At 36.6% G+C, this 72,089-nt stretch overlaps 5 protein-coding genes, 1 long non-coding RNA gene and 2 pseudogenes across 28 annotated transcripts; 3 read left to right on the forward strand and 5 right to left on the reverse strand.

Moving 5' to 3' along the window:
- Positions 1-10,481: 10,481 nt before the first annotated feature.
- Positions 10,482-11,441, reverse strand: LOC126597742 (leucine-rich repeat extensin-like protein 3). Its single transcript, XM_050264553.1, has one exon. It carries the CDS (start codon positions 11,213-11,215, stop codon positions 10,772-10,774), a length of 444 nt encoding a protein of 147 aa, XP_050120510.1. The 5' UTR covers positions 11,216-11,441; the 3' UTR covers positions 10,482-10,771.
- Positions 11,442-13,874: 2,433 nt separating this feature from the next.
- LOC126596151 (uncharacterized) lies at positions 13,875-15,384 on the reverse strand. The gene is made up of 4 exons (XM_050262640.1): positions 14,962-15,384; positions 14,619-14,706; positions 14,402-14,475; positions 13,875-14,292 (listed from the first exon to the last, which is right to left on the reverse strand). Exons 1-4 carry the CDS (start codon positions 15,067-15,069, stop codon positions 14,002-14,004), a joined length of 561 nt encoding a protein of 186 aa, XP_050118597.1. The 5' UTR covers positions 15,070-15,384; the 3' UTR covers positions 13,875-14,001.
- LOC126596727 (uncharacterized) lies at positions 15,227-18,411 on the forward strand (annotated as a pseudogene).
- A 1,331-nt stretch (positions 18,412-19,742) lies between these two features.
- Positions 19,743-22,040, reverse strand: LOC126596152 (uncharacterized). Its single transcript, XM_050262641.1, has 2 exons — positions 21,784-22,040; positions 19,743-20,256 (listed from the first exon to the last, which is right to left on the reverse strand). Exons 1-2 carry the CDS (start codon positions 21,913-21,915, stop codon positions 19,885-19,887), a joined length of 504 nt encoding a protein of 167 aa, XP_050118598.1. The 5' UTR covers positions 21,916-22,040; the 3' UTR covers positions 19,743-19,884.
- A 4,562-nt stretch (positions 22,041-26,602) lies between these two features.
- On the reverse strand, positions 26,603-34,834 carry LOC126596153 (uncharacterized). 23 transcript variants are annotated; one of them, XR_007613870.1, is made up of 5 exons: positions 34,748-34,834; positions 34,569-34,633; positions 34,115-34,200; positions 31,033-32,716; positions 26,603-30,711 (listed from the first exon to the last, which is right to left on the reverse strand). It is a non-coding gene; the product is annotated as an uncharacterized LOC126596153 (long non-coding RNA). The 23 variants fall into 23 exon arrangements; XR_007613874.1 differs by having other exon boundaries at positions 26,603-30,194; positions 30,648-30,706; positions 34,115-34,633; XR_007613863.1 differs by having other exon boundaries at positions 26,603-30,410; positions 30,648-30,706; positions 34,115-34,633.
- A 10,100-nt stretch (positions 34,835-44,934) lies between these two features.
- On the forward strand, positions 44,935-51,268 carry LOC126596729 (nicotinate-nucleotide pyrophosphorylase [carboxylating], chloroplastic-like; annotated as a pseudogene).
- An 8,480-nt stretch (positions 51,269-59,748) lies between these two features.
- Positions 59,749-67,616, forward strand: LOC126596149 (putative 1-phosphatidylinositol-3-phosphate 5-kinase FAB1C). The gene is made up of 12 exons (XM_050262638.1): positions 59,749-60,349; positions 60,454-61,362; positions 61,549-62,343; positions 62,440-62,593; positions 62,716-63,060; positions 63,190-63,939; positions 64,034-64,365; positions 64,448-64,574; positions 64,699-64,863; positions 64,996-66,429; positions 66,551-66,817; positions 67,019-67,616. The coding sequence occupies exons 2-12, from the start codon at positions 60,803-60,805 to the stop codon at positions 67,271-67,273; spliced, it is 5,184 nt and encodes a 1,727-aa protein (XP_050118595.1). The 5' UTR covers positions 59,749-60,349; positions 60,454-60,802; the 3' UTR covers positions 67,274-67,616.
- Positions 67,617-68,180: 564 nt separating this feature from the next.
- Positions 68,181-70,138, reverse strand: LOC126596150 (uncharacterized protein At1g66480-like). The gene is made up of 2 exons (XM_050262639.1): positions 69,347-70,138; positions 68,181-68,420 (listed from the first exon to the last, which is right to left on the reverse strand). The coding sequence occupies exons 1-2, from the start codon at positions 69,968-69,970 to the stop codon at positions 68,358-68,360; spliced, it is 687 nt and encodes a 228-aa protein (XP_050118596.1). The 5' UTR covers positions 69,971-70,138; the 3' UTR covers positions 68,181-68,357.
- Between the last annotated feature and the right edge of the window lie 1,951 nt (positions 70,139-72,089).

A 72,089-nucleotide genomic window follows, 5' to 3' on the forward strand; every position in this document is an offset into this window, starting at 1 on the left:
GTCGAAGGTGGGACATTTCGTAAGACCTAATTCACTTCCCACACTAGTTTACTAGAGTGAGCCCCAATCCCACATGAGGAGAGCTTAGACGAACCTATTGGAAGAAGGTAGAGGAAAATGTGTGGGCTAGCTAACTATTATTGTAATAATGTGCAATTATTGCCCTTGCGTAGTGAGAGTGCACGTCAAAGATAAATAAATGTCATATGATCGCAGCCTTAGATGACTGAAACTCAATCATTTTAGTTTTGGAATAAATTATATCACTCCCTTAAATAAATTTCTTTGCTACCTGCCCCAAGTAATGTTTCATAACTAGAAGGAAATATGTTTTTGCTGAACCAATAGTTTCAATGCCTTGGATGAAAACAGATCACTTAAACCAACCTGCAGGTTTGGTGAAAACCCTAGTTGGTCATCTCTGCAAATAAATTAGTAATGCTTTAATATTCTTCTCTCTCCCAACTTCGATGGAATTGTATCCTGTTCCCTAGCTAGCTTCTTCAAACTTGAAACTCGTGTTAATCTGCTCTACAATTGGATCTTGCCAAACTATCGAAAGACACCGAGTATCGAAGAGCTCATTTGGTTAGCCTAATGGTAAGAGCGGGTAAGATGATGGGTAAAAACAAAATTAAAAATAGACTGTGTTCACAATTCGAAACCCTCTAATGTTAAAGAAAAAATAAAACATTCTTCAGGCATAAGCCTTCTATTATAAAGTGCGTACTATATTCCTGCATATGAGATTATATTATAATTAAACTAATCCTTCAAATCACAAGTAATGATTAATAATATACGCCGAAATTGATGCATGTATTTCAATTTTAAAAAACAAAAAAATTAAGCAAAAATTTCAAAGTCTCTTTGGTTATGCGTATGTGTGTGACCATATATATGCATGTGGATCTAGCAAATTATTGTCAACAGCCACTAATTTCTACACCTAACGGTGTTCTTTAACCAAGCATAATATTTGAGAATCAAATTAATCATGGAGAGAGACAGGTGTAGAAAGATGCAATTCGAAAACGTATAATTTTTCTTTGCTGCGACGTACGCAAGGAGCAAACTTGAAGGGCATATGCACATGCAACTGGGAGAAAAAAGCGGTCAGAAGTTGAGTAATTTTGACGAACAACACAACCCAACATATATAAACTCGACCGCGTACGATTTAACATGATGACTTCTTTGGTTTTGTAAAAGAATTTTAGGGTTTACCTTGTATTTCTTAAGTTAAAAGTGTTAAGTAATATGCAGTAAAGAATATCAGCAAGATAACAGAGGAAGAAGAAGGAAGCAGAGAAGATTTAGAGAGAGAGATAGAGAGAGAGAGAGAGAAAGATTATATTTCTATATCTGAATATTGTTTTTCTAGTTACAACAGTTTACAACTAACAGTATATATCAGTAATCATAGCTTGCTCTCTAAGCTACAATCTTTAACAAACTAACTCCTATCTTGATCTCTTGACACATGTCTCTTTTGTAGCCATTTGATCTGAATACTTCTAACATCCCCCCACAAGCTCAGGGGCAGTAAAACAGAGCCTGAGATTGGCACAATGGGTTTGAAAAAGAGGTGCAGATAGACCTTTTGTAAGGATGTCAGCGAATTGCTCATTCGAAGAAACAAAATGAACTTGAAGGTCATGTCTAGCAACCCTTTCTCGAACAAAGTGCACGTCAATCTCAATGTGCTTAGTTCTTTGATGCTGAACTGGATTACAGGTAAGAGCAATTGCTGATAAATTGTCACAGAACAAAACAGGTTGCACAGATATTGGAACGTGAAGAAATACTAGCAATTGTTTAATCCAATCAAGTTCAGCTGCAGTTGTAGATAAAGCACGATACTCGGCTTCAGTAGATGACCGGGAGACCGTGTGTTGCTTCTTAGAGGACCAAGAAATTGGATTAGACCCCAGAAAAACAACCAGTCCAGTAGTTGACCGTCTATCATTAGGGTCCCCAGCCCAGTCTGCATCACTATAAGCAGTAATCTCTAATGACCCTTTGATATAATGAATACCACAACCCTGTGTAGCTCTTAAGTATCTGAGAATGCGCTTAACAGCCACAAAATGCGACTCCATTGGACACTGCATAAACTGATAAACCTGATGGACTGCAAAAGAGATATCAGGTCTAGTAAATGTCAAATACTGGAGAGCACCAACCAAGCTTCTGTATAGAGCAGGATTATTAAAAGGCTTGCCATCATCTTTGAGCAGCCGATTGTAGGGAAAACATGGTGTAGCACATGGTTTGGATAGCAACATTTCAGATTTTGTTAATAAATCTGTGACATATTTATCCTGAGATAAGAACAAACCATCCTCTTTATGCACAATTTGGATTCCCAGAAAGTAGTGAAGAGGTCCCAAGTCTTTGATATCAAATTCCTGAGTTAAAGATTGAATCATTGCATGAATAGCATGTGTTGCACTTCTTGTGATGATGATATCATCAACATATAAAAGCAAAATCACAACAGAGGTATCCACAGTTTTGACAAATAAAGAGGAATCGGCATATGTAGAAGTGAACCCCAAAGATGGTAGAAAGCTAGTGAATCTCTCATTCCACGCCCTTGGGGCCTGTTTTAAGCCATACAAAGATTTATGTAACCGGCAGACATAATCTTCATGTTTTGAATCCCCAAATCCAGGTGGTTGAGTCATGTAGACCTCCTCTTGCAAAATGCCATGAAGAAAGGCATTTTTCACGTCCAATTGCCGCAGGGACCACCCAAAATGAGCAGATAAAGCGAGAACCAATCTCACAGTTGTGGGTTTGACAACGGGACTAAATGTCTCTCCATAGTCAATACCTTCTTCTTGATTAAACCCTTTAGCTACAAGTCTCGCCTTATATCTCCCAATAGAACCATCCGCATTCTTTTTTATCTTGAAGACCCATTTGCAGCCTACTAAGTTCTTATGTTTAGGTAAAGGTACCAAAGACCATGTACCTTGTTTATGCAATGCCGAAATCTCATCTTGCATAGCCTCATACCACACTGGGGACTTTAATGCAGATTTATAGGTTGCAGGCTCAACTTGACTCAAATCAACTCCTTCATGTTCATGTACAGCAGCTAAAAGAGCAATGGCCTTGGAAATGCCACTCTTTGATCTTGTTTGCATAGGGTGAAGATTGAGGGATGGTATAGACAAAACCACTTGTAGATTTTCAGATTGGAATTCAGGTACCACAGGGAGTGTGGAGGACAAGGACTGTGTATGTGCTGCACCAATGGATTGATCAGAACTTGAGCCCTCTGAGGTTGAACTTGGAACTGCAACTGGTATTGCATTGAGCTCGGCAGAGGATTGATGGACATTAGGCAGTGACATAGGACATAAGGTAGCATCAGAACGTAGATGTGTGCAGCCAGGAGAAAGACCAGGTATGGATGAACACGGGTTTGTTGGTAAAACAAGAACATTATTATGATCAGGGATTGGAACATGGGGTGATATGAGTGATGGTAATGGTGCAGAATTCATAGGTGGAGACTTTAGAAACAATGATTGATAAGGAAACTCAGTTTCATCAAAAATCACATGTCGGGACACATAAACTTTCTTTCTAGACACAGCATAACAGAGATACCCTTTATATTTAGATGCATACCCCAAAAAGACACATTTGTTGTTCTGGGTTCTAATTTTGTGCTAGTGTATGGTCGTAACCAAGGATAACATGAACACCCAAAAACCTTCAAGTGTTGGATCTCGGGTAAGGAATTATGCAACAATTCAAAAGGTGACTTATTACCTAATGATGGGGATGACATTCTATTAATCAAATAAACCGATGTTTGACAAGCAAATGACCAAAACAAGGATGGTAAGGAAGCAGTTTGTAACAAGGTAATGGATGTTTCAATGATGTGTCTGTGTTTCCTCTCTGCTATGCCATTTTGTTCTGGTGTATGTGGACAAGACATCTGGTGACTGATTCCTTTATCAAGAAGAAACTTTTGAAATGCCTTACTTATATATTCACCACCACCATCACTTTGAAGAACTTTGATAGATGTATGAAACTGATTTAAAATGAAATTGTAGAAAGACACAAAAGTTGCAAGAACATCACTTTTATTGCAGATTGGAAAGAGCCAACAATACTTTGTACACTGATCAATAAAGGTCACATAGTATTTGAATCCCTCTAAAGAAACACAAGGAGCAGGGCCCTACACATCACTATGGACAATATCAAATGGTTGTGTCATTTTGGAAACCGAAGGATAAAAAGGGAGTTTACTAAACTTACCCTCTAAACATGTTTGACACAGGGAAGGAATGTTATCAACAACACAAGATACATTGGAATTCCTTAAAGTTTAAGAAACTATGGGATTAGAAGGGTGACCGAGTCGTTTATGCCAAAGATCAATTGTCACTTGCTTGCCAAGAAGAGCTACAGGTTGTCCTTTATTGTTGACTGGAAGAGACCGGGGCGAGATGATGGGATACAATCCATTGTTACACAGTCCTTTGTAAAGAGTCATCCCTGTGGCTTTGTCCTGAATCCAAAATGAAAACGCATCGAAAATCAACCAGCAATTATTGTCCAAACAAATGCGATGCACATATAATAAATTCTGAGACAGTTTTGGAACATAAAGGATAGATTTGAGCTGTATAGGATGCATTGGAGTGGTTAAAAGAGAGGAACCAATGTGAGATATAGCTAAACCTTCACCATTAGCTGTTTGGATTACTTCATTAGCCGGATATGGTGTTGCCAAGGAAAGATTACTCAACTCAGAGGTCATATGATTATTAGCACCGGAATCAGTGAGCCAAACTTGTGACTGCACTGGTGTAGAGGGCATTGAAAGTGGAGAAAATTGACCATTATGAGTAGCAGCATGCATTGCATTCATTGGGGTGGTAGAATTCTTCTGAAAGCACATTTCTGCACTATGATAAGGGTTCCCACAAATCTGACAGCCTGAAGGAACAATGACATTCCTATATCTGCAAGTATCAGCAAGATGATTATTCTTCCCACAAATCTGACAGCCTGAAGAAGTATTTGAATTCCTGAACCAGCAGGTAGAAGCCACATGATTATTCTTTCCACAAATCTGACAAGATTGAGGCTGAACCCCATAGTTTTGAACCCTTGGTGGAGATGTACCAAGAAAGCCAGGAGCAGGACTCGAATGAAAGACCTTGTTGTTGCCAAACTTGGGAGTAAAGTTGGAATTAAACCGATTTCGACCCTTATTATTGTTGTTGAATGACTTGTAAGCATTAGAATTAGGACTGCTATAATTCGCACCAGAACTGGAAAATGATTGATGTTTGGAAGGAAAGCCAGTATTCTGTGCCATAAGTGCAGACAACACAGGTAATGCAGATACACTTTCAAGTAAAGCTTCTTCAGCAAGTAATTGGGAGCGAAGATCTTTCAAAGATATAACAGTTTCACGACCCCTAATCACGGACCTAATGGTATTGTATTCAGCAGGCAACCCATTAAGTGTAAGAATCACAACATCATCATCCTCAAATATTACACCAGCAGCTGTTAATAAATCTCTGGCTTCTTTAATCTTCTGCAGATATAATGTGATAGAATCATTACCCTTCTTTATAGTTTGAAGCTCAGACTTAAGTTGAAAGATACTTGCTTTTGTGACTGTAGAAAACTGATCTTTAAGCCTGAACCATAAATCTTTGGAGCTAGTACTGCCAATTGCACAGGAAATTGCAGCAGGAGATAAAGTTGCCGTGATCAACTGCATCAATGCCTTGTCATGCATTTTCCAAATCTTGTACTCATCTGTTACCACCCGAGTAGAAGAATCACCACATAAAACTGTAGAATCAGCAGAAGATTCTGAGGCAAATTGTGCAGGACACGGTGTTGACCCATCGACAAACCCAATAATACTATGACCTTCAAGAAGCAGTTGCATTTGAAAATGCCAAGCCAAGTAATTTGTATCATCCAATTTCATATGTACTGAATTTGAAACAGACGAAATCAATGAGATAATCGGGGACTGGAGAATCTGTAACTGAGCAGCTGTAACCATTGTTGCAGAATCAACATGTAATCGTGACTGAGAAATTACCACAAACACTTGGTGTGCACTCTGTGTAGAATGCAGAATCAGAAGAATAGGTACAGCAGAAGAACCCAAACGAAAAACAGAAAGAACCACACTTTCTCAGGGGAAAAAGAAAAAAAAAATGTTGAGGTGGAGCGGAAGCGGATCAAGATCGACGAACGGTCAAGCTGCTATGCTTGTTCCGGCGATGATACCATGTTAAGTAATATGCAGTAAAGAATATCAGCAAGATAACAGAGGAAGAAGAAGGAAGCAGAGAAGATTTAGAGAGAGAGATAGAGAGAGAAAGAGAGAAAGATTATATTTCTATATCTGAATATTGTTTTTCTAGTTACAACAGTTTACAACTAACAGTATATATCAGTAATCATAGCTTGCTCTCTAAGCTACAATCTTTAACAAACTAACTCCTATCTTGATCTCTTGACACATGTCTATTTTGTAGCCATTTGATCTGAATACTTCTAACAAAAAGAAGCAAACCCTTTTGTACATTGTAGTTATAGCTACCATTGATACTACGAAAGTAATACTAAATAGGACCATGGTGACCCATTCAACATTGCGCCTTCACTACACTTGTTCCTTTCTAAGTTGCTCTCATATATGGTTATGAATTTAAGTTGAAGGGGACGTGTACACTATCTTAACTAATTAGGTTGATTCATGTCTGATCGATTTTTTTTCCTACAATTATGAATTTCATAATGGAATTCTTTCTCCCTCATTATCTATATAAAGTCATATGAGAAGACAAAAACGGTGAAACTTTGAATTTCCCTACAATGCCCTAAAAAAATAAAACTTATTTTTTTCAAATAAAAAAAGACCATATTGTCACATAAGTACATGTGTAGCAAGGTTAGCGTCTCATATCACAAAGTAAAAATTATAACTCATCAAGAAAAAAAGAGAAAACTTTTTTATTAATCTGAAAAAATGAAAGGTATGTGCACGATTAATTGACTTATATCAAATTTGTGTTTTCAGCAAGTATGGTGAAATTGTTCTATCTTTAAGTTTGAATTTTTGGGAGGAAAACTAATGAAAAGGGCTTGAAAACTTTGAGTTTTAATGATAAGGACAAAATAAAGGGTAAAGTGAATAGTAGCAGGATTGACTTTTTAGTGTAAAAATGTGGTTTTTCGTTAAAGTGAACAGTACCGGGTGCTTTTCGTTAAAGTTCCCATTTTTGGGATTAGAAAGGACGATGCCTTGGTGTATCATCATCAATAGAAAGAGGTGAGGTGTCATGTTAGAAAAGTCATTGGGAGAACATGTACAGGTAGAACCTTCCCTTAAAAGTAGCATATATCTTGTAACTTTTTTGAAACCTATAAATCCATTTTAAGGTAGCATTAGCATTTGCTTTTATCTTTGGTCCAACCACCAGTACACAGTACAGCCTGTGGTGCTCTATTATTGTCAGCCAAACACTCTGTATGCTCACAACCTTTCAAAAATACCACTTTTTTATGTTTCATTTTCAATACAGCCAAAGAAAAACAGAAAAAACAAATGAGGTTGACTCAGTTGGTAAGCCCCTACTTGTGTGTTACCTTACGAAGATTTGAGTCTTGCTGCCATCAGTCTTTATTGGTGTGCAATTTGTAAATTATTACGTAAATCCATATCGATGACAGTTATCAATTGAGTGTCACGCGTAAGTCCTTCAAGCTCAAGGTTACAAGTATGTACTAATGCTATTGTTGAGAGTAGCCAATCTCTTTTTAAATTTTTTCCAACCAAAACAAAAATAATAATAAAATAAAAAATAAAATAAGTTGATGTTAATTCCTTTTGGGGCCACTAAAAGAAAATTAATCACCACTACAATTATAACTTTGAAATTGAAATCTATAGGAGAATCATGCATCACCTTTTTATCTTAAATGTTTTCATTTCATCCGGTCAACGTCAAAGATAGATATGCATACGCATATTAGGTCAGGTAGTTAAGATAATTGGCACTTCTCTTACAATCAAATCCGAGTAAATGTCTTATAAAAACGTCAGAGGTAGGCATCACCATGGCCCCAACTCACTACATGTGTAGCATTGCTGCTCGTTTCTTCTTTACTCCAAATCAAAAGGGGTTGCCCTTTCATTTCATGAATATTGATGTGATGATGTACCATCAGTCTGTTAGCTAGGTTTGGTTGCATGGTTGATGACTTGGTGTAGCCTTATTCACTTAGAGCTAACCAACTTGGATGATTTCCTCGAGCCAATCCGAGACTTGCACGTGGCACATGTAATTAAGGAATCGCATTATTTACTAAATTAAGCACCGGCTTTTATCTCTTTTTTAGGCCGCAACTTATTTATGCAATTCTTAATGGTAACGCGTCATCCATGAATGGTAATTAGTAGATAATGACAACTAACTAAGTCTTAATTAAACTTAATTACCAAACCTGCCCTGCGAGCAAGGGACCCATAGTTTGGTGAAACCGAAGTTGATCTTTCTTTTAAAAGCACAGAAGCACATGCACTTTTCTATATATTTGAAACGTTAACAGAATGGGAATGAAGTCTGACATCAACGATCACATAGTTGGAATTTTGTGCATGTGACAGACCGACTGCCCCACGTAGTCAAACACAACAGTCCATGTGCACCTTCGTAGTTGGCTGTGATGTGAACGCATCGGAGTGTCAAGATGTTTACCCTTTTTGCTTAACAGTTAACCTCTAAATTTATATCGCCTCGTCGTGTATTTGAAATTGTATGACACTGAAAATAGATTAAAGTTAATACTAATTTAAAGTGCTGATTAATTGCATTCGAGTTTTTATGATGACATGGGTTTGATTCTCGTAAGAGATAGGTACTCATTCTCTGCCGGTTTCAAATAATGTTCAGTGATGGGGTTTGATTCTCGTAAGGGATAGGTACTCATTTTTTGCCAGTTTCAAATAATGTTCAGTGCTAAATAATCGCTAGCAATTTGACTAGAAAAATGGCCTAGTAGTTTTCTTAAAAGATTAGCAAAATAAATAACTCTTATTAGGTCTAGCACGGTGGTTTCTTCGTGGTCGTAACAACCACTTTAAGCAGTGGAAATAACAAAAGATTTGTTCCAAGTCCTCGGGGGGCGTTGAACATAATTCAACAACACTGGAATTGATGGTACAAAGTCCTCCAACTTTTCATACTTTTGGAGAACTTCCAGCTATCAATGAAACCATGAAGTAAAGAGCCCAGAATCCGATCTACAGCCGAATAGAAACTCGTACGTAAATATACACATTTTAATAGCTGCATAGAGTACAATAGATTTCCCCGGTATGGTCATCCGGGAAGTCCCTTGGACATTAATTTCTGTTAGGGTTAATCATTACAAGATCAATTTCATACTAAATTTCACATGGTGTACGCTGAAAACTTGATCAATTTATATATTTTATTTCTGCCATGAACTAATTAAGTTTGATAAAACGGCGATATCGGACTTGTTGAAATACTGTACGTCCACTTTTCTAAACCTTTACAGAAAGAGTTACTTGTGTATTTATCCAGCCATATCATACTATAATGGCACATTGTTCATTATACAAATTAAATTGTCAACGGCTCTGAGACAAACAGATAGAAAAAAACTCTGTATTTTGGTCTTGGAATGCATATTGTACTGTCTACTGTCCGCATGTGATGACCATTTTCTCCTATATGGGTATAGAACAAACGAGTACACCCAAACACCACTCATGTACATACAAATGCATTATTACATTAGTCTTTTTTTGGTTATCATCGTGTGATTTATCAGTGTTAGGAATAAAATTTAGTGCGTGCATACAATCATAGAATTCATCTCCAACAATTGGACTAATAAGTAGCTTTTTTAATATATCTCGTTCCGGGATATTCTACCCTGAATGAGACTATAAGAGGAAGTTTATTAACAGAAGCAACTCAAATAACTTTGTGGGACAAATGCATAAGTTCTACCTTGAATTATGTCCCAGAGCACATTCACAATTGAGTCCACAAAGAACATGCCGCGTGGACACATGGTTACCCCTTACCTAAGCTACAACTTACAAGCACATCACACATTATATAATTACAGCGTCCCGAAATAAAACGAAGTTTTTTAATTAAGACGTCGGTGGAAGTGCAAGCTGGTGGGTTGGGTTGGCAAATCCATACACACAATCTAGATACACAGGATCGATCGCATCGATTATGTGCGCAATGAAATATATTACTTTGCACTCAACTTTGAATATTTTTTTTCTCTCGTAATTTAGATGAACTTAATGTAATGTATTACTTGTATGAATCAAAAAATAAAAATAATTTGAGAGCTAGACACCAAAATTGAATTGAATGAAAGAAAAATAAAGAAATATGAAATTGAGAAAATAAAAGTGGTTACGAACGAACTCTAATGCTATTGATAATAAAATTGAAATTGAAAGATTGTTAAGGAAGATTATTACACAATTGACTAGAGATGAGATTAGAGCAAGAATCAAACGAAAGTGTTGACCATCCCCTTTGTGCCCTTAATATTTCCCTGGATTACAAAAATGATAGTCCTGCTCTGAAACTCTTATCCTTAACTATAACATCCAGAAATTAAATTTTATATCCCTTGTAATCATCTGAATTAATTTTGTAATGCGTACTTACCATATGAATTAACAAGTCATAATTGATCACCAAAAAGGCAGGAGAGCCAGCAGCCCAAGCAAAACCGGTAACGCGTTGACCGAACTCAGACTGGCACCGTTGAAATTCTGTTCGATAGGGTACAACTGTCCAGGCGGACCGGTGATGTATATCAGCGTTGACGGCGGTGGAGGCGCGTATTGACCGCATGAGCCGCACGGTGGCAGCTTGGGAGAAGGCGGGGGTGATAACGGTGGCGGAAGCGCTGGTGGAGGAGGACACGGTGATGGTGGTGGAGGAGGACACGGTGATGGTGGTGGTGGGGATGGAACCGGCGGTGGTGGGCTTGGAGTGCACGAGCCGCACTTTTCCTCGCCGGGAGCACCTGGGGTTTCATCGGCATGGACTGGGCCTAGTACGTAGGCAATCAAAAGGAGCATGATTATTAGAACCACGGGATGTTTCGAGCCATACTGCAGTTTGATCGCCATATTGCAGGCTCGTCTGTCTGAAATCTCGATCGATTCTACGTCTTACGTTGGTTGCAATGAATTTGAGGGAGAGGAAGGAGGGATGGTTTGTTACGTTATTAGGTGCATGGGGGTTGAAACTTGAAAGAAAGTATACAGAGTAAAGAAAGTTTGCTTTGGACGTAGGCTTGTGGGGTTTGGTGGGTTAGGAAGAAAGAGGATTAATTAGATGGGCAAACTGGAGTGAGTGAGACGTGTTCTTATGGGGCCTTTTTCTACTAGGTCATGGGTGGAAGGATGTTGCTTTTTTCCATAAGGGAATCGCACTGCATGTGTATGCTCCAAATTATTGGACCCCACCACCATCTACATTTCATATATATTTAGTGTATGGGCGCATATACAGGCAATAATTTTTTCAATGTAATATTATGTAGATTTTATTTTGAAAGTAGCAAAATCTTAGAAAAATCAGAGGGGGAACTGGGAAGAACTTGGAATTAATCGAGGAACAATCAAGAAAGCGGAAAAGGAGAAGAGCGGACTTAATTATCGCTGTATAATGGTGGAATTAAATTTAAAGATAACTGGTTTAATGTTAAAAACTGTATTAAAAAAAAATTATGCTCGTAGTGCAATTTTAAAAAGTATTGTGCACTTTAAATTTTATCATTTCCGATGTAGTTAACATTTTGCAAGTACTTTTTATGCTAGTGAGATACTTCTTATACTGAAGAGATTTTTCAGTGTGATCAATATATGGAATAGTACATTATGTCATTATACAAATTCTGAGATACGTGTGTTAAAAAGTTAATAATTTAAAAAATAAAATTTATCACTACTTCTATAAAAATACGTTATGTACCACTCGTGTTCCGGTTACAATGGAAAATTTCTCCTCAATCTGCATCATTTGAGTTATCAAAAAGAAATTGCATCATTAATTAATTTGAACATCCTTGTATGTTCAGAGGATGACTCATATTTTGTGGAAATTCTTCATGTTGCGTCACATGATTGGTGCATACTGCATATACGAAATTGATGGATTGCCTGCGTAATTGTTGTTCTGCTAAGTTTTGTGTCAGCTGAAACTTATATTATACTGACACATTAGCAAGGTCAAATACAAAAGTATGATGGGACTGATAAGGGTAAAAAATTAACAAGAAATAATCCTGACCAAAAAAATTAACAAGAAATAATTAAGGAGGAGTACTAGCCATGCGGAAGACTTGCAAAGACTGGCTGCCGTGGCACTTGGGGCACATGTACGAGTTGATTAACGTATTGTCTGAGTGAAGACTTACAAAATTTTAGAGAGATTCCAAGTTCCGATGCCATATATTAGACACGTTTGATGACCTAGCTGGTTCCTAATCACCCCAGTTCCACCGCGAAGGGATCCGATCAAGATACAGATCCCTGTCTCTCTTGGTCTCCTGCAAACGTTTTTGTTCAATCATCACGAGTTAACCGAAATAAAAAAAAATGATAATAATCACTGATATTAATTATACGTGTTACATTTTCAAAGAAAATAAAACATCAAGTCGTAATGGGGGGAACTTAATCCTGAAGAAACTGAAGAGGGAAAAAGGAGAACAAAAAACTAGTAAAGGGCACCGTCCCATTTTCTCTTAAAGCATCTTCGATTCCTCCCCATTTCTTGTTGGCTTTCATAAATCCAGGTCAACCTCCTCAACATACAAGTTATAGCACAGATTAAAATTCAGCCCAACGATAGGATATGATCTCGGAACCTTCTTTAATTCCTTAAACTAATTACTACTTTCCATATAAACAACCTAATCACTAATTAATCCAATTTTAATTGTTAGTTCCAACGATGGAATAGTTCAGTTTTATGTATTATTTAATTGAAGAATGCGTAGGTATGTGGATTCCCAAAAGTTCTACGTGCCACCTGCCGATGTCACTTCTGAAAATTTGAAATTTTGTTTAACTGGGTAAGGTTGTAGCCTTCCAAGGCCAAGTAGACAGCACACTTGTCCATGAACCTGCCGAGAAGAGTCGGATCAATCCGAGCGAAGTGCCGCGTCTTATGTAATGTCAACTTCAACAATTCAGAGTTTCAGACACCAGGGCGATAATTTTTCGAGCAATGGTTACGCTACAATTATGAGCATAACATGACGGTAAAACAACAGCGGAAGCATGAAAAACAAGCACTTAACAAATAAACAGTCCTCTATAGGCCTAGTTTGGCAAACGAGTAGTATTTGCCATGTTCGTTTCCATGTTATACTAGTTATCTTAACAGATCGTATGATGTTAAACTCGTAATCTTAACAGGTTCTTAACAGGTAACCCAATAATCATCTGTCTCGTCGTATCATTTCATGACGAGTTAACGTCATGTAAAATATTACCCAAATACAACACAACCCATTCACAGATTGATCCAAAACCCGTTATTTTCTTATCGTTTTATATCTGTTTAACGGATCGTGTAAATTGCCATGCCTACATGGGCCAAATCTATCATCTAATTTGACTGTTGTTATCCAAATTGTTGTGAAAAGCCCTGGGCTTTGACGGGTTTTGGTCGATTAAAGCCCCCAAATATCTTACAAGCTTTCAGAAGATACAAGTCCAAGGAGAAAACGGAGAGAAAAAAAACCCAACAAAATTGCCCAAATTACACAACAACAAAGAGAAGAACTGCAATCTTTCATCTACTTGCCTTTCTATATACATGTGGTCTCTAAAGAACAAGAGAAAGAAGACACACAATCCCCTGTCAACACTCGAAAGAATTCTTATCATCTTTGTCCTTGCCACTAAAATGAAAAGAATCCTTCTCCATACATCCCTAAGTTTGGTACATGGAGAGATGAGCCGGCACCTGAATCCCTGCCAATCCCGGAATTAGATTCGAGACGCGTTCTTTTCGAGCATCCAGATTGTTCGAAAGCCACCGGTTGTCCACAGAAGAAAGAGGAAGGAGGAGACTCGAATCCTTTGACCATCTCCCTGAACATTGCTTGCAAGTCCTCCATGGTATAACTCTTTGCCTCTCTTCTGGATTCCGCCATCAGAGACACCATTTCTTGCACAAAATCACAGAACCCCTGCATTCCGAATCAAAATAACAGAGCAACCGAGGAAATCACACACAATCCAATACACCATCCAAACTATTTTAAAAAATAAAAATAAAATCAACAAACAAATACCCACCTCGTCCTCTTCGTCGTCATCGGGATCGTACAGGCCAACATCGTACATACTTCGTTTTCTCTGGTCGGATAACACTGCATCAAATCGAAAACAACGAACAACAAACACGCTGTTAATACTAGCATCTTGTTTAATATTATGAAATAATAAATAATAATTAATTCAAATAAAATTCCAAAAAACCAACCCGATATTTTGAATTTTATATATATTATACCTGAATAGGCTTCTTGAATTTGCTGGAATTTCCGCTTGGCTTCACCCAACAAAGAAGGGGTTCTTGTCCACCTGTCCGGATGCCATTTCTGCACCCAAAACCGCATTGACCAACACAAACCATCAAATCTATGCTCATTTCATGAATTTTCACCAGAATTCGAGAAGAAACAATCTTTCAAAAGCAAGTAAACCAACCCAATATTCTACCATCTCAACTAGGTTGAGAATTCGAACTCGGATGCATACGTAAACAACATCCGCAAGCCAATGCGGTTACGCCAGCGGGATACAGGGTTTTAGACAAGAATAAAAAGAGATTATATTTGATAAAGTTTACTCACCATAGCTAGCTTGCGATATGCACGCCTTATCTCTTCCACGGAAGAATCCGAGCCGACACCAAGAACACTGTAATAAGACGGAGGCCCCTGAATTCGATCACCCTCCATCTTCAACAAAACCAAACTCTCGGAACTTCTTCAAACCAAATTCTCAGTCCACAAAATAATCGCATCCGAAGCTTGCTGATCTCGAAAATTCTGGTGCCCAGACGACCTTTGCAATACAACGAATTACGAGGGAAAGGCGGTGGTTGCGTGATTTATGATGCGGTCGCAGGTCGGTTATACATTATATATAGGAGAAGACGGAGCAAAATATCTGGTGGGCTTTTGATTTTTAACTCAGGTTCGCCATCCGGAATGTTCCCGAACACTCTGTATGATAACGTGGAAGTCTCTTCTGTCTGTGGTCGTACCCTAGATTTTTTCGGCCCTCAGATATTTTTCAGTTTCCTGATTTAGTAGGTGCTCAGTTTGGATACGGATTTATACGCCGATATTATCCAGTGTCCAGCTGACACCTGGAAGCTAATGTTTTCAATGTATGCTTTTGCATACTTGGGCTTGCTGTTTGGATCCATAAGTTTTATCGCAAGGCCCATCAACCTTTCTATTTGAATACAACGGCAGAGTCGATGTTTCCATCACTCAAGTTCCACTAAACAAAACCATGGCATCGAAACCATCGTTAATCTCCCTCATCGCCGCCGTTCTGATCATCTTGGTCCAATCCCAAACCTGACCCACGCCACAGAGCCCCACCTCATCAATTTCCGATCCCCCAACCTCTTCCCCGAAGGCCTCGCCTACGACCCAATTCCCCAACACTTCATCGTCGGCTCTTTAGGCTATCGCATTATTGTCTCTGTCTTCGAAGCTGGCGTCATCGACACTCTCATCTTCGACCCCACCATAGTCCCCGAGAACATCACCGTCCTCGGCCTCGCCGTCGACAAACTCAACAACCGCATTAAGAGCTAGTTAGGTATTGCTGTGCTTTGAAAAAAAACTTTTTCTGCTCTGCTATGAGAATAAGCTCATTTTTGTTGCTTCATGCTTTTAGCTTTTTTTTCACCTAAAACTATGAAATAAACTGTTTTTAAGTGTTTACCAAACATTTTTTTTAGCTCAGTTTTTTTTTTTTTTTTTATAGATACTTTTTATAAAAGCACCTTAATACCAAACCAGTACTAAAGGCTACTCTGGGCTGTAGCCCAGGTAGCTTTCGGTAGAAAATAAAATTTTACACGTAATTTTTATTGATTTTCGAATGTAGCCCCACCATATATTTAGTCACTAATTCGAATTCTCTCAATTTAATTATATAATACAATTTACAAATCATCTTTTTTTTCTCACATATTTTTTCTCATCGCTTCTTGTACATGTACAAGTTTGAATTTGTTTGAATAACGAAAGTTCTTGGCTTACCTTGTGAAATTTTTCTTAAGCTATCTGATACTGTAAAAAAAATATTATCAAGTTTCTTTGTTTATAAAAATTTAAATGTTTAAGCTAGCTAACAAAATTTCTAGCTCCGTTATTGGAGCCGCGCTCCCAGTTCCACGCCCTCGCAGCCTACAACTTCTGCACCCACTAACGCTTCTTCCTCGCTACCCTCCCATCAGACGACGATAGCTGACCAGGTCCCATCACGAACGACATCGCGGTTGACTTCAAGGGCAACGCCTATGTCACCAACTTGGGCGGCAACTACATCTGGAAGGTCAACGCCTAATGGGAGGCCTTTATCTTCTCTAAGTCACTCATCTTCACGTCGTAGAGCGTGGACTACAACTTGTCGTACATTGACTTGGGCCTAAACGGTGTCGCTTACAACAACAAAGGGTATCTATTAGTGGTGTAATCGAACACCAGCAAGATGTTCAATGTGGACATGGACGACGGCACGGCCAACCTGGTGCTATTGCCGGATGACTTACTTTTAGCCTACAGGATCACGGTCCAAAGCAACGGCGTTGTTTTGGTGGTGTCGTACAAGACACTGTGGTTACTGATGAGCTAGGACATTTAGGGGAATGGCGAATTTTATGACAAAATTGCCCTTGATCCAGAGGGGTCTCCGACTTTAGTGGCGGTCTACGGGGAGGACAAAGTGTATGTGTTGTGAGGGGCACCTGATAGAAGGTGTAAAGGGAGATGTGGAGCGGGAGGAGTTCAGTATTAAAAAGGTGAGGTAGGAGAAGGAGAGCAAGGAGAAATTTTTTATTGTGACCAAAACACGAGTGGTACATCACGTGTTTTTATATAAGTGGTGAAAAGTTTTATTTTTTAAGTTATTAACTTTTTAACACACATATCACATCATTTGTATAGTGACATATGATATACTAGAGGTGGGTTCAAAAAATCGAAAACCGAACCAAAGCGAACGAAAAAACCAAACCGAATTGAAAAAACCGAACCGAACCGAATTATTTTGGTTCGATTCGGTTTTAGTGATCTAGAAACTGAACCAAACCGAACCGAACCAAATTAATTAAATTAATTTTTTTATTTAATTATTTGTTTTGGGTATTATTTTCTAAACCCAATTTGTAAGTTAAAATGTGCTAAACCCAATGTGTTGCCAAACTTTAAGCTCAAAATATTAAAAAAAGGCCTATAAAAACTCTAAACCCTAACCTATTATTTCTCTCCCATATAAGGTTCCGGAACCAAACCTCCTCCTGAAGTACCTACATCCATCTCCATAGCACTGTCTACTTATGTCTCAGCTTTCTTTTCCAAATCTACTCTCATATAACATGTAACAGAATCCATAAACATTTATTTCGGGTAGATTACTTGCGTAATTTGTGATGGAAAAGAATTCAACACACACTAAATAAATCCACCCACGCATTACTTTTACTAATCAAGTTGTCAACATGCAGTTACAAGCAAACAACCCTGATCTTTAAACAACATCATACAATTTAATTTTTCTAAGTCATTTATACGATTTTTGTGTTGTGAGGCTGTTAGTTTGGACTTTGGAAGACTTGATTGATGATTTTAGTTCAACTTAAAATTTTTATTTTCATTGTCTTTGATTCTAGTTAGAATGCTTATGTTATGATTGTGTTGGAGATTTTAAAATTTAAAATTTCAATGTTTTTCATTTTTGAAAAAAAAAAACAAAAAACAAAAATCCGAACCCGAACCGAAACCGAACCGAAAAAAACTGAAAAAAAATGAACCGAACCGAAATTTCGGTTTGGTTTCGGTTTTGGCAAAAAACCGAACCGATTTGAACCGAACTGATTTGAACCGAACCTACCCCTATGATATACCATCATGTGTTCCTGTCACATTGAAAAATCTCTTGAAAGCAAGGAAGACGGTGTTTGGATATTTGTTTTGATTGGGTTGGGATTGGCTTATTTCTTGTTTTGGAGGTTTCAGATGAGGCACCTTGTTGGCTACTTGAACAGAAAAACCAATTAGCGTTTTTGGAGGGTTCTATTTTTTTTTCTTTTTAACAAACGATATTATTTTCACTAAGAGGAGCGTGGGAGAGTGGGTTAAGTCTCATACTCGGCTAGCAATAATAATATGATTCAAATTCGCATTTGGCAATAATCGAATATAAGACCACTTAGAGTAATATCATTAGACCGTAGTACTAAGTAGCTACTTTTTGAAGGCTTTATTTTCCCTTGTTTTTCTTTTTGTTTTTTTTTTTCATTTTGTAGATTACTATTTTAACACTTGTTTGCTCGTTTGATCAAATAGAATAAATTAGTTTTAGGATTAAGTACTTACAACCCCTAAATATTTTAGTTTTGTTCTAAATTGGTCTCAACTTTTTTAAACATTCCAAACAATTACCTATACCTATTGAAAATGTCACATTTGTTAAGTCCCAATTAATTCATGTTAAATAAACTATAACTTAATTTGTCTCTAGCATCAATAGAAGGTCATGGAAGCATGAACTCTACCAAGTAATGGTCACCACCACCCCCTTTTAGGCTTTATCTACTTTGTAATTTAGAGAACCACCAAACTAGATGGTTGCAACCCACGGGCATAAAAGAAGCAAGTGCTCAACATATTCCTCATGAGCATTGCAGAGAGGGCATATTAGAGTAAGTGAACATCGACGCCTATAAAGATCCTCCATTGTAGCCAACGCTCGATTCAACGCCCTCCACATAAAGCATCTTATCTTCAAGGGGGGGTCTTCAACTTCAAAATGACCTTCTAAACATGAGAAGGAATCGAGTAAGATGTGGAAGTAGCCCTAGCTGCCATTGGCACCACTCGGGAATGCACCCAGTGGTATCCCGACCTTATAGTGTAGACCCCGTTCCTATTCTCCGACCACACCAGCCTATCCCTTCACATTTGGTCACCAATGATAGTGTTAATAATCGCCTTGCACTCTTCATCCGAAATAAAAGGCTTGAGAAAGTCAATATCCCAAGTCCTCGAAGGCCCACAAATTAAAGAGCTCACACGTAAGTTCCTCGACACCAACACGTTACCTTGAGGAATACGGTGCCCGTGAGGAAAAGATGGGATCCATCTGTCATGCCAAATTCGAACACTTTCCCCATTCATAATTTGCCAATGGGCACCCCAAAGTAGGCCCCACCAGCAGACTTGTCCATCCCCAAAAAGCCCTGCCCCTACATTTGGCCTCTAGAAACAAGCAGGGAAGTTTAACACACTTTTTTAACCTCATTTGCTCCTCATGCCTTACAAAATTGTAAAGTATTAAGTTTGAAGTGCCCTTCCCTTGGAAAAAAAAAATATTTAATTTGGAGCGGAAATGGCTGAAAAAATTGTCCAAATCGTTAACTAAGGAGGAAAAATGACTATGCACCCATATAGGCCTTAGGTAGTGTAACACTCGACTGTTTCGTTGACCCCAAAAGTTGGGCAATTATTTATCTGAGAACAACAATTACAATCTCAAGGGAGAATTACTTCAACAGGAGGTAGAGGTACAAGTAGGTTCCCTTGAGGATCCAGGGGCAGTGCTGGTGGAAATGTTTGAGGATTTTTCTCCTCCAACGATGGTGGTGGTGGCGGCGGCGGCGATGGGTATGCCTCTTTCCCGTCATTGGTTTTTGGCTTTGACAAACCAAAGTGTTCCCTTATCTTCTCTAACTTTTCAAAAATCTTCTTCCTGATCTCGGGATTGACAATGCGTGCTTCGGCAGGTTCTGTTGGAAGAAGAGTGAGTGATGCCAATGTCCCAACTGGCAAAGATAACATCACATCTCTTCGTGAAACTCCGAAGGTTTTTGGAGAGCCTGGTTTTTGTTTTCCCTCACTTCTCACCTGCAATATGAGGATCGAAGACGTTAAATAAAGATGCATCTCAGAGTCAGATTGAAAAGTATAAAAAAGGTCGTACCCAGTGCACAAGGCTCCCGCTTTACGCAGGGTCTGGGAGAGGTGAATGTCGGCTAGCCTTACCCCCATTTTATGGAGAGGCTGCTCCCAAGTCTCGAACCCGAGACCTACCGCTCATGGGCGAAGGCACTTGCCATCGCACCAAGTGCGACCTCTTAGTCAGATTGAAAAGTATAAGAGAAGTAATTGTTCCACAATCCATCGCGGTTTCAGTTTCAGTAAATGACGATGCTAGAAGGTACTAACAATGGCAGTATTAGAGCAACCAACTTAGCCTACACCTCCAGGCCTTTTGACAATTAAGAATCAATCTGAAAGACCGAACAATTAAATCCGGCTTGTTACAATTAATCCCTCTTAATTAGACCTTTGGGAAGAAAACACTGAAGCTGGAGATGACAAAACAGATCATATGTTCGGTACTTCTTACTCAGATCACCATGAATCCATCACGACAAGCTTGATCACAACAATTATTAAGCATAAATTAAGCATTTCCAATGGTTTACATTGTCGACAGAAAATACCTCGAGCAATGTGAACCACGCGGCAGAGATTACATAGTCAAAATCTTGGTAACTTTCTCCACCAAAAACATATGATTGGAGATTCTATAGATGATAAGTGTGATTATCTCTTCGTCTGAAACTCCGGATACGGAGATACAATGAAATCAAATGCCAACTTTGAAATACAAGGACCATTTCCCATGGTTTAACATCATGCTCTTAAATTGTTTCTTTATGGACAAAATTTAGCAGATCAGCAGCTGCATAGTACTAATAACTGTAACTTATATAACCAACGACGTGAACACTGAAAACTTCCAAGTATTTGGAAAAGATACGGCTAGTTTCAAATGGCACGGGACGATAGCTTCCCATAACAACTGCAATGCAGCTTGCACTCAATGATACAAATTGGTTATCCAACTTCGAACTAACTAACCGTTGCCCTGCAATTAAGTTGCGAATGCAGGTGCACGCTATATGCACCGGAGCTCTATAGCCTCACAGCTAACCCTCCCCATAACAAACATTAGGAGTTAAGGACAAGAAATAAATCTGAACACACAACTCACAGTTCACAGTTTAAGTTTCTTCGCAAATTTTCGGAATAAGGAACATAAACAAGAGTTACTACTCATTCATTACCCTGAAATTAGACATGCCATCGCCCTTGATCTGTTTAACATTTGAGTCAAACGGACATTTGAACTGATTCACATCTCAAATAATGTATGAGCAAGAACTTCACAAACAAAAAAAAAACAAATTATATAAATAAAAATCAAAACTTGGTGAATTTTTGTTGCTGGAATGAGCTCGGACAAACAAGGTCAATCGATTCAGAGTTCAAATATTGATAATTAAACACAAAGTGACAAAACGGATCAAAAGAAAAGGACTTTAAGCAGCATATTGAGTGAATTGAGACAGTACGAGTATCAACCTGCAGAGGAAGAGCTCTGTGCTTTGTGGTGGTTGTCACCGACATCGAGCGCTTCGTCGGCAACTGGGTTTCTCCGACCGCCGCCAAAGGTAGCGGACCGCCCACCAGATTGCTGCAACTAGAGAATGCCATCTGTCTCTCCCGGCGAAGATCAACGGTCTCAAGACTACATATTGTTGTATAGTTCCGCGGAACCGAAAACACAAAGTCGTTGGTCTTTGGAGGCCCAACTTAATTTTGGTTCTAAAGTTGTGTAAAAGATTTCATTGATCCAGCCTGGTTGTACGTCTCGTTCTGTTTCTTTACCAGGATATATAACATTAATTGAAGAGATTTTTTTAAGAAAAACTAATGAAAAAAGTTTGAAAATTTTTAAGTTTTAACGATAAGGACAAAATAAAGGGTAAAGTGAATAGTAACAGGATTGACTTTTTAGTGTAATAATGTGGTTTTCGTTAAAGTGAACAATATCGGGAGCTTTTCGTTAAAGTTCCCATTTTTTTATTGTGCTAGGAATATCCGAATATGGTTCCTTTTTTTTTAGTGTTATTATACAAATGGTTGGATATTTAAAAATATATATATATTCAATCACTTATATTCTAACACTTGAGGTATTGTGCCCTATTTCCGGCACACAGAAAAATATTCAATCACTTTTACAATTTCCACACTCACTAAATGTTACACGATAAATCAAATACAAACTGTGTGAGAAAATATGACAGCAGGTACGACTCATATCTTTTGTATTTGAAAATCGGGGCATTTTGATATAGGCGCCTTGTTTTTTAATTTTTTAGACTAAACATACACTCCTTTTGAAAATTTGATCAAACATTTTCCTAAAATTTTGGTTATTAATTTCAGTTCCTATTATCCCTATATTTATGCATTTATTATCCATCTCCTGGGCATTTCGTTTTTTTTTCTTTTCCTATTATCCCTATATTTATGCATTTATTATCCATCTCTATGCTTTTTTTTATTGTTTGTTATATATTTACTTTTTTTGTGTGAATATAGTAGAATATTTATAAAAAAAATTGTCAAATTTTATTATTTAGAAGACCCAACACATAGTAAAGATTTGTGTGATTATAAAAAAAAATGGTACATTTGGAATGTAAATGTACCAAAGGGGTTATCTGATAGAGACATTTGGTTTTGTGGTACATTTGAGATTTTTTGTTCATTTGGTCTTTTGGTACAATAGGAATCTAAACGTACCAACATGATTACCTGACAATGGGCACATTTGGTTTTATGGTACATTTGGTTTCTCTGTATATTTGAAATCTAAACGTACCAAAAAGGTTACATAACAATGGGTACATTTGGTTTTATGGTACATTTGAATTTTTGGTACATTTGGTTTCTCGGTACATTTGAAATCTAAACGTACCAAAAGTCGATACTTTTGTTCTCAAATGTACCATAAGTTTTAAGTATATTTTTTTATATATCTATACATGAAAAAAAATATGTATTGAAGACTTTTTATTGATACAATTTTAATAGAAAGAGTTTTTTTTTTTTAAATACTGATAATAAGGAAATGAGGAATTAGTTAATTAATTTTTTATTTTATTTTATTAAAAAAATATCATTTAATGCGCAGAAGGGGATTGAGGAAATTAAATTCCTATATTATAGGCAATTAGTCGCTAAGCTACCTTATACCTCTATATAAATGCATTTAAATTAATGACATGAAAATTAAATAAATAGAAAATTATTGAGGTGGCAATTGATTGAAGCACCTTAATCAAATCTTTAAAAAGAATGAATGTTTAATCTAACAACTATAGAAAATATGTAGGCATTCTAATTTTCCCTTGAAAATATAGATTCCAAAACCTTTTTACAAGTCGTGGTCCTTGTAGTGTTGTCTTCGATCCCCACCCAGCCTGCCAGACGTAACATTAAAAGCAGTTTAGTAACTTCAAACGGCATATGACACTATTCACTTGTTTTTTGTTTTTTAACCAATAATATTATCTACTCTAATAAGGTAGAAATGTGACTAAATTTCGCAATAGAAATATAAAATAACTTAATCATGGGACGAGTCTGTGACATCACTTTGGTCACACAATTTAATTTTTACACACATTTTTGGGGACTCACTTTATAATGTATTGCAACGATCTAAACCGTCTATCTTTTAGGTATTCTCTAAAAGATCATTGTAGACATCGAAATTTCGTAAATAAATATTGACCGATAAATCAAAGTGTCAACGCTCATGTATTACATAAATTTTACACGTAGCGTGTGACTCAACGAAAATTGAAATAAGTTAGAAAAGTCATCAAATATGACACGTGTCAACACCTGGCAGAAACGACTTATTTCATCTGGGATATTATATTCAAAATTAGGCCTTGGAAAATTCTATAAATACAAGCCCATTTCATTCATTTAAGGGGACCAATTCATATTACACCTTGAAGCTCTGAAGCTCTGAAACTCCGAAGCTCTTAAGCATCCAGGTTCCCGAAGAATCAAGAAAGCCTTCTTCGTTCTTCGTTCATCGTTCTTCCAAGATCAAGCCCCGACGGCCCCTTGAAGAAAGTGTTCTTCGTTCATCGTTCTTCCAAGATCAAGCCCCAACGGCCCTTTGGATTAACAATTATCCACCAATTCAAAATCAAGCCTCGACGGCCTTTGAAGAAAGTGTTCTTCGTTCTTCGTTCATCGTTCTTCCAAGATCAAGCCCCGACGGCCCTTGGATCAACCATCCACCAATTCAAGATCAAGCCCCGACGGCCCTTGAAGAAAGCACCATCATTCATCATCCGTTCATCCAAGATCAAGCTCCAACGGCCCTTTGGATCAACAAACGTCGACAAATCCACACACATCCAACCGTTCTTCAAGATTAAGCCTAAAAGCCCTTGAAGATCTTTTCATCACTGTTTCTTCAAGATCAAGCCCAAAAGCCCTTGAAGATCCGTTCATCACCGTTACTCAAGATCAAGCCCCAACGGCTCCTTGAAGATCCGCTCAAATCCACCTTCAAAGATCAAGCCCACGGCCCCTTGAAGAAACTTCCAACAGTTCATCCAAGATCAAGCCTCAACGGCCCTTGGATCAATCACACATCCACAAATACACACCTTACGGAGATCGAATCAGAGGATCAAATTAGAGAGAGATTGTAACCCAAAATCATCTAAATACAAATATTTGTTTATGCACGTTGTTCTTGTCTCTTTCGTTTCAGGAATTTTCCGTGTTCACAATCATATCTAAACAAAATCACCTAAAGTTGAAACCATATGACCGTTGGATAAAAAATTTAGGGTTTCTATGTAGAACCTTATTCGTTCATTTCCTTCACTACAAATGAATGTCTTAATAGTTTTTTATTTGTTTAAGCAATGATGATCTATGAATGAGATTCTAAAAAATAGACAATTTGGATCGTTATAGTTTATTACGGAGTGGACTGCACAAAAATATGAATAAAAATCTGCGTAAAAAATGGTACCACAGATTCCCCCCCTCCCCCCGCCCCCCCCCCCCAAACAAAAAAAAAATCATTTGAATATTACTACTATAAACATGTAATTGTTTTATTGCGTTCGTTTATTTATAAACTAAACGGTTTCCTATTTGAGTGATTGTTTGGATGAATGGTACACAACCACAATGACAATGGAAATGACAGCTCCATGTGCTTTGCCAAGAACATATTTGTTTGTATTTGTTGCAACCAGCCAATCAGCCACTAATCTCTTTCATTTGTTTGCATCTGACGAACCCAGACACAATTAAACTGATATTTGAAAAAGCAGACTCACTCATTTTCTATATTTGGGTATGGATGGGGCATGCATGCAGTACAAGTCTTGATATTGGTACCCACTTCACTTTATTCATCCCTCAAAAGAAGAATGAAAAAGTCCAAATCAGAAATTTTATTTGTAAACCAGATAACAAATATTAATATGTTCAGATCATTTGAGAAACAAAATGAATCTACAGCTGCGGTTAGTCCAGTGGTGAGTGTGTAGGGAGGAAAATGAGTAGGAACTTCTACTCAAATTTTTTTGTATTCGAATAATAATAAAGCTATACGTTTATGATCAGAATCGTTCATAATATAAATCACATTATATAGATTTTTTTTTAAAGAAAATCTCGACGGTACGAGAACAATTTTATTGATAACAAAAAAAGAAGTTACACCTAGTGGGGGAGGGGGGGGAGAGAGAACATAAAACTAACCCCTCATAATACAAGAATACAAAGATAAAAAAAATACATAAAAATAAGATGGGACATAAACTTTACCCCTCTAGATACGAAAACAATAAAGATACAAGGAAAGGAGGCCTGAGGGACATGAAACCTAACCCCTTTAAAGACAAACCTAAAGGTGTTACATACAAAACAGATCGAGCAACATCGCAGGGTTAAGAAAATAAAACAAGAAAGTGAGACAAACATGTATGTCAAGAAGCACATTATTATTATTTTCTTTTCAAAATCATCTTTGCAAAAAATGAATTAAAATTAAACTCATTTAGTCAATCTATTATAGCAAATACATATACGATTCGTAATGCTTTTACCAATTCTGTTAATCTGTTTTTATACAATTCGATGACTAACAACCTTAGTTTTAATTGATTTTTTTGTATAAGCGATTTTTATAGAGTAATTTATAATATTAACGGTTCTAGTTATAAACAAGAACTTCTACTCATCATTTGAGTGTTCAATGGTTATGTACGTGCATATAATGATAAATTTTGATGAATACTGTAATTTTCAAAACCGTATATAAATTTGGTTAGCATAAAAGAGATTTATGAATTTCACGTTATATAATGGTTAACAAATAAAATACAAGAATTTCACATTATAATGTTGACAAAATTAAATTACTTATGTTCTACTTTTAATTACACTGATACAATTTATGATTAAAAATCACTACAATATTTATCGTGTTCTACGGATGATATAAGTTGCAGGTTGGGAGACAATGTCAATGTGGATATAGTAGTGAACTGTTTGACCCTTCGCTCTAAAATATTGGCATTGGTATTAAATCGAGCCTCTACGTAGTAACTGATCATGATCCTCCATCGTCCCTTCACTGTCAGTTGAGCCTCCATCATCACAAAGCAAATGTTGGAATTTGTCAAGAAATATCATATTCATTTGAAGAATGAAGGGAAAAGTTGATTAGATTAGACTAGCTAAGAAAGACTAAGTGAATTACCTGGACACGATCACCTTTTTTATGAAAGTTGATCTGCTTCCTAATTAATAAACTTCATATGAAAACATATAGGTCAAGAATCAAGATGTTGAATTCCATGCAAACCCTTGTCAAATGAACAGTCTCTTGCTTGTACTTCAGGTTCGCTGTCTGTTCGACCTATCAACATTCCATGGTAGCAGGCTAGCTAGCTAGTCACTACTTGGTCCCTCCTAGCCACATTATTTTTCTAATTAAGGATGTACTTATACGGCTCATGCTAATTATTCTGCAGTTCGAAAGCAAGAAAATGCTTTTGTGGAAGCAACTTAATCTAAATTGGTAACTAGATTGGTTTCACATCCAATTTAATTAGTGGAGTGAGTTCAGGTATTTGATATTAAAGATGATTATATGTCTTGGTAAAAACAAAAAGAGCATAAGGCTGCCTACTTTTTGGACTGGATTTGGGTGTGTAACCTACATATATACACCTGAAAAATCGATACCGGGCAGCTGCAACTGCAAAACCTAGGGTAAAAGTCCAACGACTATCAAAGTTATGTTAGATTACCGCAAAGGGGGTACTTAGAAACTTATATCCAGCCTATTACTATTTTTTCAATTGCTTTCTTCTTCATATTTCGAAAGGAAAAGAAGGAGCCAAAAGATATACCTAAACCACTTTCCAAATGAATTATCCAATAAATGCATAAACAGGATTAAGATTGGGAGTTTTAATTTACTTTCTTCTTTCTAGGTTAATGACTCTTTTATGCATTAAAGTAACTCTATAATTTAGGTTACGAGGTCAAATACCAAGATGCTACGCAATATATAGTTATCTATAATACGAAGCTGCCTTGTTTAATTTGTTAGATGGTCAATCAAGTTGATTAATCTATATAAAAAAACATGATTACTTTCTAATTAGGGTTTTCAGGGGTACTATATACCTAGCCTTTACCGTAGTTTCAGGTCGAACAGACAACGAAACTAAGATTAATTTGCAAAGGACTGCTCACTTGACAAGCATAGCATGGAATCCACTCACCCGTATCATCAAAACATGTCAAATACATCCCTCGCCATCTTTGACCATGGTTGTTCTATACCTCTTTATTTCCTGCAAAAAAAAAAACACACACACACAGAGCAAACATAGTGATCTGGATTAAGTACATAAATCGAACTAAATAATAAGCAAAACTACGTATTTGGAAGAACGTATATACGTACGCCAAAGCTGAAGAAGAGAGGAAGACAAGAACCTGATCTTTTAAGGAAGAGACCTAACTAGGAGGTGTAATATAGTTGCTGGGTTGAGCTTCATTTTATAGAGATAAGAAGGAACCTTGCTATCCTTTTTCAAGCTATTACAATTGTTAATTATTGTGTGAGGGTGCGAATTCTATACGGATCTTCATATCAGCTAAATCCTTACACGTGACAGATCATTGACTAACCGGTATTTAGTTGTTTATGTTTCCATCTCATAAAAAAATTAATTATAGATAAGATCGATTGATGGAGGATCAATCGACGACGTAAATTGTAGCTGCTATTTTAGATTAGGATTTAGAACCAAATTATACTAATCCGACATTCTTGTAAAAATGTTAACGTGGTGGACCAGGTTGATGTACCTACTTTATGGCAAGCTGACTTTAATTAATTCATTAGCTAGCTTCACTTGAATTAGTAATTGTACATATGCTATGTATGTGCTTATTAAAATTTTACAAAATTTACAAAGAAAGAAAATATAAAATAGCGGCTAAAGCTTTCTGGTGACGACCTTCAAAAGAGTATTTGTTGCTGAAAGGTTGTTCATATCTTTAGCGACTGTTTTTAGATAACTATTTCATCACTAAAAATTCATTTTATTCTGTAGAAAAACGTAGAAGAGGAAATGGAAGCAACTAATATGGTTGCTAGGCTCTGAGGCATAATAAAAAAATTATTTTGTGTATAATTTACTATATCGCCTGTGATTTTTATTTTAGTTACTTTTCCTTAGTTTTGTTGACAAGGTTCACTTGATATTTTCATCTTCTTTTGATTGACAAAAAAGATTTTGTTAATTGGTAATTTAGATTACGAACAAGGAGCTCGAACTCGTGTGGAAGGAAAATCACACCAGTACTTTAACTAATATGACTAAAATGAAGTCTGCATGATATAAACCTAATATTATTAGAAATCCATTTTTGTTTAATTGTAGGATGCATGCAAGATTAAATAAGCTTAATTTTGCCATGTGGATTCATCAATATAAAAATATTTGCGGTTGTGGAAGGGTACTAGGGGCCTATGGCATTATTACAAAGGAAAACTAATGAAAAAAATATGAAAACTTTGAGTTTTAACGATAATGACAAAATAAAGGATAAAATGAATAGTACCATAATTGACTTTTTAGTGTAAAATTGTGGTTTTTCGTTAAAGTAAACAATACTGGAAGTTTTTTGTTAAAATTCCTTTATTACAAAGGCCGAGCAACGTGGTTTATTGTTAATTCATATACTTAATGATGAACCTGCGTTCTCCACTGTCCATGCATGATGTCACATTAGATATATATATATATATATATATATATATATGTGGGACTGCATTATACATGTGCTTAATTTGAGCTAAATAAATAAGTACAGGTACTTATTTAACTAAATTTGTAGAGTACTCTCACTCTGCAAATAATCAAAGCGACAAATAGCTTAACAAAGAAAAACTTCAGCCAATGTATAATTAGGGCTTGGGAGATCATAGTTCCTACTAAATATGTTGCTAGAAATCGAACAAAAAAATTATAACAAACTGTAGCACATGCATCCTCTGTAAACATCTCGATCAATGATAGGAAACTGGAGATGGTTTCACTTGTGTTAGTTTGATCATGAGCGTTTTAATAAGTTGCTATTAGAGTTAATTAACTGGATAGGCAACATATATAATTTGCTCATCAGAGATCTTGCCAGGCTTCAAAAGTTTATTTTTCACCGACCCTTCTTTACCTTTGGTAGAAAACCTCAAGTTCAAATTTAGGCTTCAAAGAGATTTCAAGATAGATATTTTTCCAACATATTATATATGTAGCAAAGGAAGAGAAGTGGGTCATCAGATAGCTTGGCCTTGCGGTGATCTAGGTATGAAAACTTCCTTTTCGCACATCTTACGTTGTAGCTTTTTCCTGCACAACATTATTATACATACCAGTAAGGACAATACTTGCGTCCTTCATTTGCAATTGATGCATATACAAATATCATACATGAGACAAGTAGGCAGAGCAGCTCCGCACATGTGAGACCCTATATGTCTACTTCGTCGCATTTGATCGATGTAAGTGAAGTCAGTTCTACACACCACTTTTCTTTTCAGGTCACGCGCACACGTCTTTTTTTAACTGTTGAATTGTACAAAGTAAAAGAGAAAATGACTCATAACGCATGTGATCTAATATCTTAGTGGATATGTGTTGGGTTTATACCAATGTGTTTTGAATTTGAAACTTCTCATTCTTTAAATTATTATAATGGTTTCAAACTCTCCTCTCTCCTAATAATAGAAAAAAAAATTAAAAGGAAAGAATCAGAACTAAGAAGGGGTGTGCATAAATCAATCTCACATCCTTGTTACTTACCATATTGGCTTATGCCAGCTAAGACCAGATTGCTTGTAATTCATGTCATCATCCACGGGCTTTGCTTGGGTAATTGAAAACAAATTAAATCAGCTATTACATATATTTAGCTATATACTGAATTGTACAATTAGTTAAAAGTAGGGCTGAGAAGAACATACATGCTCCAACTTTGTAATCAGTTATAAGTATTTGTGAATAAAAACTAGGAATTGTTGTTAACACTCCAATATAGTCAGTTTATATAATTCAGTAGTAGCAATCAGTTCCCAATTTTTTTTAAAGAAAGTCAATTTTTAGTTATTTTTATAAGTAAAGGATAGTTTATTCAACCCAAAAAAAAAAACACAGAACAATATACTTGAAAGAGAAAGAGAGATCAGACCCGGAATTTAAGCAGGATGCCTGGCATTTGCATATGGGTGTGTTTGTAATGTGGACCATTGGAAACTGACATATCAATATACAACTTAGAGAGAGAGAGAGAGAGAGCGATCGATGGAGGTGTCACATTCCATGCAAAACCTTGTCAAGCGAACAGTCCCTTGCATACACCTCATATTCATTGTCAGATCGACCTTGCATTTGCATACCCTATCAAATATACTTACGTGGTTTTCCTGGCTCCATTTACTCACTACTCATATAAATAAGTCTCTCTAATTTGATCGATCACATGATCGTGTTGGGGCGAAATCAATGAACAAAGCGAGAGTCGCTTAACACTTCATAAGCATATATAATGTTTTTTAATTTTCTGATGTAGAATTCACACTTTTAACAATCAATACTAGCTGGTGAGACCAACGTAGTTAACAGTTCCTAAATTTTCGTTTATATATACCTGCTATGTTAAACAGGCTGCAATGCATTGTATACGTGTGTGTGTGTGTGTCTATATATATATATATATATATATATATATATAGATGATGAGAACACAAAGCCCATAAGCCACACACATAGAGAGAATGACATATGTCCAACTACGCACACAAGCCTTGTTATTACCGATATGAAATAACATATTATCTTTTGTGTGTGTGTGTGTATATATATATATATATATATAAGCTTCGTACATCCAACTTGCCATGAATAAGGGAAACAAAATCTTTGCATAACTTGTATGTGGTAGTGAAGTGTCGACATATCACTTCTAACATAAAGAATATATATAAGTACAATATTGTCAAATTATTAGGTGAACAAAAAAAAAGTGAATGCTAACTATCTAGGTTCACTAAATTTACTCAAGATTAGCTCAATTTAGAAACCCTAATTCTAATTCTAACTAGTCATTATCATTGTCAAATAATTATCATTAATTTATATTGTTTGGATTAATGGATGGCGTACCCATGAAAACGGGACAATATATACTTTGGTCATGAACGGTTATGGATTTGGATACTCTCCTGAGCTCAAGGAGAGGATCCTCCTGACCAAGAGTATCAACCGTTGAATTTTTATTCAACGATTATAATTATTATAACTTTAAAAAAATCTCCTCCAACAGCCAACACTTCTTGGTCAGGATGATCTTCTCCTTGGACTCAGGAGATGATCCAAATCCAACGGTCATGATCCTTAATACTGCTCACAATAGAATATCAACACGTGTCTTTATTGAAATACCAACACCTAACTCAAACTTATTACCAGAAATTTACTATTCTAGTATCCAAACATCCTTCTTCTCCCTCACTGAGATATTGCCCAGCCTTCCATCTCTACGAACCAGCAAGCATTTCCAGGTTTCCCATCCCATCTCCTCCCCTAACCTCTCTCCATCGACCCTACTTTTCAGAGGAACTCATGGAAGCACCATCGGAGTACTTCGCGGGAATAGCCACCACCTTCCCCCCCCCCCCCCCCCCGGGTGGCTACCATGGCTGCCTTAGGATAGAAGATGACGGATAGAGGGCGGGGTCGATGGAGAGATATTAGAGGACGAATTGGGGATGGGGTCGCCGGAGGGGAGAGCTTGGAGTAGGAGACGGGGCGGGGTCGACAGGGAGAGGCTGGGGTCGAGGGAGGGCAGAGGTTGCAGGAGGTGTGAGGGTACACTGCATTTACAGATTGATATAAAATATAACATATACATATACATATATATATATATGTATGTACGCACACATTATTTTAACCACGTCAAGTTCTTGCAGATACAACTATTTCATATCTTTTCAGCAAATTATTATCAAGTTGAGAACAATATTTTTGTGAGATCAAATAATTAACTTTAAAAACCTCGGCAGTACAAGGAATTTTAATGATCTACTCATCTTTATTATCAAACCTGTTAATGGTTTTGAGGCCTCCTCACTTCATCTTAGATGGAAATTAAAACTACTGGTTTGAGATTAAGGAACCAATCCATTTCAACTCAATCAGGAATTGCTATAATAAATATACAATAAGCCATTTTCTGGGTAGCTATAGAGAGGGAATCAATCAAGTTATTTCTCCTGTAGTATGGTAAATTACGTAAACTGTATGGAGGAGGAGAGCTAGAGTTTCAGGGTAGTATTACATCTTGAGCTATAATATTTTCCAACATCCTTCACCTTATTTTCACCTTGCCGTTGACCCTCAATCATGGAAAAGCATATAAACCAAAACTAATTGACAATAGATGGAGAGGCCGGAGATCTTTTAAGCACATAATGCAGACGGAGGAGGATTGTCTGCCCTCCTAGTTTCAGTGCCCTTCCATGCCCTCCTGATTGTGTGGTCACGGTTAAGCCACGTTAATATTTTATATTACTATTTATTTTTGTCTTATTATATCTATAAAAAAATAATATAAAATAATGATGTGGCTTAACCGTGACCACACAAAACAGGAGGGCATGGAAGAGCATTGAAACTAGGAGGGCAGACAATCCTCCTCCAATGCAGACTTTCATCCTTAGTGTCCTCTGAATGCATCATTATAGCCATCTATATGTGCTAGACTCTTAACCTTGCTTTCAACCTTAATTAGCGGTCCATATTTCTGTTGTTTTAAAATATCATACCCTCCTTATGTCATAAGAAAGACAATATAAGCCACTAATTGAATTATTGTTTAAAATGAAGTAAACACAAACATATATATATATATATTCGTACTGAAACTAACATATATATTCGTATTGAAACTAACTTATACACTAACATAATTTAAATGGAGCAATGATTGCGGAATTTTAATTAATTAAATTGAAGTTTTGGTTCCTTAACTAAAAACTCGTGAGTATTATATATCCCTAAATTATTTATTACACAGTGTAGCAAAGGTCTTTTTGGGTAACTTCAATGTTTCTAATATTGACCATTGCTCTATAGTGTGATAAGGTCAATGACCAATATTCATAAACTTTTACTTCATGAATCAAAACTCTAATTAAACTAAAGTTCAGAACGTTGGAGGCTGAAATTAAATGAATATTCTATCACTCTATATATACATATATACGTACCCAACTAAACTATATATAGCGTTTTTGAATTCTCAGTGCACCTGAAAATCACATGCAAAGCTGTACATCTAGTTTAGCGCTTACACCTACCAAACAACACATAAAACACACAAACGCACACATGTAAGTGCATATTCATGCAAATCAAAGTATTAATTAGTCAGTTCGTCGCACAAATTTCATGGAGGTGGGCACATCTTCCAGGTGAGTTTATATTAATTAATCAATCAATTAAGTTGATCGACACATAAAACAAATCGGGTTCCTCATGAAAGAAGAAAATAAAGTGGTCCTGTTCGTAAAGGAAGCAGAATAATATTCTCTAATCCTATACAGATGCAAGACAATTCGAGCAAGGTTTTTTTTTATATATCAAGGTCGAACAGACAACGAAACAAAGGGCAATCCAAGAAAGGACTGCTCGCATGACAAGCATAGCATGGAATCTACTCACCCATGTATAAAGTTAGCATAGAGTCTTTTCCTTCAGATTCTATAAGTTGGTTAATTTATATCCATCTGGAAAGCAACAAATTGTTGTATTCAGAATACATATAACTTATGAATTACCAAAATTAAGTAAAACACATATAGCATAACGCAGAAGATGATAAAAAGAAGAGGAGCAAGTACCTCTGATCTGGGCAGAGAGCATATGTGTAGCCCAGCCTGGTTTTGTCATAAGCATCAGGGGCTCAATTTATAGAGACCTGATGTATATATTAATTGATCATTATATAAAATAAAATTTAAATTTAAAATATCTGAGTGAGGAGGGGTTGAAGCGTGTGAAAGTGGGAACATATGTGATTGAGCTACATTTGACACGTGAGAGAGGGGGTATGACTTTGACTCACGGGTGACACATGAGGAGATTAGGGAATTGAATGGTGCATGTCATGTGCCTCTTATCCTTAACAACCTCCCCTCTAGCTCCTCTCTCGATAGAGATATTTTTCTGTGTACTGAGAACATCGAAACATAATGTTATAGTTCTACTTTCTTAGAAGGTAAAATATTTCATTAATCAAATAAAGCAAAAAACATTATCGATCAAGATCATAGTATTAATATAATTGAAGACGTAATAGAAAAACTATACAAAACCTACTAAATAACGATACAACCACTATTTTTCAAAATATGTAGAAGTGAGAGATATATACAACTATCCCATGTACTCATTTTATAACACAAAAAATATGATGCACACAAATTGTTTCTCTTTCTTTTCATTTTATCTTAATTTTTCCTTCTTTAAGTTAATCTTACTTGTTTTTGGCCTACTGTTATACCTTCTATCGATTGGTGTTGATTGGCCAGAAGCACTGGTCAGCACCTTCCTTAAGGTACAAGCTGGAGAAGCTAGTGGAATTACGTAATCATCACCCAACACAGAGAGAGAGAGAGAGAGAGAGAGAGAGAGAGAGAGAAAGAGAGAGAGAGAGAGCATTAGTAAAGAAAGAAAACAAGACGACAATGAGGGAGGTTAGCTGTGCTCGTGTGATTCTGAAATGTTGATAGAATCATAGGGTCGAATACTTGATGTTCTTGTCCAACCGCTCACATGATTTTATTTCTTATCTACCAATTACCCAAAACCCTTCCGTGCTCTCTCTCTCTCTCTCTCTCTCTCTCTCTCTATTTATCTTCTCTGATTTTTTTTTTTTTAAATTCAGATAGGTGGGTTTTCCGTTTTGTGCTACCTCGCCAATTGCCACATTATGTCATTAGTCACCAACGCTTACCGATCATATTGGCCAGTACCTCTTCAATATCTTATGTCGATATATAGTTATGCTCAGATACTTTTCCACCGTAAGCGGCCGGCACAGTGGGGACTATCGAGTAGGAGAAGGACTGAACAGTTTCACAAAATTTATCAAACCAACTCTGAAGTCCTAGGTTAAAACTCAACCGCGTCACCTCCTTAATTAAACAATCGAAAAAACTGCAGTGCATCGTCTTCACATGCAATATTGCATGCGTGCAAGTTGCTGGTATACACTGTACATATATACATACGATTTACAAACTCTGGTTCTTATATCATAGACACAAAAAATAAAAAGAGGATTATAAATTGTCAAGACGACTGCATAATCAAAGAACTGCATTGATTTAGTTTTATTGCGATACAAGAAGTGTATTTATAAACGGCTAATTAAATGTCTGAAACAAATTTGGAAATCAATAAACATGGAAGCAGTCTATTAAACTCTAAAAGATTGTAAGAAAGCAATCTTAATCCTCATTTTACCAGAAAATCCTAATACATAAAACCAAAAGTATCCTAACATAAAAATAAACGAAATTCTTAACTTGCAAACTTTTTCAAGACATACAAAGTTGTCGATTCATTTTTCATGCGGCATACTGGGGGAAATTATATAAATATCAACAAAAGTTTAGTTGAGAATGATTGAAATTATAATAAATAATATGAAGCAAAATGGATCATATCACTCAACTAGGTAATTTAACGTATGAGTAATAATGCTAGGTATAGATTTAACTTTTTATACAAAATTTGCAAATAATATGATGTGTCGTCAATAGGAAATAAACACATGAATTACACTTAAGTAATAATCCAATCATCAAAAATCATATCATATGGTTTACAAATTTAGTCTAAATTAAGGTTTTCCTATTATTACCCTTTAACGTATATATAGAATAAATGAAGCAAAATGAGTGTTAATTGTCGTTATTGCTTATTAAGGATAATTAAGCTAATCATGACAACGTATATAGAAGAAGAAAAATGGGAAACTATTAATGCAGCCTAGCTACCAGCTGCTTTATAAGGAGAGATTTTTCAGTATGACTAGTATACGGGATGATATACCATGTGTCACTATACAAATGGTGAGATATGTGTGCTAAAAAGTTAATAACTTAAAAAATAAAATTTATCACCACTCTTATTAAAACACGTGATGTACCACTTGTGTTCCCGTTGCAACTAAAAATTTCTCCTTTTATAAGGACTGAGAAGTCAATCGCAGCAGGAAATTAAGCTAAAGAATGTGCGGAGGACGACATGAACATGTGTAATCTTTCCTGAGAGGCTGAGATCAAAAGGAGAAAACTAACGGTAGAGGTAAACTTCAACCAACATAATTAACCAATTGTCGATAACCACTATCTAGCTAGCTAGCATGTCCAAGGGTAGTCTTAAATTTTTAATGGAGCCTACATTAGTTAATTATTATCTATTTAAGCTAACATTGGAGCCTATGTTATTTAGTTAATATAGTAAGCATATATTTAGGGATGATGATTTTGATTATCAATACATCATCTATATATATATATATATCGGATCCTTTAACAAGAGGGATCCCCATTTTTCAAAAAAAAATGGGACATCCTCTTGACCATTAGATTGACTTTAATGAAATCGTGTGGTTGAGATTAAATCACAAACCACACAATCTCAACCACACAATTTTCATTAAAGCCAATCTAACGGTCAAGAGGGTGTCCCTATTTTTTTTTTTTTAAATGGAGATCCCTCTTGTTAAAGGATTTGACATATATATATATATATATATATATATATATATGTATATGTATTACTTAGGGTCCCACTGTTAATTTTATTCAAGGGATACATAAACATGTGTTTGATGGAGATAATTAGTTTGGACATGATTATGCACTATATTAAAGACATTTTGAAGGGAAAAATGAATGACAACTTTCCTATTTTATTCAAGTTGAAGATTACTCATAAAGAAAAGTTGTCCCTTTTGAACCTACCATTTTCATGGAGACTAGTAGAGATATCTTTTCTTCATAGGTAACCTTCACCTTGGACAAAATAGGAATTTCCCATCTATTTCTTCCTTCAAAATGTCCTCAATGTAGTGAATAGTTCTATCCAAATAAGACCTTCCTTTCAAACGAGGCCTAAGGGGTTGGTGTAGTGGAAAGTAAGCATAAGTTTGGAACCTTTAATCCAAGTTCGAATTCTCACGTATGCATTTCTTGTGTCCATGGACATTGCTTTGGCGTACCATTTTACTTGAGCAACAAAAATATGCTACCACCGATCATATAATACTGAGACTACATGAGATGGAAATTAATTTGTCATAAATGTGTGGTACGATAAAGAATAATAATATCAATTAAATTAGTCAATTTAAGCTCAAAGTTGAAAAGTTCAACTAATACCTCAAAGTTGAAAAGTTCAACTAATACGTTCAAAAGTTCAACAATAACAACATTCACCGGTATAAGGCTATATCCAAGATCTTGAGTTCGATTCATGCCTTGCCACAATCATATGTATATAAAAATAAAACACAAACACTAAAAAATGAATAAAAATTACACAACATATGATTGATCAGATTATTTTAAAAAAAATTATGGTCACTGCATTCCCAAAATTCACGAAAGATTTGTGACCTACCTAAATAAAAAATTTCCGTAAAATTTATCTATAGGATGTATATAATATGAACAGAGTATAATGATAGAAATATCACAAAATTGTACCACATTATTATATCACATAATGTGGCAACAACCATTATCTAATTAAATAAATTTATTAATTAGCGCAGTATGTACACATCACTTACATATCACTTATCACATCATATCGTATACTAATATGGTACAAATACGTGGTCTCCTTAAATATGTCATAGCAAAGCACCACCCCCGTCCCCATAATATAAAAAAGTTTAAAGATTTAATGGATTTGAAACTAAAATTTCAACAACCACCCACTGGGACCCAAACATCAAGGTTAGAGGTTGGAAACTGCATATCCTGCTCCTTCCTGCTTCTGCGCGTCAAAAGTATTATTGTTCATATTACTAGTTAATTAGGGTTTATCACGTCCACAACGTCGTGTAATTTGTTTGGTGCGTCTTGAAGCTTGAAACTGTACCAACCCCCAAATGAACACAACCCCACCAACTACCACATATTGTCCTCAACCAACTACTTTTAACTTGGTGTGTGTGTGTGTGTTTGTTGGGTCTCTGTACATACATTTCCAGAAAGGTTTTGCGTCCCATTCCCAGCAATGGTAATTTTACTGCTTCAGATCAGATCCGTACGTTTGTATCAACTTCTGAAACTCATATTTACATTTTTCCTCACTCCACAACCTAATTATCTTGCAAATCACGTAAAGGAATAGTCAGCGAACAGTTGAAATCACCTTACAAATATATTGGATTCTGTTGTTACTGAAAGATGCGATAAAGTATTGGTAAGACTTGAAGGAAGGTTTGATTTCAAAATTAGTTGATAATATGTTGAATTTCTTACAAGTACGTACAATGTCTATTCTTTCTTCGAAATGAGCTTCATACTCTCTACAAGATTTCTCACAGGTTCATATCTCACAACAAAGACTTTCATAGTACAAATCTATCATGATCATGACGTTCTGTGTCAATAATATAAATATATTTGTTAATATTTGTTCATATGACTTTATATTAATGACATGAGATATCACAATTACGATGTATACACACATACCATGTAAGTTACTTTCTTCACCCACAACTTAGAAAATGGAAACTCTACTTGAGTTCCACTCCGTCGCTTACTTAGGAATGAGCTGCCGTATGGGTAGCCCTAGTGATTTCTCAAAGATTAGAGCCATAGCAAACATAACAAGTTAACAACTGAGCTGCGATTTTATTTTGGGTAATTTTAGGGAGACTATTTTTGAAATAAAATTTTAAATTAAATGATGTATCACCAATATGAAGTAAGCACGTTAATCAACACTCAAGTAATAATCTAATTATCAACAACCACATCATTTAATTTACAAAATTGAATTCAGAAATTTAATCTCCTTAATTTTATCCTTCTATTTTAGCTTATGAGCGAATCATTTACATTTTTCGTAAATATAAAATTGTAGCAATAATAATAATTAAATTATTATGATAACGACATAATTAATATGTTTTATTTTTAAAATATATGTATATATAGATAAATAAATAAATGTGTCATAATTTGAATAAAATAATAATTTCACTAAAAATAAGTCGTACACATTTTTCAAAAAGAAAAATGAAAAAGACGATGCCAGTAGACTAAACGGCGGACAACATGAACACAACTTTAGATTTTCCACCGTTAAATGACAATCCCACAAACGGCTCCAATGAGTTGGGATGGGACCTTTCAGTCTCTTCCCAACCCCAATTAGTGCCTCGTACCTTTTGCTTGATACTTTGAAAATTGCGATTTATAGTTAGTTGGTGGTGAGCAAACCTTAAGGGCTTGTTTGATAGATTAAATGAAATCGGATTTTAGGAAAAAGATTGAATTGGCAGTGATTGATTAGGCTTTGAATTCCAATTCATTGTTTGATAAAATCTAGGGATTTGTGAAAATAACTTGAATTTAGTATCTACTTTCTAGGCTCAGAATTTGGCTTCATGCGAGGACGTAATTGCAATTTGCAACAACAGCTTAGTTTATGCTACTTAAAATTAGGGTTTTTGTTGTTATTTGTTTTTGCAACCTTCAAGCATAAGTTTGCGAAGGCTCCAATTATTTCTTGCGTTGCAGCTCTTATTTTGCTTAGATCTTTTCATTTATCTGTTGTTGTTTTGCTGGCTCTTTTTGAGCCTTCTACTAGTTTTTAATGGAAATGGATCATCTTTGGATCCCTTCCTTCTAATTTATCCATCAAATTTGGGAATTCAAATTATTGAAATTTAATCCAATAGCTAAAATTATTATACCTTTTAAAGTTCACTCCTCTTTGTAGTCGTTTCTGAATCTCCAAACTTGATAGATTAGGACGAAGGGATCCGAGGATCCCTTTCCATTTTGGTGGATAAAAGCATAGCAGTTTTTTTAGTCGTCAACAATGACCATACGAACATCTCTCTCATCTCTCTTGGGACTTGGGATTGCTAGCAAATCTTGATGGGCAGGCTGCAGGTATCGGCCCACATCTTGGTAGATATTTTACTCTTCAACGTCTCTCTCCTGTCTCTCGGTGGGCAGGCATCGACCCACATCTCTCGCGAGTCGGGACCATCCGCCGACCTGAGCGCACTGATCGCGACGAATTGACGGCACCGCTCGCGAAGAATTGATGTCAATGGACGGCGCTGCTCACAACGAATAGACCGCAATCAACGACACTGCTCGCGACGACCCAACAACATAGCTCTCAGCGAGATTTGGAGGCCCGATAATGGTTGCTGAAAAGAAGAAGAAAGCAGCCCAAAAGGAAAAAGATGAACACCGGCAAATCGAAGAAACAGATCGCTGCAAATCGAAAAGAAGATCGCACACAAAAAGAAGAAATTACAAATCGAGGCTTAACAGAGAAAGTGGAGGATATATTGGTCATTTTATTAGTTGATTAGAATGGGCCAGGTCATTTCCGGAATGTCAAACACAAGCCCATTCTTGTTCTAATAGAATGGGCCGGATAGTGATTAGTTAGGAATTTTTGGGCTGGATCAAGGTTGCCAGACCAGATAAACAATGAGATATTGGGATTGGGACTTGCAGAATGCACCCAAAGACACCCAATTAGGTTCTTTATTTAGCTAAAGCTGGTATATAATATGAAAGGATATATCGATATCGGTATTGGTGGAAAAGTCGATAATTTGTAAAAATATCGGTGGATATATCAATATCGGTTGCTTTTGATGGAATTGATGGAAATTTTCTCAAAAGTGTGAAATTTAAAATGAAACCTTGGAAATGTTATATGATAGTTTGTCAATATTTAATCAATATGTCGGAATATCGACGAAGTCTGTTGATTTTAGCCGAAATTTAAGAGTTTTCCCGATATGAAATGAATTTTAGACTTCATCCCATTTCCATATCTTTTTTTTTATTTTTCTGAAATATCAACAATATCAAATAAATTTAAACATTGACGGTACGTGTGCCTACTTTATTTATCTATTTTTATCAATTACATATGCTTAGTATACAGATTGAGAGAGTGGATATGAGCTTCCAAGAAGTAAAACTATAAGAAGAAATTAAACAAGGTGCTTCGAAATCTTTCCTGTATTTTCTATATGGAATTACAATAACCTTCTGGGAACATCATGTTCTATTCCAACTCTGCGCATATCGACACTAATTTCCCAGATAAGGAAATAAAAAGAATGAGGAAGAAAAGTAACTGTGCATTGAGTTATCAATCTTCTAAAGTCATGAAAACAAATATTAAAAGAAAATAAGAGAAGTCCCGTTTCTGCTTCTGCTAGGGTTAACTTATATTATGGGCAGATGACATAATCATCGTGATTATAAGAGAGCTCGGTGTGCCGGAAGGGGCTGAGCTTGTTATGGCATGGCGACGGTCCAGAAGGAGGCACCGGCCCTCTGGGAAGCATGCCTTGAACCGATCTTCTAAACTCATCGACTCTAACTTCTTTCAAAACTCTGCGGCAGCTTCCCATTGACGCCATTCCCAAAAGCAGAAGCAGAAAAATAAGATAAGTGATTAACAGGTTCTTTGGAGGAGACGACATTATGATCAGCATGCTTATTCCTAGACCCTTTTTATTATATATATAGAAAGAATTAATTATAGTGGGATGAAGGGAGAGGTTGAGTGCCGTATGTATTGGACTATGACTGTTAGAAATTTTGACCTTAGGAATTAAAAAACCCTAATAAGACTATTTGAATGTTTTTAATTTTTGTAATTGGTAGAGTTTCGACGCTAGGGCGAGCCTTGGAACAACGGAAAAGTTGCTCTTTTGTGACCAAACGGTCACGGGTTCAAGTCATAGAAACATCCTCTTTGCAAAATAAGAATAACGTACGATAAACGTTCTTCCGCCGACCCTCATAAAGCGAAGAATCTTTTTGGCTTGAGATCGTCCTTTGTAGAGTTTCAACGCCAATGAAATGGAGGGTGCTCTCAACTGTTGAATTGTTTGTGTGTTGTGTTTGAATGCCGTTGCCGTGGATGATCATGATTGTTAATAAGTTGAACAAACGCGCACGCTAGCAGCCATTTTGGAAAAATCACATAATAAATTAGCGAATATTCAAGTTTAAATTGTATCATTTTGTATTCAAACGAAAACTCATCTCTATAAATATGATTATCATACGCCTCATGATGTTCATAAATTCAATGCGTATTTATTTGTCAATACTTTTCAAGCTTATGACATATTCCATTATCATTGTATTCATTTGAGTAACACCATGTAACTATTTGACAGTCGCAATAAATATTTTATCCTTTGCTTCTAAGGCACGAATGTGAATGAAAGGGGGCACTACAAGATGCTCTTGAATTATAATAGTATTGAAATTTTTTGAAATGTGTTTGACTTGATATGCTTTGTATAGATAAAAACATAACCAACTTTACGTATGAAGACATTTTTTAGTGTACCAAAACTTGATCCGTTATATCAAGTGTCATAATATAAATAGTTGATTTTTTTTTTAAAGTATCCAACTACTTGTATTATGACACTTGATATACCGGCCATGTTACTGGCACACTGAAAAATAATCTCTTCTACGTCTAAGTTTATATGAAAACAGCTCCTAGTCTCCTACCTAATTTTGTTCATGTATTGTATTGGGAACGTGGTGTAGTTTGGTCTATACCTGTATATAAAACGTGACAATTAGAAGTCTGATGCAAAGTTGCAAACTATGAACGGCTTCTTTGGCAGGGTTCCAAGAAAGTGCCTACAAATTAACCATGTCATCATTCGGTGTTGCTATTTTTTGCCAAAAAAATATTTCTGAGAAATCGCTACCATCCATGAATTAGACAAAAATTAGAGAGATTTGATATAAATATGGTTAATTAAGCAGGACATTAACTAAATTAAACCATGTGTCTGGTGCAGTGCAGCATACTAGTTTTGTTTATGGATCAAATGCCCTACTCAATACCCTTTGACATTTTATCATTCTCAAACTGTCAAAGAGTTCCTCGGCGGGATTTGGGGTAAACATTTCAAGCTTTTTTTTCTTACGTACAACTGAAGACACCACTTATTAAAATGGAAAAAAAAAAATATAAAGACATGCATGGCCACTGGGATACTCTTTAGTGACGGCCGTGAACAGACCTGGGTTTTATGAGTTCGTATTGTTTCTCTCCCCAAAATTCGCGCAACTCTTACTCCGTTACTGGTTTGATTCTCCACCCTCCTCCCCTCTGCTTCCACCTTCGATCACCAGTCAGGTAAAAAGCAATTTCCTCCACCCCACCATACTTTCGTTACTCTTTTATTCGTTTTATGAATGTTTCTCGTGCGCAAATTAAAGGTACATATTACTCAATTTGCTATGTTTTCATGATTTTTATAAATTTTTTCTTTAAAGTTTGTATCTCTAGTTCATGCTTCACCGTGGAATTATATGATGTGTGTTGTTTAAATTTGTCCTTAACATCATAATTCAGGGCAATTCTCAGTGGCAGCAGTAGTGGTTTATAATTTGTTGGTCGTAGGTTGTCTGTTTATCTGTTTCAGTTCAACAATATTGTCATTCATGGTTACTTCATTTGTTTAGTGTTGTAGTAGATTTCATTGTGTGTCTGTTCTTTTTAAGAGAAAGTTAATAGAACATGCTTTTGACAAATTTTCCCATAGCGATGTCAACTACGACTAGTCTAGTCTCTATCTAATGGTCATTAGCTTCATGATGAGAATGTGCTGAATAATGTATTCCTAAATCCTTTGTCATGCTCAGGACGCGCGCAAAAGTAACTTCGTTCCTCACATTAATGTGTAGTAATATGACAACTTTTGTTGGCTGTGTAAAGGAACGATTTTTTATATCCGTGTTTCCCATAGGCAATGGCAGATCTTGCAAGCCCTGCATGTAATTTAGAGACGAGAAAAACTGCTCCGGGTTTACGTTTGGTGGACTGTGGACAAGTGGGCGATGTAGATCCTTGCTTCTTCTACAAACCAACACACACACACACACACACACACACACATGTTCTTGTCAGTTGTATATTAATTTTTGCTTGACCTTAAAGAAAACCTCTTGCGGCCTTGCCCCAGGATTGGTGGAGGTCGGAATCACAGAATAATGGGTTATTTGATATGGTAATGATAAAGGATAATCATATAACAATTGCTGGAGGCATCACAAATGCCGTCAAATCTGTAGACCTGAATCTTCAGATGGAGGTTGAGGTAATTTTTGGAAACTCTCAAGATTTATACTACAACACCGTAAGTCCTGTTAAACGATCTACTAGTGAAGGTGCAAACTTTTTGCAATTCATCACATAGTTCACTATCTTGCTTCTACCATGATTTATGACATCCTTAGTTCTTTCTGAGTTTTTTACCGACATTATGTGTGATGTAAGTTGTATGTCCTGCATTTATGTTGTGCTGATGCACAAAACCGGAGGTCTTGGAACAACGTAAATCTGACCGTAAATCTGCAAGAAAGTAAAGAACACAAGATGTATCGTGGTTCACCCCAATGTTTGGGCTACGTCCACGCTGGTGTTGATTGTATTTCTCTTCTCTGTATGAATGTATGGATTACAAGTGTGAGGGAGTCCCCCAGAGAAAGAGAGAGTTTGAGAGAGCTCTTTGTTTGTGAGATTTGTGGCCTCTATATGTGAGGATGAGAGCTTGAGGTTTGTGAGGGTGAGGAGGTACTTTTATAGAATAAGGGATCCTCACGTATTACATATTTACCCCTTCATTTATTACATAATTACATTTGAGTCCCCCGAGTATTTATATGAGATCTAAATATGGAGGCCCTAAGTATAGTATAAACAGTAGTCCCCCAAGTCTTCAGTCAAGAGAGTCTTTTGGCTGGAGACTTGAAATTCAGTCCATGTGTGGGCCGAAGTAACTAGATGTCGTCTAGAATTGATACTCGATATGAGGCGGTGCCCAATCTGAAATGATGCTCAACCAGAAGTAGCACATGTTGCGACGCTGCTCTGCTTGTGGCTTATATTGCCTAAGTTGGCTCAGCTTGTGCGTTGAAGGTAAGGGAGTCCCTTTTATAGAATAAGAGCTCGCTCCTCAATACAAAAATGATGGGCTAGAGTTGGTGCTCGCGGCGAGTCGGTTGCTCAGCAGGCAACGATACTCTCTAATGATGGTGAGGGAGTACCTTTTATAGAATAAGGGCTCACTCCTCAATACATAAGTGATGGGTTAGGAGTGATGCTCGCGGTGAGTCGGTTGCTCAGCAGGCGGCGATGCTCTCTAATGATGGTGAGGGAGTCCCTTTTATAGAATAAGGGTTCGCTTCTCAATATATGAATAATGGGTGCTATCTAATGAAAGTGAGGGAGTCCCTTTTATAGAATAAGGGTCCACTCCTCAATACATGAATAATGGGTGCTCTTTAATGAAAATGAAGGAGTCCTTTTTATAGAATAAGGGTTCGCTCCTCAGTACATAAGTGATGGGCTAAGTCCCCCAAATATTTTTCATGAGACCCAGTTGCAGAAACCCATATATGGTACATAGTGTGTAGTCCCCCAAGTCTTTAGTCAATAGAGTCTGTTGCCCAGACTTCCTCTTCTTTGGGCTTAACAACTTTCATAACAAATATATATGAAGAAGGAGTTTTGGGCTACCACTTAGAAAGGAAATGCCTCATTCGTCAACTCCCTCGACCGGAGACTTGGGGGACTCCTACCATATGTTACTGCACCTTGATACTCGGAAGTCTCACGACCACTCAGTAACTTGGATTTTTCAGTCTCCAAACGAGAAGTTTTCCTCACTCGGAAAATTAAGGGAGCATTACTTTAACCTACATGCTTCACTCACAAAGCTTCAACATACTTCAACAAAAGGAAAAATTTAAAAAACTTAGTGAAGAAGGCCTTGGTGTATTTAACACAATACGTTGAAATGAAGCAAAGCTTGTTTATTGATATCTCCGATAAGTTACAAATATGTACATATACATGAATCAAAATAAACAAATAAGAGGGAGCCTTCATAAAGGTTGCACAGAAGAAGTCTCAGTAGTCGGCAGAGCTCCAGAAAGAGGAGGCACCAGAGGGTGATTATTCGGAGCCTCAGTACTAGACATAACCCTAGAAGGATGAGGTACCAAAGGTTGATCATTTGGAGCTTCATTACGTGGTACAACCCTAGAAGATGAAGGCAATATAAATGCCTTTGGAACAAACCCACAAACCTCTGATGATCAAGTAAAATCTGACCATCAGATTCTTGCAGCTGGTCGAGCTTTATTTTCATGTTTGTAGCATAGTCATGTGCGAGCCTGTGCAATTGTTTATTCTCATGCTTGAACCATCTGATCTCTTGTTTGAGACTTATCACTTCAGCAGCTAATGATTCAATTTGGCGAGTTCGAGCAAATAGGCGTTGTGCCATATTAGACACATAACCTGCACACTAAACACTGAGAGCCAGAGAATCCTTAACAGCCAACTCATCAGACCGTTTGGAAAGTAGTCTGTTATCTTTGGGAGTGAGAAGGTTCTTGGCCACCACCGCAGCTGTCATATCATTCTTCATCACAGAGTCCTCAATGGTAAGATGACCAGTAGGGAATAAGAAGGATAGGCACCATATATTGTCTTGAGAAGGCATGGCTGCCTCTTCACTAAAGATCAAGTCAAAATGACGGTCGGATAGGTCAGACATTCTCAAAAATCATGAAGGAGAAATGAGGTGCAATAAATCTCTGAAGTAAGGGGAAAATTCTTAAAAGCAATAACTCTCTGAATGTACTTCTTGCACACAATTGGTGCCCTTATAAAAGAAAGGGCAACAAGGTCGATGGTTCAAAAATCGAAGAGGCACCACTCTCCGGATTTCGAAGAGGCACCACTTTCCACACGTAACATCAGCTCGTCGGGTACCACAAATAACTTTGCCAAAGATCTCTGACAAAGTTTAGACACATAAAATTTGAAGGTCCAGCTACCCTACTATTACCCACAAGGGTAAAGGAACAACACCACTGCTTGATAACTATAAAGTCCCAATGTGTGTCAACCTCCATGCTCCGTGGCAAGGCAGACTGGCAAAAATGTCCAACCTTTACTCACATTCGAGAAAACACTCCCAACAAGATTGCTTACTCAAAAATCGAAGAGGCACCACTCTCCAAATCTCAAGAGTTGGACTCGCAACATGACTGTTTTCTCAAAAATCGAAGAGGCACCGTTTTCTGAATCTCGAGAGCCAGATCCCCAACAGGATTGCTTGTTCAAAAACCAAAGAGGCACCGCTCTCCGAACTTTGGGAGCCAGATTTCCTTGGATAAAGCTTGTCTACAATCTTCACACGCAACATGTGAAGCTTGCAGCTTCCACTACATTGCTATGACCAAGAAGGGTAAAAGAATAGTATTATTACTTACTCAAAAATCGAAGAGGCACCGCCCTCCGAATCTCAAGAGCCAGACTCCTAACAGGATTATTTTCTCAAAAAATCGAAGAGGCACCGCTATCCGAATCTCAAGAGCCAGACTCCCAATAGGATTGCTTTCTAAAAAATTAAAGAGGCACCGTTCTCCGAATCTTGAGAGTCAGATCCCCGACAAGATTGCTTGTTTGAAAACCGAAGAGGCATCGCTCTCCGAACTTCGAGAGCCAAATTTCCTTGGATAAAGTTTGTCTGCAATCTTTACAATCAACATCAGCTTTCCAGATACCACATACCACTTTTTCAAAGTGCTATGACAAAGTTAAAACACGTGAAGCTTACAACTCCCACTACATTGCTACGACCAAGAAGGGTAAAAGAATAACATTACTACTTGTTGTTAAGGAGACTCCTATATATGTCGACCTCCATCCTTCACGGATAGGCAGACCTGCAAAAATGTTCAACCCTTCCTCGTATCTGAGAGGGCACTCCCAACGAAGCCTTTCGAAATACTCAGCTTTCTTCTCCCCTAATAATACCTATGCAAACCAGCCACACCAGAGTAAGAGTATCTCATATCATCAGGGCTAAAAGCAAGAGTATCTCATATCATGTTTTTTCCCTGTCTTTTCCTTTGCCCTTGTTCTTACCTGCAAGACAAGGAGAAAGAGAGCAATCAGTCAGCACTTGGAATCAAGCTTCCAGTCAGGAATTGACCGTCTGTAACCTCTTGCCTGATTACTTACCTGACATTGCTCTCGAGTACTCATCTTCAACATCTTATGCTTCTAGAAAAGATACCACATCTGCCTGAGGAACAGATAGGGCAAGTGAGAATGATACAAGGAAGCATGTGAAGACAAGCGCGTGGAGACAAGCGCAACAGAACACGTGTCGATTCATTTATTACTTCGTCAACAGCAAAAGTATCTCATATCATCAAGGTCGAATGCACTCTTGATTTGATGGACTTGTTTTGACCCTCAAATTCTTGAGTTGGCCTTATACTCTGGAGGAAACCAGAAAACCCTCCAGCCTAGTTCAAGAATAAGCCTGTGGAAAGTTACTTCTTCAAAAGTAAAAGTATCTTATATCATCTATTCTCCATTTGCTTCTCCTTATCCTTGTTGCTGTTTACGACACAAGGAGAAGGAGAACAATCAACCGGAAGCCGAAGTCAAACTTCTGATCCAGGTTGCTTGCTTGGAAGTCTGATTGCTTACCTTGTCTGTTACCTCTTTTGGCAAATCTCCTAGCTCAGCGACTTAGGGGACTCCTACTATAGGGTTTTGTATCGCACTTGACCAAGCCCGAAACTACAAGTAAGCTTCAAGTGAAATTGATACATTACCTTGTGCATCTTCATCTGTTAAAGATACCACCCCTGGGTGGAGGAAAAGTACTTCCAGAGAAGATGCCACATCTACGTATGAGACAGATAAGACAAGTGAAAATGATACCACACTTCGGTACTTAGAAGTTTCATGATTACTCAATGGCTTGGATCTTGCAAGTCCTCAACCGAGGAGCTTCCCTCACTCGAAAACTTAGGGGAGCACTGTTTGTACCATATTTGACCAATCCCGAAACTACTGAGCACTGGTCAACGTTATACCGTCAAGGACCCAGAAGAGTTTCCCTCCAACCAGGAGGCCAATCACAACGCGACACGTGTCGACATTAAAAGCCAATCATAACGCGACACGTGTCAACATCAGAAGCCAATCACAACACGACACGTGTCAATGTCAGAATGAAACTAAAAACTCTCTTCTATAAATAGAGATCATTCTCCCACAATATTTCCTAATGTCATTTGTACTAAATCATTCACTAGTACTCACTAAAGGAGAGCTTGAACCTATGTACTTGTGTAAACCCTTCACAATTAATGAGAACTCTTCTACTCCGTGGACATAGCCAATCTGGGTGAACCGCGTACATCTTGTGTTTGCTTCCCTGTCCTTATCCATTTACTTACTTATCCACACTAGTGACCGGAGCAATCTAACGAAGGCCACAAACATAACATTTTCTGTTGTACCAAAGTTCTCACTGATTTTGTGCATCAACATGTTGCAATCTGTTACAGAATGCTTATCTCTCTCTCTCTCTCTCTCTCTCTCTCTCTCTCTCTCTCTCTCTCTCTCTCTCTCTCTCTCTCTCTCTCTCTCTCTCTCTCTCTCTCTCTCTCTCTCTCTCTCTCTCTCTCTCTCTCTCTCTAGACCCGGACAATTGAGGAGATAGAAAAGGTACTGGAATATGCATCTCAAACAAAGACTTCCTTGACGCAGATAATGTTGGATAATATGGTTGTATTACCAAATGGGGATGTTGATGTATTTATGCTCGAACAAGCTGTGAAATTGATTGATCGGATATTCGAAACTGAGGGACCTTAAATTTTGTATTCAATTTTTCTATTGTATCACATTCGCCATGCCATTTCATAATTTCGGTGTAGCAAATGTGGATTGTTCGGCTGTTTGGAACTTTCCATAAACATCTTATATCGTAGTTTCACTATTTTCTGTTGAAGACTCTTTCTTTATATCTAGGTTAACCACTTCCTCTGTGACCCTTCTGGTTTCGAAGAGATTATATGCTGTCCTTCATGCTAGCAGTTAATTTCAATATATGTTGGTGTGGGAAAATAACTACTAATCTCATGGATTAGATTTTTTGCTTTTTATTTCTGACTTCTGCTTCACTACAACAGGCATCTGGTAATGTTACTCTTGAAACCGTACACAAGATTGGACAAACTCGGGTTGACTTTATTTCTAGGTAACATCGGTGCTTCCCAATCTTTGCCATTGAACCTGCTGGCTTGGCATGACTTATGTTGTTTAGTCTGTCATCCGGAGTTTTTTGGTGAATAGTAAAATCACTCTTTTTCTTCTTTGCCATAATACGTTGTCTAGGTTTTGGTTTTGTGCGAGAAATAAAATTTTTAATCTGTGATATTACTGCAATCTGCTGCTTGTAGATAGGGTGTACTGCTGCTCCATTAAAATAAAACGGTGGCAGTGTATAATTTCATCGTTTGAGGCTGTGAAAATTGTATCTACAAAAAGAGCATGATCGTCTTTGTTATCATAAACAAGGCCTGTACATTTCAAACGTTTACCAGAAGTTACCAGCTGGGTAAGTTGGTGACTTTGAACTCGTCAACAATTGGTACAAAACCCTCTTACGGGAGCCAAATGTATCTTGAAGACAGCAAATGGTGGCATGCCCTCTTTACGCTTGACCTCGTGCCCCTTGAAGTTTTTCACAATTTGACATATTATACATCGTCGAAGACCGAGTCTCATGTCATGAATTCTAAATTTTTTATATCCTATTCCCATTTGACAACTGATATGACGACGACGACAAGGACTGTATTACGTACCTAATTGCTGTTGTAATGCAAAATACAGTAGAGCTTTGTAAAATATGAAGCGTTTGACAAGTTGTAATATGCTATACATTTAAATAATACATTATCCATTTATCCTCAGCTAAATTCTTAATTGTGTATTTGGTACATGATTACGTTATTTTTTAAATTAAACTAAATATTTAAAATATAGCCACTTGAAATACTGGCTATTTTTAAACTAGCATTCAGCACATTCAGCAGCAAAAAAATTGAAAATAATAATAATAATAATGAAAAAGCCTTGAAAAGTTTTAGTTTTAATCAAATACCATGTTATAGGTTTTGTTTAATGATTAGTACAAAATCCATATTAAAGTAGTCTAACTAAAAATAGCCCAACTATAATAAATTATGATTTGTAGATTTTACCCCTAACTTTTTTAGGTTGAGTTCCAGATTTTCATCGTTAATGGAGTTCATCGTTGTTTTGCAGACCACCTGCTTTTTCTTTGAAACAAAAATATAGATCCTCATGCTATTTAATTTATATTTTGTATTATTTCGTTGAAATGTGATCGTTATTATTATTCATAGTGTATTCGAGGTACTGTTTTTCAATTTTTATTCATCAGTGGAGTTCATCGTTTGTTTCTCCAGAAAATAAATTAGAGATCTACATACTATTCAATAATAACGATGAGTCACTATTTCTGGATTGTAAAAATAAATTGTTTCTGGATTTTAAGTAACACTATTTTTGAAATCTAAATTACTGTTTCTGGATCCAAATGAAATAGACACATTGTTTCTTAAATGTAAGCTATAAAAGAAATAGTGAAATTCACTGTATTTGGATTCAAAGCAAAATAAGCACCCTCTTTCTTAAATATAATCAACTGATGCATGAAAGAAAAGAAACAGTCAAAGGTTAAAACATAGACTGTTTCTGGAATCTAAGTCACTGTTTTTTGAATCCAAATCACTGTTTCTAAAATTTAAGTCATTGTTTCTGAAATTTAAGTCACTGTTTCTGGATTTTGGTTCTTTTCTTTCCAGATACATTGTTTGTTTGTGCACAGACAAATCAAACATTGTATCTGATTTTTTTTTCCAGAAATAGTGTTATATTTTGGGTTATCTAGAAACAGTTTTATGTTTTGATTTTTTTTTTCCAGACACTTTTTCGCCGGCTTCTGCCATTAAACTTCTTTGAACTTGTTTTGGTGACTTTGTTCCGATGAATGCTTCCTTTTTGAACTTTGATTTGAACTTTGATTTGGTTGTTTTTGAAATGGGGGAATTCGATTTGATAGGAAGACACGGAGTTATTATGGTGGTTTCGTGCTAGGTTAAGGTAGGTGAAGAGTCAAGACAATATCGAATCATTTAGGGATATTTACGAAAGTGTAGATTTGTAGCGGGTTGGGCTTGTAAGTTTGACATGTAGACAATAGTTTTGGATGATTTTTTATTAAAGTTTTAGCCCTTTTGGTTGAATAACATTTTTGGATGATTTTTTGTTAAATATTTGTTGGCCAAGCCCTTTTCATTAAAGCTCTAAAAAAAAAAGGCACCTACTATTTGCCACATAAGAATTTAACGAAAGAACTAATGGTTGGGTTAACAAACTTAGTTAAATGTAGGGGTGTTTGTGAGTTCGTGTATGAGCTTATTGAGGTATCAAAGTTCGAGTACCAGTTTGAAATTGACCCTAAATTTTAGGTAGTTGTAGGTAACTTGCTCTTCCTTTTTTTTTCTTACATTGGGATGCCTTCTCAATCTCCTGAAATTTCAGGGAGGGTTTTTGTTTTCACTATGCTTGTTGTTTCCGAGCACGAATGAAATTATTGTTGAGGATGGCCGACAGTCTCGAGATTCTACTTCAAAACCGAAGCACGGGTAGCCCTACTGCGTCAACGTACATGTCCTATGGGTAACCCACTAGGTCAATCACAATACCTCACAGCCCACTTTACAGGAGAAAGACTTCTCTAAACCTTTTGTAAGCGAGCTGCGTATTCTAAATTATTAACGTATGTAAATTAAAAATAAAACAATATATGACATTTCGTTATATGGGCGCGTAAGCAAGTTCTCTATGCATTGTCGGGTTATGTTCCTTATTTTCTTTGTATTTGCACTAATTTTTTGTGAAAAAATACTTAATCGATTTAGGGGCAATTAGACTCAAACGGTTTCCTTCCCCTTCATGCCCCCTAAACGCTGTATATATCACCACCATTTCGTGGCTTGCCTATGATTACTTAGGGGAGCAAGAAAATAAAATTATATGATTTACTTTGTAAAGTGGTGGAATTCGAAGTGGGAAGTTATTGAAATATTGTAGTGGTGTCAACTGAAAGGGTGATTTCAAGCCAATAAGATCATCCGTTTTGTGAGAATCAAAGGAGGAGAAATGGCTATCGTATCCCCAACTACCATCCCACAAAAGCTAGGGGTAATTCCTCCTCCTCCTTTTGAGCTTATAATAAGTTAAGCAACGTGATTGATTATTAAGCTAACTGTTACAAATAGGAATGATTGAAATACTAACAATACTTACACGCAAAATTGATTACATTGCTGACAGAATTTACGAAATATGAACTCTATTATCATATGTTTTACTAAGGACGAATATCATCATAAGCGAAACTTGTCTGCATTATATAGTGTATTAGTAATATGATCTATTTTATGTGTTAGTAATTTGATTAATTTTGTGTCTAGAGTTACCGCGACAATGAAATATTAAGGATATTGAAATAATATTCCATCCTTAAACGTTGAAACAGGGCATGTGACTAAATGCACCAAAGTCAGAAGTTCTCAGATGCAATATATCAGACCTAATAAAAGGACCATATATATAGAGATTTGGTATGTATTAATTTTTCAATAATTATAGATAGCTAAAGCTGCACGTGCATTTAAGCTGTGCCTGAGATTTGACCAACCAGATGCATTATCCTTAATTAAGAGGGCAGTTTCTATAGATTGAAGTAACCAAATTTGAGTGTCCAAATCAGTATTGCATGCCCAGATTATTGAATTCAGATCATTTCTGAATTTATGTGTTCAGAGCCGATAAATTCAGAAATTCTCACAGTTTAAGAGAGAGATTCGAACCATTCAAGAATTTAATTGTATAAGGCGAATCAGTGAAAATGTAAAGATTATGATATAATGACGATGACCAGTCACAATAATGTACATACATATATGACCATAATCAAAACCTCTAGTTCCATCTTGATGTATTAAGGGAAAAAGAAATACGTCTCGATCTCTTTCTCAAGCATTATGCTACATCATTGACCCAAAAAGCATTATGCTACATCATTGACCCAAAAAGCATTATGCTACTTGCTACATCAAAGTAATTAACTTTAGTTTAACTTGAGTATTTTATTAGCTTTCCACGGTACATGAATCTTATCTTTCTGACGTGTAATTTTAGGAAACTCATATTTTGAGAGAAATTTTAAATTTTTGTTAAACTAGCGACAATGTTAAAAACTAGTTTAGCTACTTGGTTTAACTTTTGACCTTCAACAACATTTTATATTTTAACAAACTTTAATTAACAATTTAAATTCAACCCATTAATTTTCTAAAACATGCTTCTCTTTCTTCCTTTCCTCCTTGCTGAGTCCACCCTTGAGTTTTATTATTTTGTTAATATTTAGCTGATGATAGTTGCTCTGCATTTTTAAAGAGTGATTGTTCATTTTGCTATAATAGAGACATTTTTATAGACTATGTTGGAGATATGTTTTTTTTTCTTTTCTAGATTCAAAATAAAGTTTTGGCTATTTTATAGCATCAAATACTAGGATGAATAGATTTTAATACCGCATGACGTAGCAAAGTAGTGAATTTAAATTGATTTGACTATTTACATATATTCATACAGTAAATGAACCCTGTTTATTTTTCAAACAAATAATACTATGATAATTACATTCTAATATTGCATGATGTAGCAAGCGATATATACAACTAACAACCAATGGGATAAAGTTAATTACATCTACTCTATCATTCCTAGTTGTATTCTTTGTCATCACCAAACTACGTTCGACGATGAATGCCAAATATAAGAAAGCCTTCAAACATCATGAATTAGCACTAACTATATATATCACTGTTTGACTGAGATATTTACCGACCGGCGGCCATAGGGTTAGTGGACTTGCATGCACAGACAACGTCATTTCGACGCTGTAGCCGACCATATATATATTAAGGGTAAATATATGCATAATTCACCACACTATACTCTAATTTCATTGAACGAATCATTTCTTTGTGAGAGCACACCAAACTTTTCAAGGATTATGTTGAAAGATATCTACGTGTACTTGTACGACGTGAATCTTACTTAATTTGTTTAATTCTTGTTTAGGGTTGGCTAATATCCAGGAGGATCATCTCCGGATTCTCTTTATGAGAATTGTGGAGATTCTTAAATTATGTCCGTTTATCATATATCATCAGTTTTCGTCAGGTACTATTTATATTTAATTTAAAATGATTTCTGGTTACACAATGTACGATGAGCGGACACGATTTGAGGATTCCCAGGATTCTCACAAAGAGGATCCGGCTAATATGGGTTTTTTAGGGTGGGTGATGTCACGCCTAGAGTATGTTATCATCATGCCTGAAAATGCTACTATATTGTTCTTTTTACACCCAATTCATGCCGTTATGCATTGTAAATTAAACCTAATTTAGTGCACGCCCTAATTATTTATTTTTCTAATGCATGCATTCCTTTCATGGCTATATTGACTTTGGGGGTTACCAAAATAGAGCAGGGAACAAAAGGGCTTTCAAAGTGCGTATATTTTTTTGTTCACCACTCTATTTATCATCTACTTTATTTATGAGCATGAATTTAAAATTTGAGATTCATATCTATCCACTATATAGATCTCGAAATTTCAAATTCCGATATAATAAATAGGGTGAATGAGTATCACCATCAACTTGATGGTGTGCGCAAATTTTTTTTTTCATGGGTTAATGTGGGGTTTTATTTATATATATTTTTCTTTTGATAAACGATATGATATTTTCAAAGATACTCAAAAAGCAAACTCACATGTCATAACAAGTCACAATGATTCACAACTTATTATCAAACTCGTGTATATATATATATATATATTGTTCTCATATTTACGTGTGTCAAATTTGTAATATTTTCTAACTGAATAAAAACAAGATGTCGCTAATTTAACTGACCATTTACTTACTTTTTCTTTTCTCTTTTTCACTTTAGGGTTTCTTAGACGTAGAGGAAATGAATTGTAGGCCTTTAGTAGCCCTAATTTGACAAAGCATTAGAAAATTTGACAAAGCATTAGAAAAAGACCAAAGGAGGGCGGTTAAGGCCTAATCGTATCCTTTTCCCAAAAAGAAAAAGTAATTAATCAAACAAAGTAACAAGTCGACATTGACATGAGTCACCAATGATGATGAAGAAGGAAAATTGGCTAGGGTCGGCTTATACATCCCTCTATTCTCTTATCCAATCCATCACTGACTCTGTTTTTTTATGTAGGAATGAGGCAACTTTATAGGGCTGTGAGTATATTTTTAAGAAAATATATTCCAATTTGGTCAAGAAAAAAGGGTGGGGGAAGGATGGGGGCATTGGAAAAACTATAATCCACCCAAAGAAAACGCCAGGGAGAAAAGGAGAAGCTTCATCTTCCTTTTTCGGCAGCACAAAACACTTTTGCAGACGTCGGCTTCGCACCAAATGCAATGCTTACCAAGTCCCCGTCACCTGCTGCTGGCTATTGCAGGGGACATGCCAATTGGCATCTCACTTTTGTGAACTGACATGCATGGGTCGAAGGGAGTTTCAGTGTACTCGAAATATAAGAAATATATTACGTATCATTGTATAAATAAAAGAATAGTGAATAATATATTTATATTTTCACTTATATTATGATGTACGAAAAAATCTCTTATGAGTCAGGCATTTGAGTCTTTGCTTATAGAGATTTAAATAATACCTATTAGTTATATGCGATGTGGCGTAAACACGAGTTGATTATGATTGTTGATATTGCATGTCCTATATGCATCAACGACGAAGATAATCACAAATTGTACAAGTAAAAAGAATTTTTATTCAAAATAGTTTATGAGATTAACATAACTCCTCACATTAGTCCCTGAGATTTAAAATCGATAAAGAGATTATCTATCATCAATCATTTTGACATTTTTTTGTCCAATTAGAGCTTGTTTGGATGTGCTTTTAAAATAACTAAAAACACTTTTGGTGAAAATGTTTTTGGAACCAATCTTTAGTAAAAATGCAAGTAAATTATAGAAAACATTTATAGTGCTTTCTGAAAGAAGCACATAACTAGTGCTTTTTGCCTTGAACTGATAGTTTCGTTAATTTAAGTAGTACTTGTTCAAGGCTAATTATGATCCCCATCTGTCATTAACGTTAGTCTCATTATTCATTCCCACAACCACTTGGTACCCAAGATGCCGGGTCAACCTTATAAAATCGAGTAGCCTTTGTTACTGAAGGAATATAAGTATTCGGGTCACAGAAAACCCGTGAAACCTGACCCACCCAACCACCATCGGCCCATCCCTTGCCCATATGGTGGTGAAATGTGAATGGAAGTTCTAGATGCTGTCGGGGAGCGCGTGATACAGACGCCAAAATTAGGGCGTTTGATAAATAAAATAAATTTACAAAAAGAAATAACATGCCCCAAAAAATCCAACAACGTCCAATTTATTAAGCGTCCCCTTCTCATAGGGATTTCATCATAGTTAGGATTGTTCATTCTCTAAAGATAAAGTAGTCATTTAATTTAAAGGTTTAATCAACGTATTAAATCAATCAACGATTTTACATATATAATTTTTAGATTATGATAAAGACAATGAATGATTTTGACTAGGGTAATGCTAGATAAACTAAATTTTTAGACCAAATTTGAAATCCAAATGATGTGTCATAAATAAAAAATAAACACGTTAATCAATATTTAAGTAATAATTCTATTATCAATGTGCAAATCATTTGGTTTATAAAATTTGATTTAGAAATTTCATCTATCTACAATTTTAAGTAGAGAGACAAATAAATTCAAGGAAAAACTAATGAAAATGATTTGAAAATTTTGAGGTTTAACAATAAGGACAAAATAAAAGATAAAACGAATAATATTAAAATTGACTTTCTAATGTAAAAATTAAAAATATGATCTTTCGTTAAATTTAACAATACTGAATTTTTTTCGTTAAAGTTCCCTAAATTGAAATGGAAACAAAGCCATTATCCTTGGACTAGAGTTTACTTGCCCAAAACGTTTCTAAATCTTTGCACTGATGCTGACCAATCAACGGCGACTGCTTCCTGTAGTAGTACAAACTCATATAAGAAAACTCAAAAAGCAAAAATTAAAAGTTAGATAAAATTAATTAAATAAGACTTTTAACCCTAATTAAGTATCACGTTGACAATGACTGTCTTCAATGCCAGATTGAAAAAATAAAAACAAAATCTTAAATAATAAAAACCATATACTGTTTTTTTGGGCTTTTAAGAGCGAGATTCTATGAAATAGATACATTGTTATTGCAGGGTTTTAAATTAAAAAAATTAACACATAAATAAGATGTTAAAGGTATATTTGCTCCTTGCAAGATTTTTTTTCTTTACGTTTGTATAAAGCTTTTCCCATATGTATGTAAAAGTACTTATTGAAAAATTTAAGCAAATACATAAGTGTTTTACAACTAATGTAATTAATTAAATAAATAAATAATGCTTTATTGGCACAGACCAATTAGGTCAAGAGTGGAGATTATTAAAAAAAAAAAAAGAAATAGAAAAGGAGATGAGAGCGAGAAAGTGCTTTTGTGAAAAGCAATATTTTAGTAGCAATAAGCAGCTGGGGTGCGTAGAAAGGAAACGAAAAGAGACGGAAACAAGGAAGAAGATCGAAAAACAGAAAAGAATTGAAAAGAAAAAGAAACGAAATGAATTGAAAGCGGCAAAATAAAAGATGATACAGAAGAGAAGAACAAGTGTTGATGCAGTTGCAGGCGGCGGCGGTAGAAGAAGCGGAGGAAGAAGAAGAAGTGAGAGAGAGGCAAATGCGTTTCTTGAGATGCCAGTTGATTCCGGCAGAAAGGGAACCTTCTCCGTACTCCTCCTTTTCCTCCTTTTGATCCTCATTCTTCCCAGCATTTAATTTCTTCAATCTCTCTCTCCTCTTTTCTTTCTCTCTACATACAGACTTCTGGTCTTCTTCATCTGCTTTTGCTTTGCTCATACGTCGTCGTATTGTACTCTTCATCTCGTTTTATGCTGCCGTTTGCTTCCATATCTCTTGGATTTATCATGGTTTTTCAATCTGCTTGGACTCGTGGACTTGCAGCTGCTCCGATTGAATCGCCGGGATATGCTCCAATCGATCGCCGGATGCATTCTTGAAGACTCTGGAATCGGTTAGGGTTTCTTTACTGTTTAAGTTTCTTCGAGTTGTTGCTGCTGCTGCTTAATTTTTAAGCACTTTCGTTATTGATTTTATTTTGGCTGTAAATATTGTCAGATTTTGTGCATCCTGAGCCTTCTGATTTCCTCCTGTGATATTGGTTTGTGTGATTCTTGGAGGAAGAAGAGGAGGAGGAGGAGGATTTGCCTTCTGTTTTCGTTCCAAATTTTTGCAAAAAGAGGGAAAAAGAGAAAAGGGAAACCAAAATCATATAAAAAGAAAGAAAATAAATACCTTTTATTCCAATTCACCCACCATTTTTATTGTGGGGGATTTTATTTTTATTTGTTGATTATACTGAAATTTAGAAGAAGAAAAAGAATTTAGCTTTGAGGAGGAGGAGGAGGAGGAGGAGGAGAAGGAAGAGCTTCGGCTTCCTTGTTCTTTGTTGGGTTGTTGCCATTCTATGGGAATACCTGATCGTTCACTACTAGATCAAATAGACCAAGTCAGGTCTTGGATTTCTGGAGGATCAAGCTATTTGCGGGTTTTGTCTGGTGAGTTTGATATGCCTTGTAACGGTTGCAAGATGTGTTGTGATTGCAATACAAACACCACCGGTATTGGTCCTAGATATCACTGCCAGAGCTGTGGTAGATGGATTTGTGGAAAGTGTATTCAGGGCTCTGAGTGGGATGGCATCGAGATCAGTGATGAGGATGGAGAGAGTAGTATTAAGTTCTGCAAGTTTTGTTCTTTGGCTAGATTAAGGAAGGAAGGTGGAAGGAAGAATAGTGAGAAAGTGCATCCGTCTGCCTCTCCCCGAGAAAGCCCTGAACCACCATCCCCCTGTTGTAGTGGTGAAACAGTCAAGTGTTATGCGGATAATGATGAATCCATTCGCGGTGATCATTTCGTAAAGATTTTAGAAGCCCATGATTGCGGTTATTCACCCCATGCTGAAAGGAGTATGACCTCGTTTAGTTCTCACCCATCTCCAATATCTGTTCGTCAGTCTATTAGCAGGTATGCTTTCATTCAGATAGCATGTTGTGCATCTTGATGCAGTTATAAAAGGTTTATATAATTTGTTTAATTGGATTTCTTGCATATAACTAATCTCTTCAACTGCTATACTATTCAAACATTGAACGTATTTTTTTCGTTTCATGTCCACATATCCTTCCATTAATTCTCTGTTTTGTGATGTAGGAGTGACGAAGAGGAGGCAGAGGATTCTGGAAAGAACTTTGGCAGTCCTTTAAGTGAATATTGTGATGACAATTTGGACATAGATATAAGTAGTGTTAGTTCGAGAAATGAGTTTTACAGTTCAAGGTCATTGGGATCCAATCATTTTGATTGCCCATCTAGAATTTATTATGCTTCTAGTAGAGTTGGGCATTTTGTACAGCAGGGACGGGATGGAATCCTTGTGTCTCAGAATGATGGTCCCTTTGGTCAACAGACTAAGGCCGTTTTAAAAAGGCCTGAGAGAGGGACCGAGGATCCAGATATTACTGATGATTGCTCTGATGACCCATCAGTTATACGTAATCAATATGAGAAGTCACAGAGGCCACTGGATTTTGAAAACAATGGTCTCATCTGGTATCCCCCTCCGCCTGATGATGAGAATGACGAGGCAGAGAGTAATTTCTTTTCTTATGATGATGAAGATGATGACGTTGGAGATTCAGGTGCAGTGTTTTCATCAAGCAGTAGCCTCTCGAGCATGTTTCCTGCAAAGGGGAAACAGAATGAGGGTAACAAGGAACCACTTAGAGATGTGGTACAGGGGCATTTTAGAGCTCTTGTATCACAACTGTTACAAGGTGAGGGTTTCATTGGTAAAGGGGATGGAGATGAGGACTGGCTTGACATAGTTACAACAATTGCGTGGCAAGCGGCAAATTTTGTTAAACCAGATACTAGCAGAGGAGGCAGTATGGATCCTGGTGATTATGTGAAAGTTAAATGTGTTGCATCAGGAAGTCCAAGTGACAGGTATGATTTCCTTGACATTTTTACATGACGTTTTGCATATCTCTAAGATAGAGACGTATTTATATCTTTTAATTTATGAATTTTGGATTTGTGCAGTACCCTTATAAAAGGAGTAGTTTGTACAAAGAATATAAGGCACAAACGCATGACCTCACAGTACAAAAATCCTAGATTACTTATTTTAGGGGGAGCACTTGAGTATCAGAAAATTCCAAACCAGTTGGCATCTTTTGACACATTGCTACATCAGGTCTGTTTTTTCTTCTTTCCAATTCAAGAGATTTCTCTCTCTCTGATAAATGGTAACAATTTTTTTGTAACGTAAAACTCCTTATAACTGATTTATTTCTTACTCTTTTTTTTTTCTGACAGGAAAACGATCATCTTAGGATGATTATCTCAAAGATAGAGGCTCTTCGCCCCAATGTTCTGCTGGTAGAGAAAAGTGTATCTTCGTATGCTCAAGACTGCCTGCTGGAAAAGGAAATATCATTAGTATTGAATGTCAAAAGGCCAGTATTGGAGCGCATAGCCCAGTGTACTGGTGCACTTATTACTCCATCAGTTGACGATATCCCTAAGACCCGTTTGGGACATTGTGAATTATTCCGGTTAGAAAAAATTACTGAACAGCATGAGCCTGCCAATCAGTTTAACAAGAAACCACTGAAAACCCTTATGTTTTTTGAAGGGTGTCCAAGGCGTCTTTGCTGCACTGTAATGTTTTCCATATACAGCATTTTGTTGTTTCTTTTACAATTCGAGTATCTGCTGTTTATTTGATTATGCTCATTGTAATTTAGAGCCTGGTGGGGTGGTCTCTAATCTTGTCAGTTTCTGTTTTAGGTTCTGCTGAAGGGTGCGTGTGTTGAAGAACTAAAGAAGATCAAGCATGTTGTCCAGTATTCAGTGTTTGCAGCTTACCATTTATCCCTTGAAACTTCCTTCCTTGCTGATGAGGGTGCTACTCTGCCCAAGACACCTTTGAGACACTCAATTACTATACCAGACAGGACAACAGCTGATGCGATTTCAGTAGTCCCTAATTCTCTTGCTTCGAGCAATTCCCAGGCTGTAACTTTTGCTTCTACTCAAGATGATAACATTTTGGGTCTGAAGCCGGAAATTGAAGGATTAGAATCTTTGCCTGGGCATCTTGATCCTGGACTTGATTTACCTGTGTCTAATGGTTCTGTTGACTGTGTGGTTGGAAATACATCTTCTGATGCTTACACTGATGATATAGGAAATAATGTGTTTTTGGGATCTTATCAATACAAGGATATAAATGGAGTCACTGTCCATTCTTCTGAAACAAAAGATCTCTCCCAACCAGAGTTGCAAGAAAGCTTGCCTCATGACTGGAGTCAGCATGAGGATAATGAGTTGACAAACTCTGAAACGATTGATCACAATGAAGTTTCAAGTGAGTACTTCTCTTCTGCTGACACTCATCAGAGCATATTGGTATCCTTCTCAAGCCATTGTGTACTGAAGGGAACTGTTTGTGAACGCTCCCGACTTCTGCGCATAAAATTCTATGGTTGCTTTGATAAACCACTGGGAAGATATCTTCGTGATGACCTATTTGATCAGGTAATTCATTGTTACTTTACTTGATCCCCTCCTTAATTTGTTTTACTGATTATGAAATGGAATTAAAGTTAATAATAAGCTTTGTAATTGGCAGACGTCTTCGTGTCGAACTTGTAAAGAGCCAGCGGAGGCGCATGTTCTATGTTACACCCATCAGCAAGGAAACCTTACCATTAATGTTAGACGCCTTCCTTCACTAAAGCTACCTGGGGAGAGAGATGGTAAAATATGGATGTGGCACCGGTGTCTAAGGTGTGCCCAAATTGATGGAGTTCCACCAGCAACACGGAGAGTAGTCATGTCAGATGCTGCATGGGGGCTTTCTTTCGGAAAGTTCTTGGAACTGAGCTTTTCAAACCATGCAACTGCGAATCGTATTGCTACTTGTGGCCATTCATTACAACGGGATTGTCTCCGTTACTATGGGTAAGTACTAATAGATTTGGAGTTTTATTTACTTTTTAGTGTGCTAAATGTTCTTCGTTTAACAAACTGACATGTATTACAGGTTTGGGAGCATGGTTGCGTTCTTCCGATATTCCCCAATTGATATTCTTTCTGTCCATTTGCCCCCTTCAGTGCTTGAATTCAATGGCCAAGTTCAACCAGAGTGGATCAGACAAGAGGCAACAGAGGTGCTTTTAAGAATTTTAATCTAATTCTCAAATAATTGCTTGATTGGTGGTGAACGGTGAACTAGTTTTATAACTGTTGGAAGTTTATGAGAGCTCAATTCTAATAACCTGGATTGTTATGCAGCTTATGGGAAAAATGGAAACCATATATGCAGAGATTTCTGATGTACTTGACTGCATGGAGGAGAAAAATAGATCCTTTGGACATCAAATGTCAGGTGCAATTGAGTTACAGAACCACATTATGGAGCTGAAAGATCTGCTTAAGAAGGAAAGAAATGACTACATTGTAAGTGCAAAATTGAGTATCACATGTGACTACGATTGGTATCACATGTTTACTGGTCCATGGTTCATGTTTCATGTTTATGCCTTCTGGAATCTGTGTTTTTCTAATCTAGTCTACTTGCTTTCTCAATAGGGTTTTCTGCAACCTGCTTTTGTGGAGACGTCAGAACCAGGCCAAATGCCTGTTTCCGACATTCTGGAGCTAAATCGCTTGAGACGTTCTCTTTTAATTGGTTCTCATGTTTGGGATCGCCAGCTTTATTCATTGGACTCGCTGCTTAAAGGGAAACCTGTTTCCATGGCTACTGATGGGGTTGTATCTTTTGCCCACCTGCAAGAGTTGATAAGTGGTCCATTTGACAAGGATGGCAGCCTTGACTATGGCTCTGAAGATAATGTATCTGAGTCTTCAAAATTTCAAGTGCCTTCTGAAGACATATCATGTCACTATAGCCGAGAGGAGGAAATGCACTCAGATAAGGAAATTGTTGGTGAGACATCCTATGAAGGCTTGTCCTCCCTTAAATCTACACTGTCCGAGAGAATAGATTCTGCATGGACTGGAACAGATCAACTTCTGGTGAAAGCTCAACCTCTTGATGCATCACATTTGACTGAACTTCAAGCTGGTGCTGTCAAGCATACTAGTCAAAGTGATGATCCTCCTTTTAAGAGGCTAATGTCGCCAGTGAGAGTTCAGTCTTTCGATTCTGTACTAGGATTTCAAGATAGGATTAGGAAGGGATCATTCCATGCTTCTGGAGATTATAGGAGTATGGTGAGACATCCTGTTTCTCGAGTCAGAAGGACTCTTTCCCAGGCATTGCCTCGAGAGGCACAGAAGTTGGATTCGATACTCAATTCTACACCCTCGTTTGTCTCCTCTGCATCTCAAATAGCTGATGGGGTTCGGTTGCTGCTTTCCCAGACAAGCAACAATGACATAGTTGTTGGTGTTTATGATAGCGAGCCCACTAGCATAATCTCATATGCCCTTAGTTCCAAGGATTATGAGGATTGGGTTACTGATAATTTGAATGAGCATCAGGCAGGCTGGAGTATTCATGAAAGCTTAAAAGAAGATCCTACGGCTTCTATCTTTTCACCCTGGCAGTCTTTTGGCTCTATGGACTTGGATTATATCCATTATGGAACTTATGGATCTGAAGATACTTCAGCTTCCATGGGTAACCTGTTTGCCGAAGCCAAAAGATCTCCACATCTGAGGATTTCTTTTGGGGACGAGTCCTCAAATGGGGTGGGAAAAGTGAGATTTTCTGTGACGTGTTATTTTGCCAAGCAGTTTGACTCTCTTAGGAAAAAGTGCTGCCCCAGTGAAGTGGATTTTGTACGATCTTTGAGCCGCTGCAAGAGGTGGAGTGCACAGGGGGGGAAGAGCAATGTGTATTTTGCTAAATCTCTGGATGATAGATTCATCATAAAACAAGTCACAAAGACGGAATTGGAATCCTTTCAGGAATTTGCACCTAAGTACTTTAAATATTTGACAGATTCCCTTAGCTCAGGAAGTCCAACTTGTATTGCCAAGGTTCTTGGTATATATCAGGTAAGGCGGCCTTGATTTTTTATTTGTTTTTGTTTTTTGTATTTTGTTTATGTCTGTGCGGGTCAGTAGCGAGTAGTAGCTTAAATATATGTGTGATCTTATTATACTGGTGTATTGGCAGGTCACTGTTAAACATCTAAAAGGTGGGAAGGAAACTAAAATGGATTTGATGGTGATGGAGAACCTGTTCTTCAAAAGAAATATTTCAAGGGTATATGATCTCAAGGGATCTACTCGATCCCGTTATAATTCTGATACAACGGGGGAAGACAAAGTACTGTTAGATATGAATCTGTTGGAATCATTACGTACACAACCCATGTTTCTTGGAAGCAAAGCAAAGAGAAGCCTGGAAAGAGCTATTTGGAACGATACGTCATTTTTAGCGGTATGCCTTGACCCCCTTCCTCTGTTTTTTTTCCTTACCTCTAATGATAAATGTTAAAATTTTCTCACGATCATTAGATCATCGATGCCTTTTATAATGCATATATGTGATTCGAGTTTAAATAAACTACAGTAGCACATGTTTACTTTTATCAAACTAGTAGAACGATAAGGCTATTAATTTCGACCAATGCCTCTCCAGTCTGTCGATGTAATGGACTACTCACTGCTGGTTGGGGTGGACGATGAGCGGAAGGAGCTGGTCTTGGGGATCATAGATTTCATGAGACAATATACATGGGACAAGCATTTGGAGACATGGGTAAAGGCATCCGGGATACTTGGTGGTCCGAAGAATGCTGCTCCGACTATTATTTCCCCGAAGCAATACAAGAAACGATTCAGGAAGGCGATGACCACGTATTTTCTCACCGTGCCGGATCAATGGTCGTCATGAAACACAGCATTCTTTTTAGTTCACAAAAGATAGTGTTCACTAATAAGTCCTACAGGGGAATTGTTACTTCTGATAAAACAGAGAGGAGGGAAACCCCTCCATCTTCTTCTTCCCCTTTCTTTTGTATATGGGGGCTGAGTTGAATTTAACCCGAATGAGATTTGTTACCCGCTGTAATTGTGAAGAGTTGGTAACTTTTGTTATTTTGTATGTCAAAGTTACCAACAATGTAGGATTTTTACTATTTAGCCATGTGATGTAAAAGTAGACAAATGTAAATTTAACTTTGAAACCATGGACTTCTGTCCGCGTGCTTCATCAGTAAAATATCAAATTTTTATCAGTGTCTTGAATTATAATTCTTTAATTAAAACATTAGCGGATGAAATTTCTTGAGCAATAATATGTACTTGTAATGTTATTTGTTTGATATCGTACTCTTTATTTTTTATTTTTTTAAAAAAGGTCGCATGTGTGTGTATTATCAGGTACTTAATAATTTGTTTTAATTAGATTGTTATTATTGAGCTAATGCTAAACATAATCCTTTGGATAAGAAACCTTGGAAAGTACTTCTGGTATTAGGAATTCTTAAAATAGCTGCAAAAGGAACTCTTTTCTTCGTTACTTTAATAGTTTTGAAACTTTCCTTATTCTAAATTATTGTAATAGTTTTGAAACCTCTCTCTCTTATTAATAATATTTTTTCTTTTTGAAAAAAGATTCATAAAGGTTATGATTTTCCAAAATTGTATGTGAGTACAGATGTAAGTTAGGTTGGTTGGTTAGGGTTCAAAGCAGCTGTTTCTTGCTTGGTGCGCTAGTGCCTCTGGCTAAAATATCGTCCATATCGTTTTGTTCAAAATATAAAATTGTAGGTCGATTCATCACGATTAAGAAGAAAAAGGAAATAGGAAGATAAAACGTTTTGATTCCAATTCATGTATAATTCTACAATATATTTAACTAACTACATCAGTTGCTTAAAGATAATCCTCGATCACTTCCTCAAGTGTGTGGTTGATGGGATACTGCGCACACTGAAGTAGAGCTACCGGCTACAGGCGCTGCTCGCCACTACTTGTTAAGAAGCCGCCACTATTTGCTGTATCTCTCCTTCATTGGCTGGTCGGAAACTCACTCGTTTCTGCAGGATCCAATACAAGAATATTTCAATATATTTTCTCTTAAGTATTCTAAAACAATAAGTTAGACATAAACATTCATGTACAAGTCACTAGTACTATACTTTAGTGCTATTCTTCTCCATTAATAAATGAAAGTTTTGGATTGAACTCCCATGAATGGCAAGTTCGATGTTTAGTTATGATTAACCCATTTTTTTAGGCTTAACCATATCATCTTGCTCTCTATCATTGTATCAAAACATAACAAACTAGAATATCTAACATTTCAAATTTTAGTATTTCGACAAAAATGAAAACTAATATTTAAGTATAAGTTAATATGTCTCTGGTTATAGCTGTAAACATTTCGATGTGAAACATGTTTAGATGGAAACAGAGTGGTAGGTGGTAAACTACCAAATGGGCAGTGTGTGCAACTGAGCTGGCAAAAGCAGGTGAAAAGCTTGACTATCTACGCATATTTCCAATTGCCCAAACTTCGTAAAATAACTAACACCATGACTTGGCCATATTTGGCTATTTCTGACTTATCTGTCTGTACGAAAATTGGGTAAAAGGGTCGGCATATGACATCCCGAAAATTGGGTAAAAGGGTCGGCATACGGCATCTGTGAACAGGAAAGGTGGGCGCAAATTAAGGTAAGATTTGGCTTATGCTTGAAATGCATAATGCTACCTAAGTTATATGGGAAGGATGGAGAAGTATTTGGGTATGACGAATTCAATATAAATATATATATTTTTTTAGAAAAACGATAGTGTTAGCGGGTTAAATTGATAAATTATATGGGAGGGGAATAGGTGGGAAACCCTAAACCCTTAGTTGGGTCTACCAACATTTCTATGCAAGCAACCAACCTAACCAAAAATGTCAAACACCACCACATGGCACAAAAGCAGGATCGATGTTTCTCAGAAACCCTACCTGAACCCGATGACGCTCCTTGATTCCTTGCGACTCGAGCAATCTTCCTTCATCCTTCCAATGTATTTGCGGGTTCATACCCAAACCTTGATCATTGCTCTTCACATTGTTGGTGTTCACCATGCAAAGATCCATAATCTTCTGAGCTGCCTCCGCGTCGTCTCCACTTTGCCGCATCAATTTCTCTACTTCTGCCCTCGGAAGCCTCATCCTCACGCGCACCGCCCCATTCGCCTCCTCCTCGGGCACAATGCTTGCTGTCGATGCCGATGATTTCATGACCGAAAGGTCCGAAACCGACCTCCGAGAAAGCATTAGGCTTTCGAGCCTGTCCTTAGCACTCATGTTTATTCCAGAACGAACCCTTCTCGGAAAACTCTCTTTTTTAACATCAACCTTGGGCAACTCCACAAGAAAATACAACCTGTTTGGCTCAAGCTGTTGGTAGGGTTCCAACGGCTTTGCCCGAACCCCGAAATGCTTCACATCCGATGATTTTAGCAAAACATGACCTGGGAAATCCTTGACAACCTCACCAGCTTGCACTGGTGTTTTCAACTTGAATGTCTCTCCATTAACTTGCATAACTTTTGCACGTTTTTTGCCTACCAAGCTGTTTCCCATAGCTATAGCTTACTGGCCAAATATTTGGATTCTATTTCTGCTATAACATATACTCAGAAGATGGAAGATTGTATTTTTAATTTAGGATCGATGATTAATGTTTTGATTGGCCTTTTATCATGCCAAAAGTATAAAGCTCTCACAATGGTGGGTATCAGATAGGACGTTTTATGGGCAGTTGTTGTAATTTGTAAATGTATTTGGTCAACAAAGAAGGCAAAAAGCGACTAAATTTTGGTTTTTGACTATGTCATGAAGTACGTATGATTTCGCTTTCGATCGATCCTATATTTCTAATTTAACATTTTAATATTTTTTAACGACCTTATATTCCATATTTTAGAAGATAATGCTCTCCAAAAAACCCGTGATGTGTGGAACAAAGATGATTAGCTCAATCATATTTTGTTCTTATATTCAAAGGAAAACAGTATACGATAATCACGGCGGGAATTATTTAAGATTTCTCTTTGGATTTGATATGATCATGTGAAAAAATTGACTAATAGAAAATCGTGTTAGGAAAACGTGATTTCATCGTCATCAAGACTAATCCTTGATTAAGCTCGTGATTTGTTTTTGTCAAATCAACAAAGCATTACAAACTTCAACACTGTCACGTGTAGAAGATTGAATTTATCAAAACTATAAAAACGAAAAAGAACAACACAAACATATGCAAAGTCAAAACTAAAGCGGATAAGAACAACACAAACAATTAAAATATCCAAATCATTACCAAAACCCATAAGCTGTATCCAAGCTAGAATAACCAAAGTCCGAAAGTTAAACTATATTTCTACTTTCACGTGGTTTCGCTTCCGCGATGGTTTTATGTGGCATCCGGTGATGATTCTTTACAATTGTTGATACAAATATGTTATATCTATCGTTATGTGATAGTTTTGTATCATGAAGTGTATGTTTTCATACATATGGTAGCTGTCTAGGAGTTTACTTTTGTTGTCTTGCTTGTGCAAAGTCACATCCAGATTATTTTCTTGGTCACTAGAGTATTGTCCCCAATTAATACCTATGTATTATTTGAGATGATTAATGAAATACCAATCTATTGTTGTTTGTCAAAAAAGTACTATATTCCTAAATCATGACCACCACCGGGAATCAAAGTTGCTCCAACAAATAGACAGAACGCACCACATTTAACCGTGAAGAACCTGTACAATGGGCAGATCGGGAGAGTAATCATTGATTAAGCTCTCATAATTTTAACATTGCCTTTTAATATTATATCACTATCCAAGTAATTAGTTATTAAGCTCTCCTGGCTAATGTGGACGACTAAGCTTACTACTCGGAGACTGAGACTAGTATAATACTGGGTCCAAAATGATGGTCCGCTCATCAACTTGGAAGAAATAGTTCTCTCGAACATGTTATCTAAGACAAGGAAAAGTTGAAATTCCACTGACTCAGAAAGCTAATATTCCTGCAGCTCGTATATATCTGATTGCATGCGGATACTTGTCTAATTCAAATTCAACATGCAGAAAGGCTGCTACGCACGTATACAACTGCAATATATCCATCCGATCAAGTTGGAATTTGAAAAACTATCACGCAATTATATGTAGAAAATGAAATGCATGGAAATGTAAAACATGGGAAATTAAACGACAATTGACAAGTTCAAGCTTCAAGTGAGCATAGGATGCCATCCTTGTATTCATGGTTTTATTGGTCAGAGGCTTCTTGCAACTTGTAGTTAACTTGTTACAAATAATAAAAGAAGAGGAATTTAACTCCCTCCTTCTCTAGCTCTGAATTTCTTACCTAGTGGTTAGGGTTTTCATACTAATTAATATACAATTAATTTTAAAAGAAACAGTTATTGAATCTCGCATCAATCTAAACAGGAAGAGGATCCTCTCAGGATCCATTTTGTAAGAATTTTAGGCATCCTTACATCCTAGTTGTTCATCGTACATCGTGCAGTCAGTTTTTGTTAGATATTATTTGTGTTTAATTTTAAATAAAAAAATCAAATAATTTTTAACAACACGCTACATGATGAATGGTTAAAATGTGAAGATCTCTAGGATCTCATAAAATGAATCCAAATAGGATCCAATTCTTTAATTTTCGCCTAGAGAAAAGT

Source organism: Malus sylvestris, chromosome 13 (assembly GCF_916048215.2).
Source record: "Malus sylvestris chromosome 13, drMalSylv7.2, whole genome shotgun sequence".
In the NCBI taxonomy this organism is placed as follows: domain Eukaryota; kingdom Viridiplantae; phylum Streptophyta; class Magnoliopsida; order Rosales; family Rosaceae; genus Malus; species Malus sylvestris.

Bases quoted from the DNA above. Each gene is read 5' to 3' on its own strand.
- LOC126597742 (XM_050264553.1), bottom strand. From the start codon at position 11,215: ATGGCGATCAAACTGCAGTATGGCTCGAAACATCCCGTGGTTCTAATA.
- LOC126596151 (XM_050262640.1), bottom strand. From the start codon at position 15,069: ATGGAGGGTGATCGAATTCAGGGGCCTCCGTCTTATTACAGTGTTCTT. The intron at 14,707-14,961 runs GTGAGTAAACTT...TTTTGGGTGCAG, and splicing joins CATATCGCAAGCTAGCTATG to AAATGGCATCCGGACAGGTG. The intron at 14,293-14,401 runs GTGGGTATTTGT...TTCGGAATGCAG, and splicing joins ATGACGACGAAGAGGACGAG to GGGTTCTGTGATTTTGTGCA.
- LOC126596152 (XM_050262641.1), bottom strand. From the start codon at position 21,915: ATGGCATTCTCTAGTTGCAGCAATCTGGTGGGCGGTCCGCTACCTTTG. The intron at 20,257-21,783 runs GTTGATACTCGT...CTCATATTGCAG, and splicing joins ACAGAGCTCTTCCTCTGCAG to GTGAGAAGTGAGGGAAAACA.
- LOC126596149 (XM_050262638.1), top strand. From the start codon at position 60,803: ATGGGAATACCTGATCGTTCACTACTAGATCAAATAGACCAAGTCAGG. The intron at 62,344-62,439 runs GTATGATTTCCT...GGATTTGTGCAG, and splicing joins TCAGGAAGTCCAAGTGACAG to TACCCTTATAAAAGGAGTAG. The intron at 66,818-67,018 runs GTATGCCTTGAC...ATGCCTCTCCAG, and splicing joins ACGATACGTCATTTTTAGCG to TCTGTCGATGTAATGGACTA.
- LOC126596150 (XM_050262639.1), bottom strand. From the start codon at position 69,970: ATGGGAAACAGCTTGGTAGGCAAAAAACGTGCAAAAGTTATGCAAGTT. The intron at 68,421-69,346 runs GTAGGGTTTCTG...TGGATCCTGCAG, and splicing joins AGGAGCGTCATCGGGTTCAG to AAACGAGTGAGTTTCCGACC.